Genomic DNA, 72,089 nt, shown 5'->3' on the forward strand with positions numbered 1-72,089 from the left:
CTACAACCACCCAGCAAGGTCCCCTCAAAAACTCCAGCTGCCAGAGCCAAGGTCACGCCACCATCTGCCAAGGTGAGGAAGGGGCAGAAAACACCAGGCAAGGCACTTTAGCCGATGGAGGCCGCAGGTGAAGGCCTGGTGGCTCTCTGCATAACCGCCAGCCCTGCCACTTGCACCACAGCCAGCACCGCCAGCAGCCCTGCCACAAGCACCGCCACCTGCACCGCCACTAGCACCAGGACTGTCAGCAGCAGCTGCCCCAGTGGGCTGCCGTCCGAGGCTGCAGGAGAAGGGCTGGAGCCTCCCTCCACCACTGGCAGCACCAGCACCTGCGCCACCGCCAGCACCGCCGCAGGCACCGCCGCAAGCACTGCCACCTGCCCCGCTGACAGTAGGGCCACTACCAGCAGCAGCAGCCCCAGTGGGCAGCCATCCGAGGCTGCAGGAGAAGGGCTGGAGCCTCCCACCACCACTTGCAGCATCCCCACCAGCACTACCACGAGTTTGCAGCCTTAGCAGCCGCAGGATGGAGTCTAGCCCTGCCTCCAAGGACTCTCATGCCACCTGTTCCATGCAAATCTTGTGCCTCAGACATCCAGATGAGGGAATTTGAACTGCCACACCCAAGTGTTTCTTCACTGGGGACAATGCTCCCTCCAGAACCACTGGAGAAAGGCATCCACTCACCCCCTCCTTGGCAGGAAGAAGCACACTGGGCACAAAGCCCCTCCAGAACCAGTGGAGAAAGGCATCCACTCACCCCCTCCTTGGCAGGAAAAAGCATACTGGGCACAAAGCCCCCTCCAGAACCAGAGGAGAAAGGCATCCACTCACACCCTCCTTGCCAGGAAGAAGCACACTGGGCACTAAGTCCCCTCCAGAACCAGTGGAGAAAGGCATCCACTCACCCAATCCTTGGCAGGATGAAGCAGACTGGGCACAAAGCCCCCTCCTGAACCAGTGGAAGATGTCACCCACTTGAGAGACTGACTGTGGCTTTGCACTCCCCAGGACCAAGCAGTGAGCAAACCACCCACTAGAGAGACTGTGGCTTTGAACTCCCCAGGACCAAGCAGTGAGCAACCCACCCACTTGAGAGATTGTGGCCTTGCACACCCAAGGACCAAGCAGTGGGCAGACCACCCACTTGAAAGACTGTGGCCTTGCACTCCCCAGGACCAAGCAATTGGCAAACCACCCACTTGAGAGACTGTGGCTTTGAACTCCCCAGGACCAAGCAGTGGGCAAACCACCTTTTGAGAGACTTTAGCTTTGCACTCCCCAGGACCAAGCAGTGGGCAAACCACCCACTTGAGAGACTGTGGCCTCGCACTCCACAGGACCAAGCAGTGGGCAAACCACCCACTAGACAGACTGTCACTTTGTACTCCCCAGGACCAAGCAGTGGGCAAACCATCCACTTGAGAGACTGTGGCCTCCCACTCCCCAAGACCAATCAGTGGGCAAACTACCCACTTGAGAGACTGTGGCCTTGCACTCCCCAGGACCAAGCAGTGGGCAAACCACCCACTTGAGAGACTGTGGCTTTGACCTCCCCAGGACCAAGCAGTGGGCAAACCACCCACTAGTGAGACTGTGGCTTTGAACTCCCCAGGACCAAGCAGTGGGCAAACCACCCGCTAGAGGGACTGTGGCCTTGCACTCACCAGGACCAAGCAGTGGGCAAGCCACCTAATTGAGAGATTGTGGCCTTGCGCTCCCCAGAACCAAGCAGTGGGCAAACCACCCACTTGAGAGAATTGAGAGACTGTGGCCTTGCACTCCCCAGGACATCGCTGTGGGCATGGAGCCCCTTCAAGGAGAAGTGGCGTTAATCCATCTTCCTGCTGAGGTGCCCCCCCTTCCCAATCCCACTGAGGTGCCTGTGTGTTTATGACCTGATGCCCCTGCAGTGTTCTCTCTGTATTGAGGCAGGAGTCAAGTGTGGGCTTGGCCCATGACTTGTTGGCCTAGTGGCCCACGGACATTTTTCATGGACAATGTACGGCCTTATGTACATATTGTATATTTTAGTAAATACTGTTTCTCAAATTGTTCCGTATACCTGCCTATTTCTAAAATATCAACGATTTAACTCAATTCCTTTTGTCCCTGCGTACTTCCAGGGGCTTACGGGGTGTAAATGCAATGTTGCTGCATGTGTTTGTGTGTATGGTGTTGGGGGTGGGGGTGTTGTGTGTCGTGTCTGTGTGTCACTTTCATATTCCTGGTAGATGAGAAGGTAGACCAGCATCGGCAGGACCTGTAGCTCGGGCTCCATGGTATCTTGGATCTTCGTTGAGGGCCGAGAGGTGAGTGGTTTTCCTTCCAATTCCTGTTTCCGCAGTGCTTTTGATAGCGTTGGTACCACCCCGGAAAAGCTGGCGGATAGGCGGGTTGTGATGTAGTGGGCGATACATTGTCCTCCGCCTGGATGTTGGCGGTGACCGCCACGGTGTTTGTTGCTACCGCCATGGTGGTCGGAGTGTTAAAGTGGCTCTCTGTGTTGGTGGTTTCCCCCGTGGTCGTGATCCCATTTTTTTACCGCCGGCCTGTTGGTGGTATTACCGCCACTTTAACACCGACCGCCAGGGTTGTAATGAGGGCCTTAGTGTTACAAAAATAAAAGTGCTCTATTTTGGTGACACACATACCAAAAATAGCATAGAGACTAAACTCCCTTAGGAGGTAAGTAATACACAAATTATATACACAAATATGCAGAAATAGGCATAAAAACAGTTAGAAAACAGTGCAATTAGTGAAAATCACAATAGTTAGAAATTAGCCCAGAGGGAGCACCAACTATATACTAAAAAAAAAATGGAATTCAAATGTCAGTCTCCCACCTAAGTGTAGTGTGTAGAGGGAAGCTGGGAGTACTAGGAAACCCCAAAGGTAAGTACTAGAACCCACCCCAGTGACCAGGAAAGCAGGAGTAAATCACAAGAACTTCACCAGAACACACAGAGAAATGAAAGCATAGATTATGGCAGAACCAGAAGCGATTGCAAGACACCAAAAGTGGATTCCTGGACCTAAGTGCCTGTGGACCAAGTTCAAGAAGCACAGAAGAGTCCAGGAAGAACAGGAGCCCCTGCTAACCCGAGTGAGACTGGTGTAGACTGCTTAATGCAAGGAGGGTACCAAATGTACCCTTCAAAGCATTTCCAGTGGCTTGGGGAGGCTAACCCTCCTCAGCCTATAACACCCCTCTCCCAAAGGAATCCTTTGTTTTGCCATTCTGGGCTCAATCTTTTCAAGCAACAGGAGGGCATAAACCTGCATGGGAGGTCGCAGCAGCTTGGGCAGCCTGGAAACCCTCAAAAGGCTGGAATGACATTGCTGGGGGTCCACTAAGGAGCCCCCAGAGTCCATGGAATCATACAACCAATGCTTGCAAAAGCCTTGGGGTATGATTCCAACATGTTTGATACCAGACATGCTTATGTTCAGGATTACCATTATATAGCTGGACATTGGTAGTGACCTATGTTCAGTAAAAGCATAACATGGCGTCCCTGCACTCATAATATCTGGGAAAATGGTCCTGAATGTCGTGGAGGTACGTCTGCCCTCAGGGCTGGAGGGCATGTTATGGGGGTGACTTATAAGTAACCTGGTGCAGTGTAAATGACAGTGAAATGCTGCTTGCATCCTTTCACGCAGGCTGCAATGGCAGTCCTGCAGCAGCCTATGCATGGGCTACCTATGGGTGGCAAAATATATGCTGCAGCCCATTGGGATTCTCTGGACCCTAATACCCTGGGTACGTACGTACCATATACTAGGGACTTATAAGGGGGAACCAGTATGCCAACTCTGGGTGAAATACTATGTTAACAGTAACCAACAACCAAATTTAGAAGGAGAGAGCATAACTACTGGGGTCCTGATTAGCAGGATCCCAGTAGACACAGTCAAACACACTGACAAACAGGCCAAACGTGGGGGTAACCAAGCTAGAAAGAGGCTACTTTCTTACACTCCACTTTTAAAAGATGTAAATCACACCTAGGGTAGGCACTAGGTGGCCCACAGGGCAGTGTGCTGTGCAATTAAAAGAGTGGGACATACTTTTTAGTTTTACATGTCCTACTAGTGAAAAACTCTCAAATGTGTTTTTTTACTATGATGAGGCACACCCCTCCCATAGGATAACATTGGGGATCCCTTATTATATTTAATATGTAGTAATTCCTAAACCAGAGGTAGTTTATGTGTCATGTTTGGTATCTATGAACTTTTAATTAGAAACTCTCTTTAATGGTAAAGTCAGATGTAACATTACAAGCGTGAAAATGCCACTTTTAGAAGTTTGCCATTTTCCTGAATTTAGCGCTCTGTGTCTGCAGCCTACCCTAAATCACGATTGGGTGTAACTAATACTTGAGACTTTGTGAATTCACCCAAGACAGTCATACACTAGTGTGATTAGCAGAGCCTGAATGTGCCATTAACTGACTTGATGGGGGTGGGTAGAGATAACCACAACCCCACTTGTACCTGAAAAGGCGAGGCTCTGCCACCACGCAATAGACGCAACAACCCTGTATTGTCAGGGCAGCCAGCTATGAGCCAGGGCAGGGGAGGCAGGAAACTCCTGTAACTTCAAAGTACCCTTATGGAATCTTCTCCCAACTTCTAGGAGCAGAGCACTAGAGTATATAAATAGAGTTCTTAGTCCCAATCTTCAGTTCACTACTGGACCACGGAAGGACTCTCAGCTGTGACCTGCTGGCACTATACCAGAATGCTGCTTTACCTAGAAGGACTGCTTTGCTGGCTGCCTGGAACCTGCCTTGAATGTTAAGAACCCTGGACTTCACCTGCACCGAGGACTTCAAAAGTGACTCCAAGGGCTAGGTTAGCTAGCCCACTGTTCAGAGCCATAGGGATATAAAAGGCTACCACGATCTTGAATCCATACCTGGACCCAGCCTGAGAGAGTCGTGGACCTCCAAGAGGTCTCCATCTACTCCTGGACCCTTGGTTGTTGTGCTAAAGGTGCTCAGGTGGCCATTTTCTAACTCTGAGGACTTGCTATTTTGAACTTTAAAAATTCATAATTCTGGTTAAACTAATTGGATGTAGATGGTTTGTTGTAAAATATTTTTATTCAAATGTCCTCCAATTTCTTTGGGATTTCTATTGTGTTGTGTCATCACTAAATTGCTGTCTGTGCCCTGTATAAATACTTAACACACTGCCTCTAAGTTGACCCTCATTGCCTTTTGAGCCAAGCTATCTCGAGTTAAGCACAGGTTGAATTAGTGACTTTGCAAGGGATTGTGGCTTTTACCTCACCGGGGATCACACCCCAGTCAACCAACGGCCCAATTTTTCACAATTATTTTTTTTAGGTAAGCCTGACTAACATAAGTTTTTACACACTTACTTCCATTGGTTGAAGGTGATGCAGAGGTGTCAATTTTGAGTCAACACCTCACAGGTAAATATTTAGGGGGTCATTACAACATTGGGGGTAAAAGGCACTTACCGCCGTGAAGAAGACTGCCAACACACCGCCGCGGCTGCGGAATTCCGCCACAGCTATTATGACCCACATCTCGGAACCCGCCAAAATTCAGACACCACACAAGTCCGCCACACCAAAGGTCAGTGATAAACTGGTGAAAACAAAACCTCCATCGTCACGCCAACAGAAATACGCCCACACTATCACGACACACGAATCCAAGCGGCAGTCTTTCAACTGCGGTATTCCATTGGCAGTACATACAGCTGCGCTCAAATTACACACACATTTACAAAACACAACCACATTGGACAATTCGAAATACACACACCTGAGACAAATACACACACCACTCCCACACACCCAATACAATATAAAACACACACCCACATCACCCACAAACCCCTATGACAAAAATTGAGAACGAAGCACATAGAGAGACACCACCAGCAAGTACAACAGCATCCACAGGCACATAACTCCATCACCCACACAACTTCCATGCACCTCACACAACACACCACTACATATCACCACACTTGTCACCACACACCCCACCCCACACATCACCTACACCACCCCATGGCACGGCAAAGACACCCCAGGTTCGCAGAGGAGGAGCTCATGGTCATGATGGAGGAAATCGTGCGGGTAGAGCCACAGCTATTTGGATCACAGGTGCAGCACACCTCAATTGCAAGGAAGATGGAGCTATGGCGAAGAATAGTGGACAGGGTCAACGCAGTGGGACAGCACCCAAGAAATCGGGAGGACATCAGGAAAAGGTGGAACGACCTACGGGGGAAGGTGCGTTCCGTGGTCTCAAGACACCACCTGGCGGTTCAGCGGACTGGCGGCGGACCCCCAGCTCCTCACCCACAACTAACAACATGGGAGGAGCAGGTCTTGGCGATTCTGCATCCTGAGGGCCTCACAGGAGTAGGTGGAGGAATGAACTCTGGTAAGTCAAACCTTAACTATTACATCCCCCACCCTACCTGCATGCTATCACATACCCCCACCCTCGCCCTCACCCCTATCACTCCAACTCCTCACAAATGTCCCAATATCACAAACCAGCCATCCCAACACCAAGCCCTGCATGCAACAACAAAGCATGGACACCCATCACCAAAGCATGCACACTGCACATAGCCATACACCCCCCTAAACCATCATCATACAAGGTCCCACACAGGAATGCCAGCACTGGGGTACACGGTCACCCACCCATTGCACACCATGCCACACACAGATGCAATAATCATGCCTTTCCACCCCTGCAGGACCCCTACCCAACGTCACCAGACAGGAGGGTCCAGACATGTCCACTCCATCCACAGAAGATGCCCACAGTGATGACAGCACCTCTGTCCAACTGGATCGAGATGACCAGCCCGGCCCATCGGGGGCCTTGGGACAGTCGGTTCCCCTCACACAGACACAGGCCACCACAGACCTTCCCCCCTCTGGAAACACCAGCACAGCACCCACCCAGCGGGCCCATACCTCCGTCCCCAGGACACGTCAATCAGCTGTGTGTCCACCACTACAGGGAACACAGGATAACTCTCCACCTCAACAACAGGGACCTGGGGGCAGTGGCAGTGGGCACACGGTCCAGGGGACGGAGGCCCAGGAACACAGGGGAACTCGGAGGGCTGCCGTGTGACAGGGGGCGGACAGGCCAAGGGAACCCACTTTCCACGAGGCCCTCTCCTCCATCATGGGAGCATACCACCCCTCCCAGGAGACGATGGCACCGGTACTGGCCAAGTTTCAGGAGACCCAGCGCATGCAGGAGGAACAGTATATGGGCTTCAGGGAGGAACTCATAACCATCAGCTTCACCCTGGGCACCATCGTAGGGGTGCTGAAGGAAGTACTCAACACCAGGAGGGACACTGTGGCACTCCAGGAGGCCCCTGACACTAGCATGGACGATGAACTGCCCACCACCTCAGCCGGCGCTGGTGGACAGGACGCCCCGCCACAGGACCACCACACCAGCACCCCAACCCCTGCTGACGGAGAACCACCCTGCAAACGGTCCCTGAGATCCAAGAACAAGACAGAGCACGATGCCAACACCCCCGCCAAGAAATGAGACCACCCTGATTGTCATCCCACTGTCCCACTTTGTCACCCTGTCCATAATTAAACTGCCCCAGCTCCACTTCCTATGCCCATATGGGCAATGCACCTGTGAGACTAATAGACTGGACTCTGCCATGGACACTCCTCCGCCATCACCCGTCAACATTTAACTTCCCCCTCCAATAATTTGCATTTAAATAAACACACCTAAAGCACAACATTATCTGGAGTCTGTCTGTGATTTCGAAATAGTGTATTTGCAATTACAGTGACAATATGTTCTTGAAATAGTAATGTCAACATACTTATGTCACACAGCTCTAGTCCATGAGGAATGTAAGCAGATGACACACGTTGGGACCCACATCTGTAAAACCGTAAGGGAAAGTGACAACTCAGTGACCATACACTGGGTGAAAACGACAGACAGGATAGAGGTAGTAGTGTAAAATGACATGTAGTAGGCAGGAATGTATTCTCACCTGTGTTTCACTGGAAATATTGCTGGATCACTGAGTCCTGTTCTGCATGTCTTCTTCCTCTGCTTCATCCTCATCACTGTCCACAGGCTCCACAGCTGCCACAACACCGCCATCTGGACCATCCTCCTGCAGAAAACGCACCTGTCGTCGCAAAGCCAAGTTGTGAAGCATACAGAAGGCTACGATGATCTGGCACACCTTCTTGGGTGAGTAGAATAGGGATCCACCTGTCATATGCAGGCACCTGACCCTGGCCTTCAGGAGGCCGAAGGTCCGCTCGATCACCCTCCTAGTTCGCCCATGGGCCTCAGTGTAGCGTTCCTCTGCCCTGGTCCTGGGATTCCTCACTGGGGGCAGTAGCCATGACAGGTTGGGGTGCCCAGAGTCACCTGCAAATGGTGAGGGACAACTGTTAGACACACACTAACCTGTAGGGATAACCCCAGACAACCATTCCCAATGTCTTGCTTCCAGGGGCTCACCTAATAGCCACACACGATGCCTCTGGAGTTGACCCATCACATAAGGGATGCTGCTATTCCGCAGGATGTAGGCGTCATGCACTGAGCCAGGGAACATGGCATTCACATGGGAGATGTACTGGTCTGCCAAACATACCATCCGTACATTCATTGAATGATAACTCTTCCGGTTTCTGTACACCTGTTCACTCCTGTGGGGGGGACCAAAGCCACATGGGTCCCATCAATGGCACCTATGATGTTGGGGATATGTCCCAGGGCATAGAAATAACCTTTCACTGTAGGCAAATCCTCCACCTGAGGGAAAACGATGTAGCTCTGCATTTGTTTCAGAAGGGCAGACAACACTCTGGACAATACGTTGGAAAACATAGGCTGGGACATCCCTGATGCCATGGCCACAGTTGTTTGAAAAGACCCACTTGCAAGGAAATGGAGCACTGACAGCACCTGCACTTGAGGGGGGAATCCTGTGGGATGGCGGATTGCTGACATCAGGTCTGGCTCCAACTGGGTACACAGTTCCTGGAATGTGGCACGGTCAAACCTGTAGGTGATTATCAAATTTCGCTCCTCCGTTGTCGACAGGCCCACCAACGGTCGGTACACCGGAGGATGCCGCCATCTCCTCACATGTCCCAGCGGACGGTGCCTAGGAAGGACAACAACGAGCACAGAGTCAAACAACTCAGAGTTACGTACCCACAGTTTACACAGAACACCAATCATACACAAAAGGTGGCCTGTATGTGTGTTGAGACTAGGCCTAGGTATGTGTGACGCAGTATAAAATGAGGCCATGTGGGCCCCTGAAATGGCAGCTGCCTGAACTCTAAAGTGGGACAGTGGGATGTGAGGTAACTGCGCTGGCGTTGTACACCATCCCGGTAGGCGGTCGGAGACCGCGGCACAATGCTGCATTGGTTAACATTGGACCCTATGGGTCCCAGGAGCCAATGACGATGTACGCCGGCGGTGATGGTACGCACCGCCGCGGACGTGACCGCCGCCAACGTGACCGCCATTTTCTATCTGTTCAATCACTTGATAACTGATCTACACTGACCTACACTGCAAGTGCTGCTTTGACCTCAGTCTGGAAGAGACAATGGCTCTTGCGTCTGGGAAAAGGGCCCCTGCCTTCACATCAGAGGAGTTGGAGAAGCTCGTTGATGGGGTCCTCCCCCAGTACACGCTACTCTACGGTCCTCCAGACAAACAGGTAAGTACACAGGGAGCATGTTGTATGGGCTATGCCTGTGTGGAGAGGGCTGGATGTAAGAAGGAAGGGGGCAGAGTGCTGCGTGCATGAAAGACGGTGGGTGCATGTGCCACATGGCAAGGGTAGGGATGGGGGCCACTCACTTTGAGGGTGCAGTTGGTAATGACTTCTCTTCTTCCCCTGTACATTTCATGTAGGTCAGCGCCCACCAGATGAAAGATATTTGGCGTGCCATCGCCAAGGACGTCCGGACCCTGGGGGTCTACCACAGACGGAGCACCCACTGCCGGAAAAGATGGGAGGACATTCGCCGCTGGAGCAAGAGGACGGCGGAGGCTCAGCTGGGGATGGCCTCCCAACGTGGGAGGGGTGGCCGTCGAACCATGACCCCCCTGATGTTCAGGATCCTATCGGTGGATTACCCGGAGTTGGATGGGCGCTTGAGGGCATCACAGCAGACACAAGGGGGTGAGTACACTCTCATTCAGCTGACTTTGCGTGCAGTGTAGGTGTCTGGGTGGGGGAGGAGAGCTGTGGGTTTCCCTAGGCCAGGGCGAGTTCCGTAGGCTAGGCCCCTCCGTAAGGCATGGCCCTGTGGCCCCCACGCCACCTCTGTAGAGTGCCAAGTACAGCTATTCATGCCCCTGTGTCATCTATGTGTGCAGATGTCATCCATCACCTTGTAGGCCATTTCCCAGGAATTGCACTGTAGAGCCCAAGAGCGCGGCGTAGTGCAGGGGGCTTCTGTGTCTGTCTTGTCCGCCAACGGTAGCGGCAATCCATGCACTCAACATGTCTTTATTCTGTCTCCCTCCCCCCCTTTTGTGGTCTACCTGTTCTTGTGTGTGTGAGAAAGTAGCCTCTTTCTGGCCTTGTTACCCCCACTTTTGGACTGTTTGTATTTCAGGGTGTTTTCGCTGTCTCACTGGGATCCTGATAGCCAGGGCCCAGTGTTCATAGTGAAAACCCTATGTTTCAGTATGTTTGTTATGTGTCACTGGGATCCTGCTAGCCAGGACCCCAGTGCTCATAAGTGTGTGACCTATATGTATGTGTTCCCAGTGTGATGCCTAAATGTCTCACTGAGGCTCAGCTAACCAGAACCTCAGTGGTTATGCTCTCTCTTTACAAATTGTCACTAACAGGCTAGTGACCAATTTCACCAATTCACATTGGCATACTGGAACACCCTTATAATTCCCTAGTATATGGTACTGAGGTACCCAGGGTATTGGGGTTCCAGGAGATCCCTATGGGCTGCAGCATTTCTTTTGCCACCCATAGGGAGCTCTGGCAATTCTTACACAGGCCTGCCACTGCAGCCGGAGTTAAATAACGTCCACGTTATTTCACAGCCATTTACCACTGCACTTAAGTAACTTATAAGTCACCTATATGTCTAACCTTTACCTGGTAAAGGTTGGGTGCTAAGTTACTTAGTGTGTGGGCACCCTGGCACTAGCCAAGGTGCCCCCACATTGTTCAGGGCAAATTCCCCGGACTTTGTGAGTGCGGGGACACCATTACACGCGTGCACTGTACATAGGTCACTACCTATGTACAGCGTCACAATGGTAACTCTGAACATGGCCATGTAACATGTCTACGATCATGGAATTGTCACCCCAATGCCATACTGGCATTGGGGAGACAATTCCATGATCCCCCGAGTCTCTAGCACAGACCCGGGTACTGCCAAACTACCTTTCCCGGGGTTTCACTGCAGCTGCTGCTGCTGCCAAACCCTCAGACAGGTTTCTGCCCTCCTAGGGTCCAGCCAGGCCTGGCCCAGGAAGGCAGAACAAAGGACTTCCTCAGAGAGGGAGTGTTACACCCTCTCCCTTTGGAAAAAGGTGTCAGGGCTGGGGAGGAGTAGCCTCCCCCAGCCTCTGAAAATGCTTTGATGGGCACAGATGGTGCCCATCAAAGCATAAGCCAGTCTGCACCGGTTCAGGGATCCCCCAGCCCTGCTCTGGTGTGAAACTGGACAGAGGAAAGGGGAGTGACCACTCCCCTGACCTGCACCTCCCAGGGGAGGTGCCCAGAGCTCCTCCAGTGTGCTCCAGACCTCGGCCATCTTGGAAACAGAGGTGCTGCTGGCACACTGGACTGCTCTGAGAGGCCAGAGCCAGCAGGTGACATCAGAGACTCCTCCTGATAGGCTCTTACCTGTGTTGCTAGCCTATCCTCCTTCCTAGGTAGCCAAACCTCCTTTTCTGGCTATTTAGGGTCTCTGCTTTGGGGAATTCTTTAAAAACGAATGCAAGAGCTCATCAGAGTTCCTCTGCATCTCTCTCTTCACCTTCTGCCAAGGAATCAACCGCTGACTGCTCTGGACACCTGCAAAACCGCAACAAAGTAGCAAAGACGACTACTGCAACCTTGTATCGCTGATCCGGCCGCCTTCTCAACTGTTTTCCTGGTGGTGCATGCTGTGGGGGTAGTCTGCCTCCTCTCTGCACTAGAAGCTCTGAAGAAATCTCCTGTGGGTCGACGGAACCTTCACCCTGCAACCGCAGGCAACAAAAGACTGCATCACCGGTCCTCTGGGTCCCCTGTCAGCACAACAAGCGTGGTCCCTGGAACTCAGCAACTCTGTCCAAGTGACTCCCACAGTCCAGTGACTATTCAGTCCAAGTTTGGTGGAGGTAAGTCCTTGCCTCACCACGCTAGACTGCATTGCTGGGTACCCCGTGATTTGCAGCTGCTCCGGCTCCTGTGCACTCTTCCAGGATTTCCTTTGTGCACAGCCAAGCCTGCGTCTCCGACACTCTAACCTGCAGTGCACAACCTCCTAAGTTGTCCTCCAGCGTCGTGGGATCTTCTTTTGTGACTTTGGGTGAGCTCCGGTTCACTCTTCTTTGTAGTGCCTGTTCTGGCACTTCTGCGGGTGCTGCCTGCTTCTGTGAGGGCTGGCTATCTTGCTGGGTGCCCCCTGTGTCTCCTCACACAATTGGCGACATCCTGGTCCCTCCTGGGCCACAGCAGCATCCAAAAACCCTAACCGCAACCCTTGCAGCTAGCAAGTTTTGTTTGCGGTCTTTCTGCATGGGAACACCTCTGCAAGCTTCTTCATGACGTGCGACATCCATCCTCCAAAGGGGAAGTTCCTAGTCTTCTTCGTTCTTGCAGAATCCACAGCTTCTACCATCAGGTGGCAGCTTCTTTGCATCCTCAGCTGGCATTTCCTGGGCATCTGCCCAATCTCGACTTTGTCGCGACACTTGGGCTTGGTCCCCTTGTTCCACAGCTACTCTCGTCCGGAAATCCACCTTTGTTGAATTGCTGGTGTTGGTCTTCCTTGCAGAATTCCCCTATCACGACTTCTGTGCTCTCTGGTGAACTTAGGTGCATTATACACCTACTTTTCAGGTCTTGGGGTGGGCTATTATTCTAACCCTCCCTGTTTTCTTACAGTCCCGGCGACCCTCTACAAGCTCACATAGGTTTGGGGTCCATTGGTGGTTCGCATTCCACTTTTGGAGTATATGGTTTGTGTTGCCCCTATACCTATGTGCTCTCATTGCAATCTATTGTGACTGTACATTGCTTGCATTACTTCTTTTTGCTATTACTGCATATTTTTGGTATTGTGTACATATACCTTGTGTATATTTGCTATCCTCATACTGAGGGTACTCACTGAGATACTTTTGGCATATTGTCATAACAATAAAGTACCTTTATTTTTAGTATATCTGTGTATTGTGTTTTCTTATGATATTGTGCATATGACACCAGTGGTATAGTAGGAGCTTTGCATGTCTCCTAGTTCAGCCTAAGCTGCTCTGCTAAGCTACCTTTTCTATCAGCCTAAGCTGCTAGAACACCTCTTCTACACTAGTAAGGGATACCTGGACCTGGTGCAGAGTGTAAGTACCCCTTGGTACCCACTACAAACCAGGCCAGCCTCCTACAGTGTGCATTAGCATCATCAGGCGGAGGAGCAGTGGCACCGGAGCACGAGGGAGCTGCATCCCACACGGCCATGGAGGGCCACACTATGGACTCTGAATTCACTAGTGGGATGGAGGGTGAGGGGAGCTCCACGGCGGGGACAGGAGCTGAGACCAGCGACATGGACTCGTCCTCTGATGTGAGCTCCCTTGTGGTGTCGGTAACATCTGTGCCCCCGCATCCACAGGTATAGCCGCCACCCCCCTACCAGCACTGCCCTCCAAGCAGCCCCTCAGCCTTCTCCCCAAGCCTGCTCACCCAGGAGGCTGGGCATCACCTTCGCCCCAGGCACCTCAGGCCCTGCCCCAGTCACCCCTGCTGCCCTCAGTGAGGAGACCATTGACCTCCTCAGGTCACTCACTGTTGGGCAGTCTACCATTTTGAATGCCATCCATGGTGTAGAAAGGCAGTTGCAACAAACGAATGCATTCCTGGAGGGCATTCATTCTGATCAGGCAGCCCTTCACCGAGCTTTTCAAACTCTGGCCTCAGCACTGATGGCAGCCATTGTCCCTGTGTCTATTCTCCCCCTCCAACTTCCTCCTCCCAGACCCAATCCCCTGGACCTCTGCCTATCCCAAGCACACCATCAGACCAGCCTGCACACACCTCACCACACAAGGGAAGCTCAGGCAAACATAAGCACCACACATCCCACAGGCACTCACGCAAGCATCACTCACATGCAGATAGACCAACTGTGTCCCCCTCCTCGTCGTCTCCCTCCTCCCTCCCAGTCTCCTCTACACACACACCTGCATGCACTACCTCTACAGCCACTACGTCCCTCACCAGCACACCCACCAGCACACCCCGCTCACTTGCTGTCACCACCCCCACCACCATTCACACGTCCCCTATGTCCTCTTCCAGTGAGTCTGTGACGCCCCCTCCGAAGATACACAAACGCAGGCACACACCCACCCAACAGCCATCCACCTCACGACAGCCTCCAGCGCATGCACCTGCACCCAAAGTCACCAAACGTACACCTCCTACTACCACCACCTCTTCCTCCACTCACAAACCCCCTCCAGCTACCCGTCCCAGTGTGTCCAAAATAATTTTCCTGTCCAGCCTTGACCTTTTTCCCACCCCTCCCCCACCCCGTCCATCTCATAGGTCCTGAAGTAGCACCTCAGCCACAACATCTCCAGGACCAGTGGTGCCTGTAGTCACAGGTATGTGGAGTGCACCGGCCACCAGGACAGCCAGTGTGGCACCGAGCCACAGCACAGCCAGTCCCCCCCCTGTGAAGCATCAGAAGTTGGCCAGTGCCCAGCGGGAGAGGGGGAAGACTCCAGCCGCCAAAGCCGCTCCCAGGGGTCCCGTAGGGAGTGTGGAGTCAGCTGTTACACCTCCCAAGGTAGGGAAGGGTCACAAGAAACCCGGCAAGTCTGGGAAGAGCAGCACGGTGGAGAAGACTGCCATCATCCCCGCTGCCCAGGAGGCCACCTCCAGCCCCGTCCCAGCTGCCCAGGAGGCCACCGTCAGCCCCATCCCAGCTGCCCAGGAGGCCACCACCAGCCCCATCCCAGCTGCCCAGGAGGGCCCCGCCAGCCCCAGCCCAGCTGCCCAGGAGGGCCCCGCCAGCCTCAGCCCAGCTGCCCAGGATGGCCCCCCCAGCTCCAGCCCAGCTGCCCAGGAGGGCCCCGCCAGCACAAGCCGAGCTGCCCAGGAGGCCACCGCCAGCACAAGCCCCACTGGGCCATGAAGGACCGCCAGCACAAGCCCCGCTGAACAGGGCACCACCAACTCAAGCCCCGCTGGGCCATGAAGGACCACCAGCACAAGCACCGCTGAACAGGGCACCGCCAACTCAAGCCCCGCTGAACAGGGCACCACCAAATCAAGCACCGCTGAACAGGGCACCGCCAACTAAAGCACCGCTGAACAGGGCACCGCCAACTCAAGCACAGCTGAACAGGGCACCGCCAACTCAAGCACCGCTAGCCCATGAGCGGCAGGGACACTAACACAACTGGGTCTGTCATGGGGTGAGTGATGCACTCTGGGCACCAGTCCCCCTCCAGAACCAGTGGAGAGATCCATCCACTACCTCTGTCCTTCACAGGATGAAGCACTCTGGGCACCAGTCCTCCTCCAGAACCAGTGGAGAGATCCATCCACTACCTCTGTCCTTCACAGGATGAAGCACTCTGGGCACCAGTCCCCCTCCAGAACCAGTGGACACTGTTATCCACTTGAGAGACTGTGGCTTTGCACTCCCCAGGATTGAACAGTGGGCAACCCACGTACTGTAGAGACTTGAGAGACTGTGGCTTTGCACTCCCCAGGATTGAACAGTGGGCAACCCACCCACTGTAGAGACTTGAGAGACTGTGGCTTTGCACTCCCCAGGATTGAACAGTGGGCAACCCACCCACTGTAGATACTTGAGAGACTGTGGTTTTGCACTCCCCAGGATTGAACAGTGGGCATTGAGCCCCCTCGCGGATCTGGCGTCGTGCACTCATCCGGCTGAGGTGCCCCCCCTTCCCTTCCCCCTGAGGTGCCTGTTGTATTTCTATCTGATGCCCCCTCAGTGTTCTCTCTGTTTTGATCTGGTATCGAGTGTGGGCTTCGCCCATGCATTTTGGGCCCAGTAGTCCAGGGACTATAAATGGTGCAATACCTGGACTTGTATTATTGGTGTATATATTTGTTTATAGTGTATATATATTCTGGAGTACTTTATTTTAATAGATTACAATGGTTACAATAATTTCCTTTTGTCTTTGCATTCTTCCGGGGGGCTTGAGAGGTGTAACTGTTATGTATGAACATGTATTAGTGTGTGTGTTGTAGTGGGTGAGGGTGGGGGTGTTGCGTGTGTGTGTCCCTGTTTTTTCCCTCCCCCTCCCGTGTCGTAGGTGCAGTACTTACCGTGGTCTTCGCCGCCGGGATTCGTGCTCCTGGTACAGGAGCAGGAAGACTATCACAGGTAGAATTTGGAGTTCCGGGTCCATGGTGTCCTCGTTCCTCGTGGAGTGTGATGAGGTGAGCGTTTTCCCTTTGAAATTCCTGTTTCCGCTGTGTTTTATCCGTGGTGAATCTGCCCCGGAAAAGGTGGCGGATTGGCCTGTCATAATAGTGTGGGCGGTACATTGTCTCCCGCCTGTCTGCTGGCGGTGACCGCCGCGCTGTTTGTTTGTACCGCCGTGGCGGTCTGAGTGTTAAAGTGGCTGTCTTTGTTGGCGGTTTCCGCCACGGTCGTAATAGCAAATTTTTTCCCGCCGGCCTGTTGGCGGTCTTACTGCCGCTTTAACACCGTCCGCCAGGGTTGTAATGAGGGCCTTAGTCTCTTAATTCCTTGAGTTGGTGGTTATCTTCATTTGGGTTGCAGCGTTTTCTTTGGTTCATGATTGAAGGTCACACCACTTATTTTTAATTTGCTTTTTGTATGATTAACTACCCAACAGCATTTATTTGTAGAGCAATATTTTTTTTCTATGACTAAAGGCACTCTGAGAAATTGGGTTGTTGGTTGAAGGGGGTTGTCACGTAGGCTCTCATTAGTCTAATGAGACTACTGGATTTGAGCGGCAGAATCGCCTGTATGTTGGAGACTGAGTCTAACCCACTACAGGTGACACCTGTCGGCCTAATCCAGGTTTTGATCTGGCTAACTAGCAGTGCCTCATCTCTACCCAAGAGCAGGGATGATTGGGCAGCCGAGCGCATGACACAATTTACTCCTCAGGGAAATCGTGGTCAGTCAGATCTCATCCGTTTCTCTCAGTCACATTAGTCTCACATATACAAGGACAATCAGAGTCAGTATATGTCTCAATAGGGTTTTAATGAAGCAAATGCATCTTAGACAATAAAGCATGTACTGCAATAACCAAGACAATAAAGCTTAACAGGATTAAAATTGTGGCAAGGAGAGTAAAGAATAGAAATAACGCTACCATATTGTCATTAGAGTCAATAGACTAATTCCTTCCAAGCCTATATTAGAGCACAGCATGTTACGCTCTAGTTCTGCCCTTTAGGTTCCCCTTTGAAGACATCATCCCCCATACCTGAGCAAAGCCTGAAGTCTCAATAAGCAGCGATAGTGAAGCGCTCAGCAATCATACAGTCATGGTCATCTGCCTGGAATCTTCCTCTAACGTGTATGGGACAGGGAAGTGTTTTTATAATAAAACAGCTGATGTTCTGAGAATACCAGAAACAAAATGTTACCACATTGAACGGCAAACTATCTTACTGCAGCCTTGAGAGAAGCACAGACTGAAAGAAATGTCTTGTTTAAGAACACAGTGCTGGCCTAGGCAAAGAACAGCTAGATAGAGAGAAATAAAACACGACCCCAAATGTGTCTATTGTTAAAATAATAAAAAGCTGGATAAAATATATCAAGGTTAAAGTGCACAGCAGCAGGCCCAGTATGCAAAAATAACATGCATGGACTATAACTAAAATGGCTATACAACAGGGGAACCCTGTTCAAACAACAGCCACAAGCCACATGAGGGAGAACCCAAACATTCACTAAATTAACCTGTGCTTAATCCTCTGGATCTTGGCACAAAAGCAGTCAAGCTTAACCTATAGCCAATGTGTAAAGTATTTATGCAACACACAAACAATAATAAAATGAAAACAGAACACAAGAAAAATCCCACAACAATTTAGAAAAATAAAGTACAATCTATAAGTTATTTGAAAACAAAATTCAACAAAAATTCAATCAGTAGAATTCTAAATTTTCAAAGTTTATATTAAAATCTAGTGCCTAAAAGATCAAAGCACCAACCGTGGACAATTAGAGGGTCATTCTGACCCTGGCGGCCGGTGGCCGCCAGGGCCACCGACCACGGGAGCACCGCCGACAGGCTGGCGGTGCTCCAATGAGCATTCTGACCGCGGCGGTTCAGCCGCGGTCAGAAGCGGAAAGTCAGCGGTCTCCCGCTGACTTTCCGCTGCTCATTGGAATCCTCCATGGCTGCGGAGCGCGCTCCGCAGCCATGAGGATTCTGACCCCCCCTACCGCCATCCAGTTCATGGCGGGAAAGCCGCCATGAACAGGATGGCGGTAGGGGGGGTCGCGGGGCCCCTGGGGGCCCCTGCCGTGCCCATGCCAATGGCATGGGCACGGCAGGGGCCCCCGTAAGAGGGCCCCAAAATGTATTTCACTGTCTGCCTTGCAGACAGTGAAATACGCGACGGGTGCAGTAGCACCCGTCGCACCTTCCCACTCCGCCGGCTCGATTACGAGCCGGCATCCTCGTGGGAAGGTCGTTTTCCCCTGGGCTGGCGGGCGGTTTAACTGGAACCGCCCGCCAGCCCAGGGGAAAACTCGTAATACCCGCCGCGGTCTTTTGACCGCGTCGCGGTAATTTGGAGGGCGGGATCCTGGCGGGCGGCCTCCGCCGCCCGCCAGGGTCATAATGAGGCCCTTAGTCACATGAGGGCGCATCAAAGGTGAAAAAGGTAGCAGACAACAATTTATCGTGGGTTGGATACAAAGAGTGGATTAGGCCCGGTCAGTGCTTACCTCCGAATTAGAAGACATTCTGAATATTTTCTGAGAACATAAAGTTTACCAGGGCAAGGCTGCAGGTGGTGTTTGAGGAGAGTCCATCATCATTGGGGAAGCACTGGATGAAGTTGTAATGCAGAGTTTTATGCTTGGACTCAAGGGCATATTTATGAGAGGGTTGCATCATATTTGCACCATGCAACTGGGTAGATGCATAACACAATGCTCTAATTCAGATCTTTGAAGCCACACAAAGCCACTTTGTATGGCTTTCTGTGGCTTCAAAAATCTGGAGTGAGGTAACGAAGAGCAAATCGCTGCTTTGCCTTACTGTGCCCTGGGTAGTTATTCCATGAGCACTGCAGTGGGGGTTCCCATGCTACTCCCATGGATTTTGATGCATTCCCAAATTTACAATGACTTGTAAACCTGACAATGTACCAAAATCTGATAACCTCCCAGGAGAGGCATAACGATGAGAAATATCCATATTTTTCCTCATCATGTGCTCTTTCTATGTGTGCTGCATTCTGCAGTACACAAAGATAGAGGAATATGACTCCTGAGACTGTTTTTGTGCAGGAAGGTCACCTTTCATGCACAAAAACAATCCTGCATGCAACAAAGGCACCGGAGAACCATGGTGCAAAGCTGCCTGGTTTGGCGCTTGGCAGCCCACTGTGCAGCACCACAAGGGGACAAGTCAGGAATGCGCCATATACCTTGGATGTTGCACATTCCTGTGCTTTCCCAGTGACACAGTGCAGGAAAGTTGAAATTGAAACTTGAGGCATTAAAAACCTTCAGTGGGATGAAGCTGGAGGCTGAAGCCACTGAGAGTTCCAGGAGTCTGGAAATTCTTTTGCCAGTGGACCACTAAACCGGATGTAATGCTGCAGAGAAGAATGTAGTGGGAGCTGCCTCAAAGTCAAGCCAACCAGCGGTGCGCCTTGGTTGGACAGATCAGCAGGTTGGTCCTGGTCTTCCCTTAGTTCTTAGAACAGTTCTTAGTCAGAAATTTTCGACTTTAGGATTTTGGCTCTCTGGGCATCTTTAAAACCACAACCAGGGGTTCAGGACTGCTGGGGCACTACTTGGGGGCTTCAGGACTTAGACTGGGCCCAGATACAGGTTCAATTGATAGGACTCTGTTCTGTTCCTGAGGCTCTGATCAGGAGCCCAGCAAACCTGCCCTTGGAGTCACTCTGGTAGCCCTGGGTCCAAGTGATGAAGTAGGGCTCATGTAGAAAGGCAGGCCTCTGAGGCCTCAAGGCAGACTCTAGACAGCAAAGCAGGGCTTCCAGGTGCAACAAAGCAGTATTGTGGAGTACACAGGGGGACACAGCTGCAAGCAGTCCTCTGAGTGTCCTTGCGCAGGTTCAGAAATTAAACTGAAGAGTTGGTCTAAGAGTCTTATTTTTATACATGGGGAGCTCTTTGAAGTAGGAGACTTTTCTAGAGGATTCCCTTTAAAGTCCTTGAAGTTTCCTCTTTCCCTGGCCGCATCAACAATGCTTAAGTGACAACTCCTTTTTGTGAAGGCAGAGCACAGCCTGTTCAGTTGAAAATGGGTCTATGCCCAGATCCATCCCCCATCCCGGCAGATGCTGGCACATCCAGGTATATCTAATCCCTCTATCTTAAGGCTCTCTGGGAGGAATAAACAAAGTCCAACTGACAATTACACCCAATCATGTGATCCATTGTAGGCTGCAGGTACCAAATAGTTTGGGGCAGGAACTTGCCAACTTTCTAACAGTGTAATTTTCAAAATTGTAACCTAAAACATTAAAGAGGATTTTAATGACAATTTCTCAGATAACAAACATGAAATGTTTACCTGTGCCCAAGCAAATGTTGTCACTTATTAAATGCAATAAGGCATCCCAATGTTATCCTTTGGGACAGGTAAGCCTCACAATAGTGATAAAACACATTTAAGAGTTTTTACATAGCAGGACATGCAAAACTTAAAAATGCATGTCCAAAAATGTAATCACAATGCACCTTACCCTATGGACTACCCATAGGCTATCTTAAGGGGGTGGCAGCATAGCAAAGCTTGAGGAGGCATACCTGCAAAATACATGGAGGAGCGTACCTCTGGACTCCTTCAGGAGCTCTCGGCAAAGGTAATGTGCTGGGACTGCGGGGGCCTTTGTTATGCCACTATAATGGGGACATATATGCAATTTCAAGGGAGTGTAAGGCTTGGCAAGAGCGTTATATTGCCAGATCGAATTGGCAGTTTAATACTGCATTCAGGTTGCATTGGAAGGTCAGAGACTTGTTTCAAGGGGCTTCTTAAGTGGAAAACTCAATACGTGCTATGGACCCACTAGTGGCATTTAATTTACATACCCTGAGTATATGGTATGCTTCTTAAGTGGAACTTATAAGAAAAATAAATACAGCAATCAGGTGTAAGCCAATTTTACCATGTTTAGAGAAGAGAGATCAGAAGCACTGGTTAGCAGTGGTAAAGTGCAAAGAGTCCTAAGGCCAACAAAATGAAATAGGAATGGTGAAGGCGAAATGTTTGGGGGTGACCCTGCAGAGAGAGCCATGCCCAGTGGCACAGTCACTCAATACATTCCTAACAGAAGGTCATTGTACACATTCTTTTCATTACATTTCAATTAGCCCCTCACTGTACTGCATTCTAGTCTTCTGGATCCTAGATTGCCAAATTGCAAATATTTTGGGGTGGGTGGCATCAGATTCACTTGTATTTTTGAGGATTGAAAAGTGACTGTCTTCCTCTCTGCTATATAAACTGCTTGCTGCTGATCATTTCATCACCAACTGCCACATTACAATTTTATTAATATTTCCTATTTCATAATAATGATTCAGCATTTTCCGAATCTGTAAAATACTGAATAACCATTTAAAATTAACAAATTCACAAATTTCAAGTTCATATTTACAAACGTTTTCAACATATTTGAAGATCAGTCCCCTATAAACTTCCACACAATGACTGACTTAATGTAAAGGTTTTATCTTAGAGACATCTCAAGTCGCTACAGGAGTTGGTCTGTACCTTTGTCTACATTACAGTGTAGATTAGTATTTTGACTACCTAAATAAAGTAAGTTTATATTTCCCTTAAAAGTCATAGTACACGTAAAAACATAAGTAGTACTGAAACTGTAGATTTAATTTGTAAACGCTGTTGGAAGTATTCCCAAAGTATTGAGTCTTGCAAGACTTCGGTGAAAAAAACAGTTACTACAAAGACCAGTGCATGGTGCCCACTTACAAAGCTGAGAAGGTGAATCTTTTTTCCCTGCAAGGCACAGCCTATTGATTACTTCTCACTGTACTTTTATTGGTGACTTAACAATCTGTTTTACCTTACAGGCAACAACTATGCATGATGTAATTCCCCTAAAGCAATCTTTTTTTATTCAATTCACAGTTTTTTGGTGAGGTCTAGTCATTTTTCAACTCCTTCCCTGAAGTTCAGTAGGACTCCACCATCCCTGTTCATGTATGGACTGCGAGGCACTCCTTTGACCACTGGGCTTGAGAGTATGCATAATCTTGCAGTGTTGACAAGTATAGAGGGTTGCCTAATGTGTACATTACATGAAAGGGAACCTGTGGAATGAGATGGCATCAACATCTAGTTTTGGTGGAAAGACTTTTAATATGTGAGCAGCCAGAAATAATAAGTGTGCATTACACAGGTACGGGTGTTGTTTAATAATTCCAAATGGAAGTTAATACATCTCTTCCTCCACGCAGCCTATGTCTATTCCCACACCTGTCAAAGGCAGAAGTGGAAATGGTCTGACCAGTTTTGTCACAAATAGACAAATCCCAGAAACATCAACAAAGTGATTTTTGCATATCTATGGGACCATGGCATTGAATCCATCTACGAATATAACATCCGGTTCAACATGCTCAGAATCTTCTGAAGAGATGGAGTAAATTTCATAGCAAAAGAGACTAGTATCTTCTTTAATAAAGTAAAGAAAATATATATAATTAAACGTATCGCTATGTAAAAAATATATCATAAACCCAAATGCTCTTCTCTGACCTAGTTGCAAGTAGGATCAATTTTTACAAATAAAACACTTTTGCATTTTATTTAGCTGCAGCTCTTCCTCTGTTCTAAGGTCAAATCAAATTTCGCCATAAGTTTTTGCCACAGCAGATCCAGTGGAGCATTCCTTGAGCCAATAAAATACAAAAAAATATAATGTGTGTGTCATTAATCATAAGCTGTAACACTTAGGCATAGGGCCTGTTCTGCATCCAAGTTCTAGGTCTCAGCCCTAGCAGGCTTGCAACCACTCCTCTAGTTATGGTTTTTGGCCATGTGTAGCACAGTAGGCCACACAAGAAGGTCCACGCGCTACGTCCAGCACAACAACCTCCACTTGTGTTTCTTTGCTGTTTGTGACCTTCACAAATCCACTACGTGGTTGGGGCTTCATCTCTCCATGTATACCACCTGTGGCCATTTGTAGGAGAGAAGGGTTGCAGGCTTGACCACACATACCATAGATGCCCAACCGCTGCCACACATGCCTCTTTCCATGGCACTTACCTTAATTTCTATTGCTGTTTATTCCCTGTTGCTCATAGCCACCTTTTCTCTGCAAGTATGTAGCTCCCATCACTTTTTACCATGACTCAGAGCATAAGCACAGATGCCAAAGGGTCTATCTTTTGGCAAGCTTCAAGGATGCATACAGGATATGCATTTCGGGAACCTTGAAACCCAGTAGGCTGATATAGATCTTTGAAGATTGCCCTGGGTTCGCAACACCAGGCTTGGAAAACAGGCAAAATAATCTTGCCAGGACTGTGGCTACAATGAGTACCTCATGAAAGCATTGTCTTTTACAGATTTGCACCTTAAACATCACATGTAGTTGGAGGTCAAGGCATACTCATCCTGCCCCCATATGTGCCCCAAACATTTTAGTTTCAGTGCGTGGAAACCAAGAAACCACATCTTGTAAGGGAGTCAGCAACATGTCCTCTTGATATTGTGACTAACCACTAAGATCAGTTTAGTACTGTGTCTCCGCTTTGCAATTCATGGTACAAAAATGAGTGATAGATGGGAGAAAAATCTTGCGTAGCCAATCAGATCCAGGTATTTTTTCTAATTGTGGGGTTTACAGAGGTCTGCAGAAATGGATCTGTGGTCCCTACGTGAATTAGCGGTCCAAAACCTAAAACTAATCTACTTCAGAGTAGAAGGTCAATCAAACTTGCCTCCTATACCAATAATATAAACCTTGCAAATTCCTTCATCAATTGTGTTTATGACACTGCCACTATCATTTTCAAGATTATAAATACCTGCTTGGATGAAGCCACATTCTACTTCCTATAAAAAGCTTAAAAATAACAGAAACTTTGAAGAACATTACTTCAGTGTTCTAATTTACCTCTCTAGACCAAATGAATGAAAGATATCAGCAGCTGGACTTCTGATCCATATCACAATAATTAACCACTTAACTGCTTATGTACCAAATTTCAAACTTGGGTCTATCATGGAGATAGTTACCCCTTAGAGTTGAATTAAATTCTGCACTAGCCTGTTCTCAATGACTCTGCATGGGTTCTAGTGCTCCCAAACTAGTAAATTAAGGTAAGGCCTGCATTTCCTACATGGCCAACTGATGTGTGAGAACTGCTTTCAACTCAAAATTGACAGAACAGAGATTCTGTCTATGAAAATAAGACCTCCCCCTGCAAATCTTCCTGGTGGCCCCCTCACCTGGGTCCAAAACACACCACCCAGGACACTCCAGAAACCTCAGCATCATCTTGGATTACAAGCACATGATAAACAAACAGGTCAACAGAGTCTCTGCATCCTGTTGCCACCTTCTTAGAATGTTCCACAAGATCTTCAAATAGCTACCAATACACACAAGGCACACAGTCATCCAAGCTCTCATCACAGCAGACTCGACTATGGCAATACACTCTAAATCTGTGTTTCCAACCAAAGAACCTAGACCATTCAAAACACTGCCACTTTCCAACCAAAGACTCTAGACCATCCAAAGTACTGCCACCAGACTCCAGACTTCATTGGCTACCCATCCAGAAATGCTGCAAGTTCAAACTCTTCATCCATGCCTATAAGGCCCTCCACAACACAGGACCAGCTTACCTCAACGACTGACTCCAACTCTACCGTCCCATCAGACAACTCTGCTCCACCTCTCACTCCCTCGCATGAATCCAGCACTTTCGCAGAAGCAGGAAAGGAGGGTGCCCTTTCTCCTTCGTCGCCACCAAAAACTGGAAATAACTTCTTTGCCCCATCTGAATTGCTGCTACACTTATTTTAGAAGCTGAAGACCTGGCTGGGCACCGCTAGGGGCTGTGTTCCTGCTCCAGCACCTTGATACCCTCACAGGTGATAAGTTATACCATAAACATCCACCTACTATAACATAACAAAACATTAAATAACAGATAACATAACACAACCTAACATAACACAACATACATTTCGATTTTCTTCAAAATATGCTCCTCTACTGGTTCCTCTGGTGCATAAAACATAGCTGCTTCAGATAAGCCCGTCTTACCACAATTGTTGGGTGATTCAGAGTTTAAGGATAGGATATGTACTCTTTGTTATTTATAATACTTTGATAAGTTATGTACCTGCTTTCTTGAAGCACTATGTTCATCACCTAGTTGGCCTCCAGGCATCTAGAGAGAATAAATGAACAAATATTACTGTGAAGGTGGATAATATTTACTGTTTGGCTGGGAAAATGATTTTTTAAATTGAACTTTGAGTATGAAGGCGATTGTCGAGCAATCTAAATTGATCTACAGAGCAATTCCAGAGATGTGTGGTCAGGAGAGAGAAGGATTTCCTCAGTTTAGGAGCCTGATTTCTCTATTTCCTGTTGATTATAACGTTGTTATCATCTGGTAAAGTTACAATTTTCAGGTTAAATTTAATAGGTCTAGTGAATTCGCTTTAAGAGTAATAAAGGCAATCTCAGCTGACAGACATGGAATGCGCTCAGTCTCAGGGGCAGATATGTGTACTCATCTTCCATTATGTTAATAAAAGTTTGTTGAAGACAGGGATCTCAAGGTAGAGATTTACACCTTTAGGACAATACAGACAATTCCCAATTTTACCTCAGAGTTGATATACCTGATTAAAATTGACAATTTAATCAGGAAACTAAACTTACACAGAACACAAAGCAAGCCTTGTAGTGCCCATTTCTCTCAATTATGCCTTTCTCATCTGAATTCCACGACTGTAACGCTATGTAGAAACCTCTCTTTCATTGCCAATCTCACCCACCTTATCCCTGCATAGGAAGGCACTAATTCTTAGTTTGCTGTAAAACTTTGACATGTGCCTATCAAAGGTTTATACACAATCAAATCTGCAACACTCGCTTCTATATACGCATTTTCATTAGAAAAATGTAATTTCGTAAAAGTCAGCAGAATGTATTAGGGAAATGCTCAGTAAAGAGATGAAACATGCAGCACTTATTGTGGCTCTTCCCAAGGTGCAGGATAGAGAAAAGAAGGAAATTGCAACAGCCTCTAAAATATTACTCAAGTTACAAATACCCCTGGATGAGTATTAGAGGCACTATGGCCCATATTTATATTTTTTTTTAGCGCCGCATTTGCATGGTGCTTTGATGCAAAATCGGCGCAAACTTACAAAACACAATTATATTTTGTCAGTTTGCACCGATTTTGCATAAAAAAACTCTATAAATGCGTCTCTAAACAAGTATAAATATTGGCCTATGTTTCCTCATTGGCTAAACGTGTTATTGAATTCCACATTTCACAATCTATAATAGAGTATTATATCATCTACATCTATTTCAGAAACTAAAGGCAGCCATATCACTGTAAGTTGTTCATGCAATGCAAAAGCTCTGACCCTTGACTTCTCAACAGAGGCAACAGATAGCTGAATTTCCTAAATCTGTCTAAGTGCTTCTGTCAGCGCAAAAATCAGGCCAGAGAGCATTACCATCAATTCAGTTACTTCCCTTATAACCAGTGTGCATTTTTTTAAAATCTCTTCAGATAGATGTTTGAACAGCATTGAAGGTAGGTTTAGTTCTTTAAAAACACACATAACTTAGTTAACAACCCAATCCCCAAACACAAAAGCATCCTTGCCTGAAAAGAACATCATGGCTTTCCAAATAACATAGGACTTTTGGCTGGGAGCTAGATACTTGCTGCTAGAAGAGGCACAGGCCACTTCAACTATAAAGCTTCACTATACAGATTCTAAAGCAGCTTTTACAACCATTTTCTGAAGACAACGAGAGGTATATTTACTGTCTTAGCTCCGTGGTTCTGTCACAAAAGTTACGCAAATCGATGTTAAATATTTTTAACTAATTTATTTTATAACAATAAACTTTATTAGCGCTGGAAAATCACTCAAAAGTAGCACAAAGCAGTGCATAGTGCATAGCTGCTTTAATTCCTTAGCGCCGCCAAGGACACCTACCATTGTTGTTACATTGACGTTCCCATGAAACCTCCCAAAATTTCTGAAACTAAACCCTATTTAATGCATTCATTTCTCATTTCTTTTCAGACTTTACATGTGTGATACAGTGTACAGCACACGTGCAAGATAGGAAAAGTTATGGTTATTCTAAGCATAGTATTTTGTACTGGAAGGGTAACTCACACAAACCCTTCCATTATGGCAAAGGTGTATGCGTGGCACCCGGCAGCAGATGTCTGCGCTGCTGCTAGGGGGAGAGGAGGAGAGTGCCATATTCCTGTAAATATGGCACTTTCCTGCTCTCTCCTCCTCACGCAGCACAGCACAGATTTCTCAGCTGATCACTGCCTGGGAATCTAGTAAAGCTGGGCCTGAGTATGTACAGGTCTTCAGCCTCAGTATGTCCACTGAATATTTTTCCTAATAGTTGTTAAATATATTTGAAAAGCCAATAGATTGACAGTTTGACTTGTCTTCACTCCAATTATATCAATCCTCTTCTTCGATATCTGATGAATTATTCATTGTGGATTGTGGACAGCTGTCATCGCTGTCCCTCACAGCTCTAGGTCATCTTACCACTGTTTGTTCATCGTTGAACAGAACAATGTTCACCCTTTCCTTTTTCTGTCATCATGATGCCACGCTGAACTTCACTTTGTGTGGAGAGCACACTGGGGGTAATGATTTCCCGGCTGTCCATTGTTAAATTAATATTATTTTTCTTAAAACCTGCTCGATATTTTTTAAACGGGGGCATGATTAGTCTATTACTACGAGTCATTCTTTCTATCAATAGATGGGCACAGGCTCTCCAACATTGTTGACTTGTCAATTGACACAGTATGTGACGTAACGCTATTACTCTCTGGTTCAGCACGATGGCCACAAATAGGAAATTTCAATAAATGAGAATTTGCCTACCTCCCCTCACCTCACTCGCTTAAATGTCCAAATAGTTGGACTTCTACGCTCACCCATTTCTATCAAACTTCTGCTGTGCTCTGCACTTCTTTCTGTCAAAACTCCGCAGGTATTTGTGAGGGATGTGTGATGGATGAAAGGCCAGCTCAGATGAAGAATGCAGTAAATATAAAGCTAAAATCTCCACTTATTGTACCTCACTAAACTCTCTACAGATGACGAGTGTGAAATTGGTACATCACTGCTACTTACTCTCCGTCATCCTGATGTCTTCCTTTTTACGCATATGATGCTGAACCCTAGCCTATAGAAGTAGACCTTTCATGGTCTGTTTCTTAAAGCAGTGATAAGTCTCTGCGCAGCTGAACATGATCTCTGCCTTCAAAAAATGATCTAATCTTTCTTGGTACTGTGCTACGTACCGCGCTTATCACCTGAAATCATCTTCTGAGGTATGCGCTTATGTGTTCTGTCTATATACTACATCACACCAGATAGGAGGCCGATCTACAGAAACAAAAATAGAAACAATCATAGAGACATTTTCGAAAGGGCTTCAATTCTTGCAGAAGCATTTTTTTAACGTTGATGTTCTTATCCACACATTAATCACACACCTTTAATTGCAATGTTCAGAGTACACAATCCACTTACTGTACATTGTTGGCATGGAATAAACAGAGAAGAATTTCAGAGGAACAATTTTTCTGTTGCATGTTTACAAACTTGGTCCTCTCAGGACAAAAAATATTTTACTCCTTATTCTGTTGATATAGAATCCTTTATCTGCAGGGTAATGAGGGTTAGAGAAATAGAGCATTAGTAGCGGTGTTCCATTTTGAACTGTAAAAGCGTTGATACCTGTAAATATATATTGGCTTTAAAGGAACCCCTAGGTCACAGTAAAATTCAGTACAACTATTGGCAGCCTCTCATGAGATATGCTCTCACACCCTCAAAATATCTTCCTGTAATTAAAACATGGCAATTTTGTCTCGACTACTCATCTTAATTAGTGATTTGAAAATGACTTTACAAGAACATTACTCCCAAGAAAATTAAAGGACTCTTTGTAATCGCTTGCAGTAGTAAAGCAAATGATGAACACCCACTATAACAGGTCTAGATTAATAATTTATTTGTGGCTGAGAATGTGGTTCCACTTCACTGGCTATCTGCCCTTGGACATCTTTCAGAAATGTACAACACATATATTATCATAGATACCACCAACATTGTATGCAAAAGTTAAGAGAAAAAGAATACATTGAACTGGCCATTGCGTATTACAGAACCTGGCCTGCAGCGCTTCCTTGGCCAATCAAGTAGGGTCTAAATAAGAGTGTGCAGATGAACAAGACACTTTCTCCTGTGACATTGATACAATGATGCAATCCAGAGCAAAAATATGGAGAAGGATGTAACAGTGTCAGCAAGCATTGCTAAGGACTGCTGGAAGAGGGGTGAAGAAGAGGAAAATGTCTGAGCACTAATAATGAGTAGGTCAGAATAATGTGAATGTGCATCAAATACATTGGCAAAGGTGATAGGTATGGAGTGTTAAAGGAAGATTTGCCATGGGTCAATTCTGTTTTCCTTTTGATCTAATTTGAATATCCAATATACATATTGTTGGAAATGGGGTCTTTGGTTTGCACTCAGGTTTCACCCTGTCTGTAGGAAAGTACAATCTTGCCTGGCATGTTACCCCTATTTTTACTTGTGTGTATGGTTGTTTTTGCCTCTGTCACTGGGATCCTGCTAGCCAGGACCCCAGTGCTCATAACTTATGCCCTGCATGTGTTCCCTGTATGGTGCCTAACTGTATCACTGAGGCTCTTCTAACCACAAACTCAGTGTTTATGCTCTCTCTGCTTCTAAAATAGTCACTGCAGGCTAGTGATTATTTTGACCAATTCTGATTGGCACACTGAAACACCCTTATAATTCCCTTGTATATGGTACCTAGGTACCCAGGTTATTGGGGTACCAGGAGATCCCTAGGGGCTGCAGCATTTCTTTTGCCACCCATAGGGAGGTCAGACAATTCTTACACAGGACTGCCACTGCAGCCTGAGTGAAATAACGTTCACGTTATTCCACAGCCAATTTACACTGCACTTAAGTAACTTAGAAGCAACCTATATGTCTAACCCTCACTTAGTGAAGGAAAGGTGCAAAGTTACTAAGTGTGAGGGCACCTTGGCACTAGCCAAGTTGCCCCTGCATTGTTCAGGGCAATTTCCCCGGACTTTTTGAGAGTGCGGGGACACCATTACACATGTGAACTACATATAGGTCAATACCTATGTGTAGCATCAAAATGGTAACTCCGAACATGGCCATGTAACATGTCTAGGATCATGCAATTGTCACCCCAATACCATTCTGGTATTGGGTAGACAATCCCATGCATCCCCGGGGCTCCAGCATGGACCCCGGGTACTGCCAAACTAGCCCTCTTGGGTTTTCTCTGCAGCTACCACTGCTGCCAACCCTCAGAAAGGTTTCAGCCCCCCTGGGGCCTGGGCAGCCCAGCCCCAGGAAGGCAGAACAAAGGATTTCATCTGAGAGAGGGTGTTACACCCTCTCCCTTTGGAAATACATGTTAAGGGTCTGAGAGGGGTAGCCTCTCCTGGCCTCTGGAAATGCTTTGAAGGGCACAGATGGTGCCCTCCTTGCATAAACCAGTCTACACCGGTTCAGGGATCCCTCAGCCCCGCTCTGGCATGAAACTGGACAAAGGAAAGGAGAGTGACTCCAGAGGTGGTGCCCAGAGCTCCTCCAGTGTGTCCCAGACCTCTGCCATCTTGAACGCAGAGGTGTGAGGGCACAATGGAGACCTCTGAGTGGCCAGTGCGAGCAGGTGACATCAGAGAACCCTCCTGATAGGCTCTTACCTGGTTAGGTGGCCAATCCTCCTCTGAGGACTATTTAGGGTCTCTCCTGTGGGTTTCTCTTCAGATAACGAATGCAAGAGCTCATCAGAGTTCCTCTGCACTTCTCTCTTCGACTTCTGCCAAGGATCAACTGCTGAGTGCTCCAGGACGCCTGCAAAACCGCAACAAAGTAGCAAGAAGACTACCAGCAACATTGTAGTGCCTCATCCTGCTGGCTTTCTCAACTGTTTCCTGGTGGTGCATGCTCTGAGGGCTCTCTGCCTTCACCCTGCACTGGAAGCCAAGAAGAAATCTCCCGTGGTTCGACAGAATCTTCCCCCTGCAATGCAGGCACCACATTTCTGCATCACCGGTCCTCTGGGTCCCCTCTCATCTTCACGAGCGTGGTCCCTGGAACACAGGAGCTGGATCCAAGTGACCCCGACAGTCCAGTGGTCCTTCTGTCCAAATTTGATGGGGGTAAGTCCTTGCCTCCCCACGTTAGACAGTAATCCTGTGTACTGGGTGATCTGCAGCTGCTACGACTTCTGTGCACTTTTGCAAGACGTCCTTTCTAGACAGCACAGCCCAGGTCCCCAGCACTCTGCCCTGCATTGCCCAACTCGCTGAGTTGGCCTCCGACTTTGTGGGACCCTCTTTTGTTGGTCTGAGATGACCGCCGTGCTCAGATTTCTTGAATGCCTGTTCAGGTGATTCTGCGGGTGCTGCCTGCTTCTCCCCCTCTGTCTCCTGCTCCAAGGGGCAACCTCCTGGTCCTTGCTCAGCTCTGGCAGCACCAAAAATATTTAACTGTGACTCTTGCGGCTAGCATGGCTTGCTTGCAGTTGTTCTGCAAGGAAACAACTCTGCATCCTCCAGCTCACCGTGAGACATCTTCTGACCAAAGGAGAAGTTCCTGGCACCTTCTGCTGTTGCAGAATCTTCAGCTTCTTCCACCCAGAGGCAGCCCTTTTGCACCTTCACCCGGATTTTAGGGGGCTCCTGCCCCCCCCCCCCGGACACTTGCATGACTCTTGGACTTGGTCCCCTTCCTTTGCAGGTCCTCAGTTCCAGGAATCCGCCTTCAGTGCTTTGCAGTCAGTTGTTGTCTTTGCAGAATCCCCTATCTCTACTTTATTGTCTTTCTGGGGTAATAGGGTCACTTTACTCCTACTTTTCAGGGTCTTGGGGTGGGGTATCGTAGACGCCCTTGGTGTTTTCACCCAGTGACTCTCTACACACCACACTAGGCCTGGGGTCCATTTGTGGTTCGCATTCCACTTTTGTACTATATGATTTGTGTTGCCCCTAGGCCTATTGTCTCCTATTGCGTACTATTGTTTCCTACATTGTTTGTACTACTTTTCTAAGTGTTTTACTTACCTGATTTTGGTTTGTGTGTATATTTTGTGTATATTACTTACCTCCTAAGAGAGGATATCCTCTGATATACTTTTGGCATATTGTCACTAAAATAAAGTACCTTTATTTTTAGTAACTCTGAGTATTGTGTTTTCTTATGATATAGTGCTATATGATATAAGTGGTATAGTAGGACCTTTTCATGTCTCCTAGTTCAGCCTAAGCTGCTCTGCTATAGCTACCTTTATCAGCCTACGCTGCTAGAACACTACTAATCTACTAATAAGGGATAACTGGACCTGGCATAAGATGTAAGTACCATCAGGTTCCCACTATAAGCCAGGCCCGCCTCCTACACTGTCCAAGCAAGGACCCTCACTCTAGTCAAGGTAAGTCACACACAATCCAAATTATCCTGTGCCCACCCTCTGGCAGCTTGGCACTGAGCAGTCAGGCTTAACTTAGAAGGCAATGTATTTGTGCAATAAATCATAAAATAACACCATATAGCACCACAAAGTACACCACACAGTATTTAGAAACATATGTAATATTTATCTGATAAGATGCAGGTCAAAATAATTAAAATTCAATAATTAGATGTTGAGATATCACTGTAAAGGTGATATAAAGTGTCTTAAGTCTTTGCAAAACAAATAAATGTCTCTTAAAAACAATAAAGGTCTCTTGCAAGCACAATGTACCTGGTTTGGGTTAAAAATCTCCGCAAGGCACCGCAGAGGAGATGCAAGGAAAACATGGAGGTGTGCGTCATTATTTTCCACACAGGGGAAGACTTTGCGTTGATTTCTGCTGCGTGGACTTGGTTCCTCTTTGGGTTGTGGGGTTTTCTGGTGCCCTAGGTACTGTGCATGGAATCCTGGGCTTGCGGAGCGAAGTCACAAGTGCTGCGTCGATCCAGTGGGCGTTGCATGGAAATTTCTCCTGCATGGAAGGCACTGCGTTGATTGCTCTCTGGAAGTCGGGCTGTTTCGTCCTGGGTCGGCTGTGCGTCGATCCGGTGGGTCATGCATCGAAGTTCTAGTCGCAACGCAGGCGCTGCATCAATCTTCGCCTTGTGAAGTTGCACTGCGTCATTTCGGTTCAGCGTGCATGAATTTCTCACTGCGCTGCAGGCTTTGCGTCGTTTTTAGCAGGCTGTGCATCGTTTTTAGCAGGCTGTGTGTCTAAGTTTCACTGCACAAGGAGTCCAATTATAGGAGTGAAGTCTTTTTGGTCCTGAGACTTCAGGGAACAGGAGGCAAGCACTATCCATGCCTTCGGAGAGCACTTCTCAGCACAACCAGGGAGCAGTACAGCAAAAGGGCAACAGCAAGGCAGCAGTCCTAGTCAAAAAAGCAGTCCCAGTGAGTCTTTTGGGCAGCCAGGCAGTTTCTCTTGGCAGGTCTGGTTCAGGGATTCTTCACCAGACGGTTCCTTGTCCAGAAGTGTCTGTGAGGTAGAGCGTCTACCTCAAGAAGTGTCTAAAGTCTTTGGGTTTGGGTGCTCTTCTTATACCCATTTTGGCTTACTTCAAAGGAAAGTCTCACTTGTTTGTGAAATCCTGCCTTGCTCAGGCAAGGCCTCAGACACACATCAGGGGATTGGAGACTGCATTGTGTGAGGGCAGGCACAGCCCTTTCAGGTGCGAGTGACCACTCCTCCCCTCCCTCCTAGCACAGATGGCTCATCAGCACATGAGGGCTCCACCCCAGCCCCCTTTGTGTCACTGTCTGGAGAGAGGTGCAAACAGCCCAACTGTCAAACTAACCCAGACAGGGAATCCACAAACAGGCAGTCACAAAAAATGGTTCAAGCAAGACAATGCCCACTTTCTAAAAGTGGCATTTTCAAACACACAGGGGGTCATTCTGACCCTGGCGGTCGTTGACCGCCAGGGTCAACGACCACGGGAGCACCGCCAACAGGCTGGCGGTGCTCCCAAGGGCATTTTGACCGCGGCGGTTCAGCCGCAGCCAGAAAGGGAAAACCGGCGGTCTCCCGCCGGTTTTCCGCTGCCCTACAGAATCCTCCATGGCGGCGGAGCGCGCTCCGCCGCCATGGGGATTCTGACACCCCCTACCGCCATCCTGTTCCTGGCGGGTCTCCCGCCAGGAACAGGAGGGCGGTAGGGGGTGCCGTGGGGCCCCTGGGGGCCCCACGTAGTATTTCAGTGTCTGCAAAGCAGACACTGAAATACGCGATGGGTGCAACTGCACCCGTCGCACCTTCCCACTACGCCGGCTCAATTCTGAGCCGGCGTCCTCGTGGGAAGGTTGATTTGCCCTGGGCTGGCGGGCGGCCTTTTGGCGGCCGCCCGCCAGCCCAGGGCAAATCCCAAAATACCCTCAGCGGTCTTGCGACTGCGGAGCGGTATTTTGTTTGGGGAAGTCTGGCGGGCGGCCTCCGCCGCCCGCCAGACTCGGAATCACCCCCACAGTCTCAAAACCAACTTTACTAAAATATGCATTTTTTAATTGTGTGTTCAGAGGTCTCAAACTCTACATGTTTTTCTGCTCCCAAAGCGAAGCGACACTTTAATCATGTTTAAAGGCAGCCCCATGTTAACCTATGAGAGAGATAGGCCTTGCAACAGTGAAAACTGACTTTGCCAGTATTTCACTGTCAGGACATATAAAACACATTAGTATATGTTTTACCTTAACCATACACTGCACCCTGCCCAGAAGGCTACTTAGGGCCTACCTTACTTGTGTTTTATGTGTAGGAAAAGGGAAGGGTTAGGCCTGGCAAGTGGGGACACTTGCCAAGTCGAATTTACAGTTTAAAACTGCACACCACAGACCCTGCAGTGGCAGGTCTGAGACATGATTACAGGACTACTTAGGTGGGTAGCTCAATAAGTGCTGCAGGCCCACTAGCAGCATTTAATTTACAGGCCCTGGGCACCTCTAGTGCACTTTACTAGGGACTTACTAGTAAATCAAATATGGCAATCATGGATAAACCAATCACCAGTACAATTTACATAGAGAGCATGTGCACTTTAGCACTGGTTAGCAGTGGTAAACTGCTCAGAGTTCTAAAGCCAACAACAACAGGTCAGGAAAAATAGGAGGAAGGGGGCAAAATGTTTGGGGATGACCCTGCAAAAAGGGCCAGGTCCAACACATATCAAACAGACCAGTCATTACGTTGTGCCTCTATCAACTCTCATTGCTGAACACTTAATCCTTGTGTTGCCTACATTACATTAACATTAGTACAAGGCATTGTAAAGCATGTAAGTGTGACTGTCAAGGTACCATTATTAGCCAGGAATGCTCTAGATGAAACCTAACTATTCAGTTTAGTATCATGTTTTCCTCAGTCGGAAGGTCAGCAAGCCCCCATTGCTGTGAGGCTGTAGTATCAGAATATTGTTGTTAGTACATCATATGACATAAATATTTTGCCTTAAGTACATTCTCCAAAAGATTGTTGAATCAAAGCTAATAACAGAAAATTTAAATCCAATGAAACAATATGTTTGCAATTGACATTTAGAACAAAAACATTTATGTCAGACAATGTTCTCACATATAACCTTTGAAATCAAAAATATTGTCCAAACATTTTACTTCTTTCTTTCCTGAGACAAAGTCCAGACATTGCTAATACCACAATAGGTTAAGTTATTATCATGAGGCAAGATAAAATAATGACCAGAGGAGGCAACAAGGCAGTTGAAAGAAAATGTTGAAATTATCTGAGGACTACTGCATGAACGCATACTCCTCACTCAAGCCTGTTAGGAAGATATCAATCAATCAGTCCAAAAAATTCTTAAGCGCACTACTCACCCGTTAGGGTCTCAAGGCGCTGTCGGGGGGGGGTTGCCGTTTACTGCTCAAACAGCCATGTCTTGAGGTGCGTTCTGAAAGTTAGGAGGTCCTGGGTTTTGCGTAGGTTGGTGGGGAGGGAGTTCCAGGTCTTGGCGGCGAGGTGGGAGAAGGATCTGCCACCGGAGGTGGTGTGTTGGATGCGGGGGACTGTGGCAAGGGCGAGGTCAGCAGAGCGTAGATGTCGAGTTGGTATGTGGAAGATATAATATCAACCCACCAATCATGGGTTCAATTTACAAAGCTGTTTGCATTTTAGATTTAAATCACTCATACAAACATTTTTTGTGAGCATAAAGCTATTTTGACATTCATAAAACATGGTGAAACATGGTGGTAAAATAAAACTAGGTTTACTCACTGAAAGATTCAAATGTGATTAAAGCTGAGTGACTATTTCAATGCCAGTATTGAACTGAAATGAGTTTTATAAAGTGTACAATACCCAAAGGTGTCAAGGTGGTAAGAAAGCCCAAGAACAGGAAGATGAGAAAGCCCTACACAGGATCTAAGGAAAAGAACCACCTCTTAAAACACCATATAAAAAATAATAATCTTTGGTTCCTTCAGTGGGACAGCATATTCCATGGTCTAGCTGTGACATAGGAAAAAAAGATCTGCCACCCCATCTAGCTTTACTTTGCAAAGTTTAGGCACAACAAAGGACCTGTTGTTGACAGATTCCAGCACCCTACTGGGTACACACCAATGGAAGTCAATGAAGGCCCCTCAGCTCCACCTGCTACCGGCTATAATTATGGAATATCCAAAATCAGTTCTGCTGCTGTATCTTAGGTCACCAGTAATCTTTTGACAGAGACCTGACTGATGTTGATTTACAGCGAGTTGCGATAGTCCAGATGTGAGGACACCAGAGAAAGAAAAAACACTTTACACAAATCAACTGGAATGAAAGAAACACATTTTTGGAGGCCATAAAGTAAAAGCAAGAACTGGTGGTCTGGCTGACTTGTTTACAAAAACAAGCTGATCCTTAAGGATCACTGTAAGATTTGTGGCTGAACATAGTGGAGATGGAGAATGCCTGAGATCTTACGCTCACCATGTAGAAGTCCAGACTGAGTGATGGATACCAAAACCAGAACATTGGATATATGAACATTCCATTTCAGGCAGTTATCTTTTATTCATTTGCTAAATTTTAGTAAGCAAGCTCTGAAACTGGCAGAAACTACAAAGACATTATCCGCAAAAGTAACAATAATCTATGTTTCATCAGCATACAATAACACCCAGAAACCAAAAGATTGAATCAGGTCAGCTAGCGATGTAACAAACGTATTAAAGAGAGTGCATCTTAGAAAGGAACCCTAACGAACCTGCAATAACTTTCTGATGTCTATCAACCAGAAAAGACTTTTTATCGTAACCATAGCAGTACAAGATCGCTGCCAGTCAGGATGGATATTTTTGGAGGTTAATCCTGCCCTCACTGAACAGTGACTATTATCATTTAGGATGTACTCATGCTTGGTGTTGGGCCTAGCCCACTCTGCAATGTCACCCTCTAACCTTTTGCTTATACCCTCCACTTTTTGGCTCACTTAGTTTTGTTGGCCTTATTACTCCCAGAGAACCCTGGATGGTCCAGGTCCAGACTCATGACACTGACAGCTGTCAGTGATCTTTATTGATTGCTATTTTAATGGGCAGAGTGTGCCTGACTCAGTGGGTGCAGGACAGGCCCAGAAGATCATCAGTATCAGATGCACTGACAGAGCTTTATTGGCTTCTGGTCATACAAAGAATAGTCTTTGAAGCCTAATACATTGCTTTTAAAGCACCTCAGGGTCTTGGCCCAATTTCCTTTCAAAATGTTTTTTGAAAATATGCCCCGGGGAGACGCTTTTGCTCCTTGTCTGCCAATATTGTCTTTATTGCCAATTTCGATAAGACAAGATGGGGGGATGCGCCTTTCACAGTGAGAGCTGTCCAGCTATGAAATTAGCTTTCTGCCTTTCTTAGGTAGTTAACCAATGTTCTTCAATTCAGGAAGGTGCTGCAATCCTGGCTTTTTCCCCACCAATCTCTATTGTTGTCTTTTCTAGTGCAGTTGTATTTTCCCAATTATCCTAACACCAGGATAACTTTTAGATGACCGTGCACTCTATCAGTGCATAAATAATTACATAAATAAATAAATATTGCATATACGTCACTGCTAAGATAGGCCCTAGGAAATAGAGGCGGGATAATGCAGTCCTGTGGGAACCATTGATCAGGTAAGGAATGTTTGCCCAGAAAGAAAACAACTTCCCCCAAAGTCAAGGGGCAGGACAACTTCACCCAGAGTCCCATCTCAGCTGAGGGCAGCTGGTGGTCTTCATGAAGTTATAGAAATACAAGTTAATCATCGCCCTGGAGGATTACAATTGTCTAGCTCCCACAAAAAAGGGGTACCACACGCCCATGAGCCCATACATTTGTCCCCACAGTACGCTGTGGGGCTGACTTCCCCTGCCACTCTCCATATGGAATCTTTCCATTTTGTATGGCTGGTGACTAAATCTGACCTTAATATAATCGCTCTCAACAATTATGCAGATCATTTTTACCTTCTGCCTTCTCCATTCGTTGAGGAGGAAAATTCCAGAAGAGAGCCATAATAAGTACACTCCTGGGGAGGGACAATGCCGGGCAATTTTCTTCCACCCAGAATATCGATTGGAAATGAGGACATTCTTAATCGATGAAATATGCTAAAACTTTTAGGGCAGATTCCAGCCCTAACAAAGATCACCTCAGAAATTTACGAATCAGTGGATTCCATAGACCACGAGCCAGGGAAGGTCAATGAAATGACCAAAGTCACCTGGTGGCCTGAGGCAGTCCTTAAGGAAAGTAAACATCTTAAGAAATGGGGAATTGTTCTGTAAGGGGCACCAAATCCTGGATATCAACACCCCCTAGAGCCATGCAAAGTTGCACTGGATGATAATGCAACGCACCTTACGTCCCCTTATACGGTTCGATGAGGAGCAAAGGGTCCCTCTGGGGGCAAAGGCTCCAATGCTAAGGGGAGTATCTGGCCTACACATCACACACTCAAACAGAGGGAAAGTAGTGAGAGAGACAACTGGCGGTGGGTAGCTCAAACTCCCAACCAGGAGCAAGCAACTAATTGAATCTCTGGCTCAGGTGATGAAGGGGGCCCGAGATCATCCCAATCATAGGCTTTGTTTTCAGAATGTTCACAGCCTAGAGGATAAGATGGAAGATTATGAAACACTAAACTATCTCCAAAGCTTTTCGGTTATTGCCCTACAAGAGACCTGGCCTTGGAACCAATCTCAATCTTGGGTTACTCCCATGCGATCCTACCCGCTATCAAAGAAGGCAAATTCAGCTGCGGGAAGGGGGGCCTCGGGGTGTACCTGTCAAGCGCCCTTAATGCCAGCTATAAGGTCCTCTCATCAGATGCCAACAAATTTCTTACAGTGCTCATGACTTTTTTGTACAGTAGGAAAGAGCAGGAGTTAATCCTAGTTAATATCTACATGCATTCAAGATGGAAGAGCCAGGAGGCGATGTCCAAACTACTTGTGGACCATATCACTCAAATGGCCTGTCATACCTGCTCCTTCCTCTAATAGTAATGGGAAATTTCAATATGAACCTACTTGGCCGGTCTGAAAATAACAAGGTCATTGAAGCCCAGGAACATCAGTTGCTTATCCCCAAACAATCGCTGATAAAAGCAGCAAGAAGAAGCTCAATAGGAACATCTTTACTGGGATCTCTAGAGCACCCAGGCCTCAGAGCTTTAAATGGCCAGTTCAGAGCAGATGCTTCACCCTTCTTGTCATTTCATACTACCAATGGCAACTCACTAATAGACTTTAATTGGGTCTCTTTAAGACTCATGCAAATGGTACTTTCCTTGAAATCGAGTCTAAGGACTGAAAGCGATCAGCTACCACATGAAGTGGTCTTTACCTTTACTCGAGCTCCAAAACCTGTGCCAGCTAAAAAGAGTTAAATGGACACCCACCTCTCTAGGTACTCTGACCCAGGAAGCTCCTTACAAATAGAAGGGTCAGCCAAAGACAAATGGGAAGTATTCATTTACTCATACACCCAGCAATTAGCCAGGAATGTCAAACCTACTAGAAGCAGTGTACTTTCAACCCTACTTTGCAAAAAGAAGCTACACACCTCGGGTAGTTTGAAGCAGCTAAAGAGGAACATCAACCAAGCACTCTGACTAGTCTGTCGGTTTCCAGAAAAAGAAGGCTATCGCACTAACCTGAGATAAACAAAACAAAACTTGAAGCAGCCTGTATGGGGAATTAGGAGGCAACACACTAAGGAATTCTGGCCCAAACTCATCTGGAACACTAAACACAAAAACACTAGTAAGTTCTGGAACACAGTAAGTGCCCTAAATAATCCAAATGGCCTTAAACTAGAATCAAACATCTCGGAGGCTGATAGGACGTCTTTCTTGAAAGATCACTTTCATCAAAACAAAAGCGAAGAGAGACCACGTTCCCCCCAGAGTCTAAGGTTAGGTCAGCCAGTCCAACGAGTCAGACCCTCATAAAGTAAGGGGTGTGATTATTGAATATGATGTTACCCCAGCAGAAATCCAACGACTAATAGATGTAGGGAGAAAGACGGGGACCCTGTTCCAAATGGGGTCCTCAGGCCATCTACAATCAGACCTGTCTAAGTGTCCAGAAGCCATGGCTCCCCTTTTCGCTCATGCCTTGGCTGGTGAATCTATCCGGTATCTTGGAAATGATTCAACATCTCATACCAAGGTGGGGACGAATTGGACCCTAGAAACTACAGGCTAATAGCACCTATTGACAATGAAGCAGAAAATGTTGCCAGGGTCCTCCTTGATCAGCTTATTGACTAAGCTGGTCGAAAATCAATAATTTCCCTAAACCAAACCATGTTCACTAGTAATACAGGTACAGAAACCAATATCACGGCCTTATACTTGACTCTTCAGTGGCTGCAAACCTTCCTCTATACCTCTGTTTTATAGACTTTGAAGCAGTGGTTTGACAGTATCAATTGAAGTAGTCTCTGGGAGAAACTCAACAACTGGCAAATTCCACTGCAACTCCTGAAAGCCATTGAGAACCTGTATACTAGAACGTGGGTCAAGATCAAACTGGGCAATGGATCAAACCTCTCTAGGATAATTCCAACAACTAGAGGCCTAAAACAGGGCTGTGTTTTGGCTCCAATCTTATGCAATCTTTCTTTGGCCAATTACTCAACTGCACTTTCTTCCATCAATTCCCATGCACTGCAGTTGAGGACGATGCAATTGTCAAACCTCCTATATCCTAATGACATTGTATTACTCAGTAGAACTAGAGTACACATGAGAGGTCTTTTGAATTCAACAGAACATTACTCCCTAGTGAACAGGCTGCATATGAACCACAAAAAGACTAAAATAATGATCTCTGGTTAAGAGATCCCTAAAAGAGGTTGCAACCTGGGGATTAAGCAGGAATAAGTTTGAAGATACTGATAGTTATAAATACCTGGGTCTTCTGTTCGAATGCCAAGGCTACTTTTCTAAAAGAAATAAGACAGAAAGGAGATGCCCTTCCCCTAGGGATTTAGACGCTTTCGGTCACATTGAACAAGTATATACTTAGTATACTGCTGGAAGTAGCCAGAGCCAAGGTGGTCCCAATGCTAGCCTTTGGAAATGTTGCCCTCTTTGGAAAAAACTGTAGGGTTTTGGATGGTACCATAACAAGCATTTACAGGCAAATGTTTAAACTTCAATGTTACACTTCACCAGCACAGATAAGGATGGAGTTCGGTCTTCCCAAACAGACTCTTGTGAGGTGCTCAGCCTATATTAACTTTTTTCATAAAATGAGAAGCGAGGCCAGGAACACTATAAACCATAACATATGGGAGGAAAAAGCAATGAAGCCCCACTCTTCATCCCGAAAATATCTTGACACCTCAATCAAGCAGCTAGACATAGAAAGTTTATGGTCATCAGCACTCAACCAAAAGCTATTCAAATCATTAACAAAAAGTAATAAAACACCTGTCGCAAATTGAAGATAAGACAACTCTCAAGAAAAGGCATCAGGCCTGGCTAATTTTAAACAGCTATAAGACCCTAGTCCCTTAGCCGTATCTAGGAGAATTCCTAACGTAGAGCATCAAGAGGATTTTCCTGCTTTATCGCATGGAGGTCCTCCCAGTAGGTAAAGTGAGAGCCCACAGCGCCAGCCCACAAAAGATGGGACCGTTCAGCTCTGCGGCCTATCTCCCAAACTGTGTCTTACATGTTCTGCATATGCAACAGCACTTTGAGGGATCACCACAGGCTACTACACCCATTATGGGTACAATTGGGAGTTCACACATGCAGATATGTGGTCCTAAGCCATCTCAATTCAGATAATCAAAAACTGATTGCCCAAATGGTGAGATATTTGGAAATGGAGCATCCTCTGACTGGCACAACCATCCAAGAGCGCAAGACACAGGCTCCTACTCCCTGCCATGGGGTAAAAATAACAACGGAGGTGCTCTGTGACTTTACAATTTAGAACTAAATGGCAGTTAAAATCCTTTGGCACGTGCAGACTTTAGGACTTGAGTGTCCGCCTGACAGTGCTTTTTACTTTAAATTAGACTTATACGGTAGTAATGGTCTCTTAGCACTGGGACAGGCAGTGCACCATGCACTTTAGGAACTGAAGGTCTGCCGGGTAGCAATATTTTTCAATGTGAAATGAGTGTTACATTGAATCTTTTGTGTAATGGTTTTATTTACCTGAGCACTTAAATATAGTATTTACATTTACACTGCTAAGATAGGCACTAGGTAGGCCATTTGAGAAGGTGCATGTTCTAGAAGTGAAAAACTTCTACATTTGTTTTTCACTACTGTGTGGGTTGCCTCATTAAAGTTACTAAGTGTTAACATTTGATTGGGAACAGATATGCATTTCAGGAAGAGAGACATTGTGAATTTCTCCCAGACAGTCACACAATAGAAGGATTAGCTGTGATTAGATGAGTCCTCTGCTGGCAGGATGAGGCCAGAGCTGGGCACAGCCCTACTTGCAACTGAATAGGCAGTGGTCTGCCTTCACGCAAAGGACTTTGTCACCATTGCATTGTCCCTGAAGCTAGCCTGGAACCTGGGCACGGGACTCAGGAAATTCCAAGATCTTCAAAGAGGAACCTTGAGAAACGTCCCTTACTTCAAAGAAGGCATCAGGTATAAACAAGCATTTTCATTGCAACTGGTCTTGCATTTGCTTGAGTTAGAGCTATTAGCTTTGTAAACTCCTAACTGGACTTTTCTTGCCACACAAATGAAAAGAAAAAATAAACGCAGCGCGATCACGTGTGGCAACGAAAGTCAGGTTAGGAGTTTACAAAGCTAATAGCTCTAACTCGAGCAAATGCAAGACCAGTTGCATTGAAAATGCTTGTTTATCTATTACTGTGGACCCTACATTTTCTGCACGAACCAACCGCCACTTCTTGCGTCTGTTCAGCGAGCTTCAAGCCACCATTTGGGTTACTTTGAAATTAACACATTTAAAAAATAAATAAAACAATCATCCTGAACTTTGATTGATTGCTCTCGTTTCTAGCTAGTATTTTACATTCTAAATGTGATGCACATAAAAGTTTAAGTACATCACATGTTATTCACGTAGGAAATAAGATGTGAATGTGAATGCAGCTTTAGTGATATGGTACAAACGCTATGAGCTAACAATAAAACCTAATGCATATTATGCTATAAAATAATATTAAAGCAGGTTCGAGAGTTTTAATTATTTTATTTATGTCCATTGGTAGCACGTAAAACGAATATAATCAACACACCAATAGTTTACATTTTAGATATTCAATAGCAAAACAAAGGAATGGGTATGCATTTCTGTCTAATCTCGTGCAAGTAATAAAGCCCGTGGCATGATACTGTAGGCAGATATGTACAGGAAAAATGTGCTTAGAAAAAAAGGAGTAGGCGTACGTTTCTCTTAAGACAAGAAACCCTTATTGCTGCCTCCATTTACACACTGGGAGATAATCATAAATGTAAATACACTTGTTCAGAAATTCTCTGCATTTGAAGACAACGAATTTCCAGTTTTCTACCAACTCAAGGATGTAGTCAGATTATATGTCATGATACACGGTGAAATGCAAATGCATTATTTGGATCTTTCATTATATTTTCCTTCTTGACAATTGTATTCCCTTTATCTGGAATGCCTGCTTTCAGAAGAGAATACATTAAAAAAGGATCAGCTTTTTTTCAGCCATCCTTTTATGTAAATCAGTGATGCTGTGACCCAATGTATTGAAATTGAATTGTACTCATATAGCGCTTACTACCCCCTGGCGAGGCGTTAAAGATTACGCGTTGATAAATATAAAATCATTTTGTGCCACTGTGATCCCTGCGTTGTACCAGAAAAGACTAGAACATTCTCTCGCTACCGCCAAACACTCGAATTGGGCTGGCAAACTGCAATGGCGCTGAGAGGAGCGGCTGTGTTGTTTATTCTTCATGCAGGAATCTAAATTGCCTGTCGTGATTAACGCAGTACTGCAAAGCATTACGTCAGTGTTGGCATCATGCTAATACCAAAATTACAATATGTGTTCTTTGCGTATTGTGTTCTTTTATTCATACAAATTCACAGATGAAATTAGTTCACAGTCAGCCCTCTTCTGGCATAATATACATGAGTGCGGCCTTTAGTTCAAGTTATTCAGATGCACCAGCGTGTGAATCGAAGCTGCGCTATTTTCCGGAGTGGGAACATAATGTTCGTTTCTCATGTAGGAGTTATGAAGAGAGGAAGAAGTCTCTGTTCTACAGTTCTGAGCCTGAACTTCGCAACAGCCAAACTTTCTCATTAAGATGAAAAAGTCTCTGCGGAATGTCTTGGCAAAAATAGCGTACAAAAAGGGGTTGGCACACAAATTGATCGGGTAGAATAAAACCAGCAGGATCTTTGATTTGGAAATTGTGAGGAGCGGGATGTTCAGCGATGCCAAGATTCCTAAGAAGGAAATTGGTGCCATGCAGAAGAAGTTGGTAAAGATTAATATTGCCATCTGCTTTGCAACTTTTGTGTCACTGTTTGACGAGACGACGTTTGGGTTTCTAACCGTTAGGTAGATGCCAATGTAGGAAGCACATATAGTAAAGAACGCACAGACGTTTAGCACCAGAATAAAAACAATGTAAGATTGCAAGAGTTTGCTTTCTATGTCCATTGGGAGGCAGATGCTGACTTTCATATGGCTGCTAACACCAAATATTGGAAGGATCGCCACCGTAAAGGCAAAAACCCACCCAGTCACCATAATAACGGTGGCATGGCGGAATCGTACATTGCGGTCGAGCTGCATGGCATATGTTATTGTGTGCCATCTTTCGAGAGTGATGACTGTTAGCGTGTAGACCGAGAGCTCGCTTGCAAACACTGTGAAACAAGCATTTGGAATGCAATAGTCTTGTGTTTGCTCGAGTTAGAGCTCATAGCGTTGTAAATTACTGACTGGACTTTTATTGCCACACAGACTGAAAATAACAAAAGGAAGAGAGCAAGGGTGAGCTGGCCCTGGAAAAGCCCCCCTCTGCTGTTGATTTATATTTACAGAGGGAGCTGGTGGGGAGGAGTATCTGAACAAGCACCCACACTGTTGAGGCGAAACAGGCAAATGCCAAAAAAAAGTCCCTTACAGAAGAGATAAACAGGACATAGCGTAATTACACTGTACTTTCGGCTGCTCCCAAAGCGAAAAAATGCAGGACAAAGAGGCAGAACTGACCACTAGCAAGCAAGGATTTTTGAAGGACACTGCAACTAACAAATCAGAATGCTGGAACTCACTCTATGGCATACTTTAGTATACAGCAGGCCGAACGCTAACGCTCGACCTAAAAACAGGCCTTCAGACCAACTTTTCAGTTTACTTTCTGGACCTGCGGAAGGACTCTCAGATGATTGTCTGCTGCTTTAGCCTGCTGTTTACTCTACAAGGCTGATTTGCTGCATATTGAACAGGTGCTTTCCTGCCTACAACCTGCCTTGAACCCACAGAGGCTTGTCCTACCGTTTGAGACCTGCTTTTTCACCTGAAACCAGTACTGCCATTGTGACTTTATTGGCTAGTTTGATGGCCTTTTGTTCATAGCCAGAAGAACAGAAAAGGATCCCAGCATCTTGAAACCACACCTGAACCCAGAGTGAGTCTTAACCCCTTCCCAAGGGATACCCCTCCCATCCTGGACCATTGTGGTGATGGCACCCAGAAGTCAAAATCCAAAACTTGAGACATCTATATTGTTTGGCTAAAAACTTCTCCGAGAACCAAGAGGAGTCCGGGACCATCCTGCTTGTCTAGCCACCCAAGGAGAATCATCAGAAGGCCTGACTTCACAGCGCCTACCCCTACATTCTTTTCCATAGCAGCAAATCTTTTTCAGCACCTCACTCAACAGTGGGATATCTGGCCTACTGGAACTCTGATTGGCTACAGCCTCATGGCTCATCCTACGAGAGATTTTTAATCTCCAAAAAAGTAACTAAGTCAAACCATAGATACCTTCATAGCAAGTTCATCCAGTGGCTCCTCGATAATGATGCTTTCTCATTGGTCACTGTCTGCTGCCTTGGCCCGATTGTTGGAAAGTGGATTATTGGTAAGGGCCGGTAAGTACTAACACTTAGCAGTAGGCCACTAACCTCCACTAGGGCCAGTTAGATCTCAATAAATTAACCCCAGCTCAACCCTTGGTAGTTTGCATTGAGCAACAAGGGTTAACCTAGGAGATAAAGGCCTACATTATGACTTTTGCGTCAAAAGACCGTCGCCGCGGCTAACATCCATCCACCATATAATGGCCACAGCCGGATTTCAACCACAATAAGGGCGGAAATCCGGCTGTGGCCATGCTGGCGGATGGCGTTAAGGTGGCTCTGCTACCACAAGTAGCGCCACGCCAGTCGACCGCCGCCAGCCGTATTCCGTATCGTGTTCTACATGCAGGCTCTGCTGGTGGTAGCAGCGCCCGTCCCGTCCCCTGTCGGAAGACCCCCTGGGTAAGTTGGGTTTCCGCCAGGGGGAGGGGCGTGGGGGGTGTTGTGTGTGTGTGGGTGTGTGCATGATGTGTGAGTGTGTGCATCAATGCAAATGTATATGTAGTGTTATTTTTTGTGCGTGTATGCATGTGTGAGAATACGTGTAAGTATGGATAGGTGAATGCATGTCTGCATGTCAGTGTGAATGTGGTGCAGATGTGTGCATGAATGAATAGATGCATTTGTGTATGAATGTGTGTATGCCTGTGTGAGTGGGTGTGTATATGTGTGGTGCATGTCTGCATGTGTGTGTAGGGGGTAGGGGATTGGAAGGGGGAAGCATGGATGGAGGAGGGGTGGGGGGCATCTGGGAGTTGTTGGGGGGAAGGGGCCTCCTATCAGTGACAGGGAAGGAATTCCCTGTCACTGATAGGGCCTACCGCCATGGTTTTCATGGCGTTACCAATGCCACCAAAACCATGGCAGGGTCAAAATGCCTGAGGCGGAACAATAGAGGCCGCTGGGATGGAGATTCTTATCTCCAGCCCGGTGGCTGCTACTGCTATGATGGTCAGAATGGTATATTGGCAGGTTAGCTTCAGCCAACTCGACAATTTCATAATGTGGTGGTATGTACCGACAGCCTGTTGGCGGTACCACCGCCACATTACCACCGACCGCCGGGGTCAAAATGACCCCCAAAGTGTATAAAGCATTCAAGTATCACAAAAACAGTAATAAAATAAAACACAGAAAGCTATTTAAAAATCCAAAACCAATTTATAAAGATAGGAATTGAATTTATCTTTCATTTGACATAACAATAAATAAAATCGGATGCGGGGAACCGGAGATGTGATTTTTTAAAGAATACATGTTTCTTAGTACCTAGACACTGAAAGCGCCACTTTAGCTATCTGGTGACACCTTGACCGAGGCAAAGTCCAAATTTGAAATTGACTGCTATGAGGCCCTGTTCAGCTACAGCCTGGGTCAAATGTTTACCTCCAAACGTACTCTTTTTTTTCAGGACGCGTTTCTCATCGGTACAAAGTCAGGGATTGCATCGAACTTCACTGGAGCCCTCTTTGGATACGCATCGCAGGAGACCTTGGCGAAGAATTCTACCTTTGAATTTAGTAAATTTTTCAGGTTGGAAATCTTTGTCCAGGCCAAACTTCAAATTAGATCCGATGTCCATGGAGCACTCCTTGGATACGAAGCCTCGGTCAACTTTTTACATTCGGACTTCGTCACTTTTTGGGAGCTTATTTTCTCTGACATCGGTCAACCCTCTGCAGCAAGCTGATTTCAAGTCAATTTCATTGGATTGCTTTTGTAGGATACCAGGGTGAAATCCTGGAAGTATGCGTCTCCGGATCTTTTCAGCAGGACGAATCTGCAAGTCAGGTCAGGTCGTGGTCGAGGTAAGCCAGCTTGACTCATGAATTCAGGTCGGTCCCTTTATGGACAAACTTTCTCTAATCTTCTCTAAACTTCTGTGTTTTCTTCCAGAATGTCTTTGAAAATCCTTTAGGAGTCCACAGCTCACCCTGAAGTTCCAGAAGCTCTGAGGGTTAGGATTCCTACTCCCAGAATGCACCTTGCTCAAATGACAGTGGTCAGCTGGTCAGTTTCTTCAAGTTTTGATTCTGGGGACTCTGAATCCAGGCAAAGTCCTTTTTGTGGTGAAGCCCAAGTGTGTAGCTGGTGCAGTCCTTCAGATTGCAGTGTCCAGGTGAAGATCAAGGGTCCATCAAGGTAGTCCTTCTTCTTCTTGTCTTGTTCCTGGTAGGGATCTGAGGTGTGGGTGCAGCTCTGCCATATTTTTCTTTGATTCTTGTGTAGAAAGCTGGGGGGCCAGCTGTCAAATCACAGGCAGGCCAATGATCCTCTTGGATGACCACTTCCTGGGATGTGTGGAAAAAATCAAGCCCAGGGAGCAACATTCCTTAAAAATCCAAAATGGCAGAAATTCAAGTTTGGAGGTTAGTTCTGGCTGAGTCCACCCACTGGTGTGGCAAGAATTCCTTAAAACACCCTTTCTTGCCCTCTCCTAATCCGATTAAGGTGGCACCTGGTTGTCTGGGTTTGCAGGAAACGAGGGAGGTCCTGAACTGGTCAAATGTCCTTCTTTCTTTTGAACCCTGTCCCCGCACCCTGTTTCACTACCTTTTGAAGCAGATCCCCTCCCCAGACAATTAATTTTAATTTAAAAGCATTCAGCAAGGCAGGCCTGCCTTTAAAATGACACTGGGCACCTCAGCAGTGCAAATATGGGTGCACTACCTAAACCTACATTCCTTAACACATACTAGGGACTTATAGGTAGCTTGATACTGTCAATTATAATTACCCTTCTTTGCATAATCATTTTACATAGAGCACTGGCCCTAGGACTGTTTAGCAGTACCTAGGACACAGCCAAGAGTCAGTGGCCACCAGTATCTGTCTGTGACAGGCCGACACTGCCGGATCTGCCATACCCCTGGGGCACCGGCATTGAGGAGGTTCCCGACCCGGAAGTCCTCTGGTCAGGAACCAATTGTGTTGGACTTCCGGGTGATGGCGGGCAGAAACAGGCCCCTCACGCTGTCACCAGAGAAGGAGGACCAGAAGGCAGGGAAAGAAGGAGCGAGGACAGCGAGAGAGAAGACAGTGGCATCGGAGAGGGAGAAGGCAGTGAAAGACCTGAGAACGGAGAGGAAAGGAAGGCATGGGAAGCCTCAGCGGCGGTTGTTGCAGTGGAGAGTGGGTAGGACATCGGAAACCCCAGCAGCACCTCAAGACGCAGTGGAGGACCAGGAGTCAGTTCACCAGAATCCCGGCCACGCTCTGGGAAGAGCATGGCCTCAGCAGGTGTGTGGGGCAGGACACAATAAGATAAAGGGGAAGGAGGGAGAAAAAGGGGAGGGAGAGTAAAAATTACCAGTGGAGGCATTGGGAGAGCTTGGTTGTTTGTTTATGTCGTTTATGTTTTGTTTTCTCGTACACAATTAAGATTCATTACCGGGCACCAGTAGTGGCATTTATGATTTTTTTTAATGAGATGCTACAAGATTAAGAGAGAGATAACTCCTGTTAGTCAAGCATAGCATAGAACTAGAGCGACACCCCCCTAAAACAAAAGGAAGGGAGCTAAAACCTTCACCTAAAACCAGTCTGGTCCTACAACAAGGGAAAGGAAGAAAAAGGAAAGGAAGGCTCAGGCAAAGAAAAACAGACGGAGAGTAACAGGAAGAAAGAAAACAAGGAAAAACAGAGAGAAAGTAACAGGAAGAAAGAAAAAAAAGAGACAGAAAAAAATACCTAGCAAGAGAGAGAATAGCAAAGAAAAAAGAGAAGAAAAGAGGAGAGAGAGAGGAACAAAAAGAATAGAAAAGAAAGAAAAGGGAAAAGAAATAATAACCCACTCACCAGGCCACTTACCGTTGTTTGTCTCCATTTATCTTCCCACATGTGCCTTCTGGGAGTCCACCTAGAAAGAAAAAGACAAGAAATAAACACCAGAGGAAGAGTGGCTGAACAACATAGCATATAAGCAAAGAGTTACCTGTAATCCGAAATAAAGACTGTGTGCATACTATCTGACCACGGGCTTAGTGTCATCATTGGGCAACCCCTATTACAGTGGTGTCACAAGTGGGAGCAGTCTTCTTCGGAAGACTTCACAAAAGCAGGGGCCCGCAGTGGAATAAAAACTCACCCTCACCTACATGATAGCCCAGTTGGCAGAAGGGCAATGCCATCTTCAGTTAGCCTGGGAAGAGCAGCTAAAAGAAGCGAAGGAAGAACGAGAAGCACTGCAGACTGCCCTGAAGAGCCAGGCCACAATCATTGCAAACAATCAACTGGTCCATAAAAATTAGCTGGGAAAGTTGACAGAAACCATAGCCTAGACCAAGGTGCATCCCAACGTCCCAAGCAGTGTTCTTCAAAAGTACCAGGACAATGAGGATCCTGATTCTTTTTTCACTAATTTTGAGAGGGTGACAAGTTCCGCCAATTGGCCAACGGACAAATGGGGACAATATATAGCCCCTCTACTTACGGGTCATCTACAGGCAGCATATCAGGCCATGAGCCCTGGAGGTGTAACCCCGTACAGCGAAATTAAAAAGGCAATCCTTGAGAGGATTGGACTAGATCAGGAAAGATATCAAGTACGGTTCCGACAAACCAAGTGGATGCCACATGAAAATCCCTGCACCTTGTATTATCAGGTATATCATGCAGGAGGCAAGTGGCTCCACCCCTCGGAGACCACTAAAGATGAGATGTTTAAAGCTGTTATTTTAGAAGAATACGTTGATGCCCTCCCCTCCACCACTCGCAACTAGGTCAGACAGCACCCTGTTCTCACTAACCGTACGGCAATTGATCTGGCTTGTGCCTTCCATCGAGCTCCCGAATTCCGAGGGGATCATCCAAAATCCACTACCACCATGCCACAAGCTCTTGGTTCCAAACCCATCTATACCAGACCAACAGCAAGCCCAAGTACTGATAGAGCTGCTATATCTCACACATCCGCTTCCAGAGGGGTCATGGCAGGCCCACAATGTTTGCATTGCTCCGCATGGGGCCATATAGCCCGGCATTGTCCATTAAAGATCCCGAAGAACCAATGAAGATTGGTATGATGAAGGGTTGGGTTTTGTGGTCGGGATCTAACCAGGTGAAATATACTACCACAATGAGGCTCAAAAAAGAAGAAAGGAACGTGCCTATTGACTCCGGGTGTAGCCAGAGTGTAGTAAAACAAGACTATGTACAGTCTGACCAGTGTATCCCAAATGCTCAAGTCCTAATAACATGAGTCCATGGAGACCAAAAAACCTAGCCCGTCGCTGCGGTCTTGATTAATTGGAGAGGACAAGAAGAGTGCCTCTCTGTAGGGGTGATATAAATCTCGGTGAGGACATGATCATGTAAACTGATTATGACGCTTTTGTTCAGTTACTGAATTATGCCAATCAGGACCACGTGGCTAATTTCTGGTGGAAGGAAGTTTCTTTAGTTTCCACCAACATTGAGGAAAGTAGTATCCGAAGGAAGCTCAGTAAAAAAAAGAAACGCGAACAGAAACAGGGTTATCAGATAAATAGTGAAGGCCATAAAGTCACTGAATCTGCCGACCCAAAGGCCATAATGTCTGTAGCGGGAAGCTTTCAACAGGCCCAAAGAGAGGATCCTACGTTGAAAAATGCATGGCAAAATGCATTAACCTCGGATGTGGCTTCGGTAGGTCCTGCGTTTAACGTTATGAATAACCTTTTTTACAGGGAATGTCCCAACAACCCAGGGAGGAAACCCCAGTTGGTAGAGTCCCAGACCTATAAAGAACAAGTTCTCTACTTGGCGCATGGGAGTCTATGGGGATATTAGAAAACATTGTCAGGTATGCCTAAAATGGCAACTAATAAACCCGTCGCACAACCGTACTGTCCCTCTACAACCATTACCCATAATAGAAGTCCCCTTTTCCCGGGTAGGCATGGAATTGGTCGGGCCCCTAACTCTGTCTGTAAAGGACCACCAGTACTTGTTGGTTTTAATTGGCTATGCTACCAGTCATCCGGAGGCCATCCGATAGCCAGTATGAACACTAAAACCATAGCTCAGGCCATGATCAAATTGTTTTCACGCATAGGTTTCCCCAAAGAAATTCTCACCGATCAGGGTACTCCATTTATGTCAAGACTCATGTCGGAAACATTACATACCCTTGGGGTAAAACAAATTCGGACCTCAGTGTACCACACACAGATGGATGGTCTAGTGGAACGCTATAATAAGACAAATAAGACCTTACTACGAAAAGTCATAAGCAACTCAGGAAGAGATTTGGAGAAAAAAAATTAAATCACGACCATGGCGGAAACCACCAACATACACAGCCACTTTAACACTCCGACCGCCAGAGCGTTAGAAACAAACACTGCGGCGATAACCGCTAACAGCCAGGCGGAAGACAATGTACCGCCCACTGTATTATGACAGGGCAATCTGCCACCTTTTCCAGGGAGGTACCAACGCCATCAAAAGCACAGGGGAAACAGTCTTTGGAACGGAAACCACTCATCTCTCGACATTCAACGAGGAACCAGGACGCCATGGAGCCCGAGTTACAGGTCCTTCCCATGTTGCTTTATCTCCTCATCTACCAGGAACATCAAAGACGGCAGCGACGGCGATGGTGAGTACTGCACCTAGAACACAGGGGGGGGGAGGAAATAGAGAGTGACACTCACACGCAACACCCCATACCTACAACAACAGACACACACACACATCCAATAACATCACAGATACACCCCTTCACCCTATGGAAGAACGCAAGGATCAAATGAAATGAGTTTAACAAGTGTAATAATCGAACAGTCAGGTAGCCCAAGATAACTTCAAATCATCAGTATATACAAATATTTACAGCAAGTACACAAGTCAGTACACTGTCCCATTAAATGTTCGTGGACCAGTGGTTCCAAAAAGCATGGGTGAAGCCCACACATGACACCTGCCTCAAAACGGAGAGAACACTGCAGGGGCAACAGGTCGAAAAAAAACAGGCACCTCAGGAGGAAGGGGAGGGGGGCACCTCAGCCAGATGATGGGACGACACCACTGCTCCTCGAGGGGGCTCCATGCCCACTGCTTGGTCCTGGGGAGTGCAAAGCCACAGTCTCTCAAGTGGGTGGTTTGCCCACTGCTTGATCCTGGGGAGTGCAAAGCCACAGTCTCTCAAGTGGGTGGTTTGCCCACTGCTTGATCCTGGGGAGTGCAAAGCCACAGTCTCTCAAGTGGGTGGTTTGCCCACTGCTTTATCCTGGGGAGTGCAAAGCCACAGTCTCTTCAGCGGATGCTGTTCTCCACTGGTCTGGAGGGGGCCTGGTGCCCGGAGTGCTTCATCCTGCCAAGGACTGTGTTAGTGGATGCTGTTCTCCACTGATTCTGGAGGGGACCTTGTGCCCAGAGTGCTTCATCCTGCCAAGGACTGTGTTAGTGGAAGCTGTTCTCCATTGGTTCTGGAGGGGGCCTGGTGCCCAGAGTGCTTCATCCTGCCAAGGACTAGGTGAGTAGATGCTGTTCTCCGCTGGTTCTGGAGGGGGCCTGGTGCCCAAAGTGCTTCATCCTGCCTAGGACTGGGGTAGTGGATGCTGTTCTCCACTGGTTCTGGAGGGGGCATGGTTCCCAGTAGTGCTGCACCAGCAGTGTGGCAGTTCCCATTCCCTCACATGGGAGTCTGAGTCACAAGATTTACCGGTAACAGGTAACATGATACTCCATGGAGGCAGAGCCACACTCCTCCTTGCGACGACTTAGGCTGCAAACTGCTGGTAGTGCCAGTGCTGGTGGTTGTGGCTTATGTAGTATGTGCAGGGTACAGGACGTCTCCTGCAGCCTCGGACGCCTGCCTACTGGGGATGCTGCTGGTGTCCGCTGTAGTGGCACTGGCTGGGCACGTCGCGGGGCAGAGGCTTGGCTGCAGCGGTGTCTGTGGCGGAGATGCTGTCGGTGGTGCAGGTGTCTGCACTTGTGGAGGGAGACACTAGGCCGTCTACTGCAGCCTCAGAAGACGTGCAGGTGGCTGTGCAGCTGGCGGGCATTTTGGCGGTGCCCACCGCTGTACAGGTTGCTGGCTTGTTTTACAAAAGGGGTGACACCAGTCCCTCACCCGGAGGCTCCGTGCCCTGAGCTGACTTCCCTTTGCTTCTGTGTCCCTTCCCCACCTTGGAAGTCGCTGCTAGGACCTTGGCACTGTCCTCTTTGGTTCTGGAAGAGGCCTTTCTGGGTGATTGGTGCGGCTTTTTTCTTCGGCATGCTGGCCCCTTCTTTACCTTGGAAGGTGGTGGAATAGGTTAGTCCTTGGCCGCACTAGGTGGCACACTGCCAGCCCTGAAGGGTGCCCCCTTCGATTTTCCCAGACTTGCAGGGACCACACTAGACGAGGATTTGGTGGCTGAGGTGCTGGACTGGGATCTAGAGATCCTGGCCCTAGGGGAAGGACGGGGGGGAGAAGGTGAAGGGAAGAGGTCAAAGTTAGCTAGGAAAAGTTTTTTAGACACACTGGGACGGGAAGATGGAGGTGGTTTGGGAGTGGAGGAAGAGGTCGTGGTTGTAGGAGGTGTACATCTGCTGAGTTTGGGTGAAGGTGCATGGACTGGAGGCTGTTGTGAGGTGGATGTCTGTTGAGTGGGTGTGTGCCGGCATTTGTGAACTTTGGGAGGAGGGCACACAGACACACTGGGGGAGGACACAGGGGATGTGTGCATGGTAGTGGGGTTGGTGATTGCACGTGAGTGGTGTGTGGTGATGGATGTGCTGGTGATGGAGGTAGTGGCTGAGGATGTAGTGCATGCACGTGTGAGTGGAGACGAGACTGGGAGGGAGGTGGACGATGTGGAGGAGGTGGACACAGTGGGGCCAGTGGATATTATTGTGTCTACATTGGTATGGTGCTTGTGTGAGTGCCTGTGGGATGTGTGGTGCTTATGTTTGCCTGAGCCACTTTTGTGTGTTGGTGTGTGTGCATGCTGGTCTGATGGTGTGCTTGGGAGAGGCTGAGGTAGAGGGAATTGCTTCTGGGTAGTGGAGGTTAGAGGGGGGAGGCTGGATACAGGGACAATAGCTGCCATCAGTGCTGAGGCCAGAGCCTGAAATGCTCACTGTTGGGCTGCCACACCAGAATGAATGCCCTCAGGTATGCATTTGTTTGTTGCAAATGCCTCTCAAAACCCTGGATGGCATTCAAAATGGTTGACTGCCCAACAGTGAGGGATCTCAGGAGGTCAATAGCCTCCTCACTGAGGGCAGCAGGGCTCACTGCAGCAGGGCCTGAGGTGCCTGGGGCGAAGGAGATGCACACCCTCCTGGGTGAGCGGGCACGTGAAACATGCTGAGGGGCTGCTGGGAGGGCTTTGCAGGTAGGGGGGTGGCAGCTGTACCTGTTGTTTCTGGGGGCATAGATGTGCCCGCCACCACAAGGGAGCTCCCATCAGAGGAGGAGTCGCTGTCGCTGGTGTCCCCTGTTGTCCCCGTCGTGGAGCTCCTCTCGCCCTCCGTCCCACTGGTGCCTTCAGACTCTGTACATTCACCCTCCTGGGCCATGTAGGTTGCAGCTCCCTCCTGCTCCGGTGCCACTGCTCCTCCACCAGGTGATGCTAATGCACAGAAGGACAGGGTGACAAAACAAAAAAGGGGGAGACAGAGGACACACATGGTCAATGCCAGCAACACCACTACCGTTGGCGGACACAACACACAGGGAACAGCCATATTCACTAGGCCATGCACTAACAGTTGTTAGGAAAATCACCTGCCCATGGGGGACTATGCCTAACCCCATGTACTGCCCACCTGGAACCCACAGGAGCCTGACTAGTTGTCGATGGTCACTACCACTAATGGGGTTGGAGTGCCACAGAGCCTGCCTAACAAGGGACCTACCCTAGCAAGTTCGCCCTGGCCTAGGGGAACCCACAGCCCACATCCCCCACCCAGACACCTCGTAAATCGTGCAGTCAGCTGAATGAGACTGTACTCACCCCCTTGTGGCAGCTGTGATGCCCTCAAGCGCCCATCCAACTCCGGAAATGCCACCGCCAGGATCCTGAACATCAGGGGGGTAATGGTGCGACGGGCACCCTTCTACGTTGGGAGGCCATCCCCAGCTGGGCCTCTGCCGTCTTCTTGCTCCAGTGGTGCAGGTCCTCCCATCTCTTGCGGCAGTGGATGCTCCGTCTATGATAGACCCCAGGGTCCGCACATCCTTGGCGATTGAATGCAAAATACTCTTCTTCTGGTGGGCGCTGACCTACAGGAAAGGTAAAGTAAGAATGTAACTTACTCCTCCTCCGGTTCTTCTTAATCATTGGCCACAACTTCCCACCCATGCCCTGAAACACATACACCGACCATCCTCACATGCAGGCCACAGCCCCCCATGTGTCTTCCATCCAGACTGTGATGGACTGGAGCCTGTGGACAGTGAAGAAGAGGAGGCAGAAGAAGAAGATATTGACAACCGAAACAACATCATCATGCAATACTTCCAGTGAGACACAGGTAAGAGACTGGCCCTGCTCCTCTCATATCAGACTACTGTAGGACATTGTATAAGTCTGCCTTTTTACCTCTGTGTATGGACCCTGACAGTTCACTTTGCCTTTCCTTTTCACAGATCTGGGTACCAAATTCTGCCTTCTGCTATGTTCACTGCTGCCCAACAACTGTCATACTTTGGTATGTGCAAATTAACATTAACATTGATAGTTGTCAGAGAGGTTGTAATAACACATTTGGGAAAGTACAGACTGACTCCAGATTGTTTTGTGATTCAAGGGTGTTTATTTCAGTGCTAATAAGTGGCGGGGATGTGCAATGGCTGGGGTAATGGTGGGTGAATGCCCATCGTAGAGTCCAGTCTCTTGGTATCACAGGTGCATTGTCCAAGGGGGCATAGGAAGTGGAGCAATGGCAGTTCAAGGTGGTCAGGGTGACAGAGTGGGACAGAAGGGTGACAATCAGGAGAGTCTTATTTCCTGGCGGTGGTCTTGGCAATGTTCTCTATCTTCTGCCTAAATCGCGGGGACCGTTTGTGGGGTGGTTCTCCTTCTGCAGGGGGTGGGGTGCTGGTGGCCTGTTGGTCCTCTGGCGGGACCTCCTGTCCTCTAGCACCGGCAGATGTCGAGGGCTGTTCATCGTTTAGGCTAGTGTCAGGGGCCCATTGGTGTGCCACTGTCTCCCTCATGGTGTTGGCCATGTCTGCCAGCACCCCTGCAATGGTGACCAAGGTGGTGTTAATGGCCTTCAAGTCCTCCCTGATCCGCAGGTACTGTTCCTCTTGCAGCCGCTGGGTCTCCTGAAACTTGTCCAGTACCGTGCTCATGGTCTCCTGGGGATGGTGGTATGCTCCCATGATGTTGGAGAGTGCCTCGTGGAGAGTGGGTTCTCTGGGCCTATCCTCCCCCTGTCGCACAGCAGTCCTGCCAGCTTCCCTGTTGTCCTCTACCTCTGTCCCCTGAACCGTGTGCCCACTGCCACTGGCCCCAGGTCCCTGATTGTCCTGTGTTTGTGGGGTTGCCTGGGGTCCCTATAGTGGTAGACACACTGCTGATTGACATGTCCTGGGGACAGTGGCATGGCCCACAGGGTGGGTGCCGTGGTTGTGTTTTCTGAGGGGGAGGTTCATTGGTGGTTTTTGACTGTGGCAGGGGAACCGACTGTCCAGAGGTCCCTGATGGGCCAGGCTGGTCATCTTGATCCAGGCGTGCAGAGCTGCCGTCGTCACTGTGGGTCTCTTCTGTGGGGTGACTGGATATGGCTGGCACCTCCTGTCCGGCGACGTTGAGTAGGGGTCCTGTTCGGTGTAAATGCATAGCTATTGTATCTGTGTGTGCCATCTTGTGCAATGGGTGAGTTTCCCCCTAATCCTGTGCTTGCATTATTGCCTCGGCCCTTGTGTGAGTGGTGATTGTGTGCCCTGGCTGTGTCTCTCTACTGGACATGCTTTGGTGATGGGTGTCCATGCAGGTCTGTAATGGGTGTCCATGCATTGTTGTCACATGCAGGGCTTGGTTTTGGGATGTGTGGGTTGTGATAGTGGGGTATCTGTGAGGTGTTGGGGTGATGGGGGTGAGGGGAGGGTTGGTGTTTGTGATGGCATGCAGGTTGGTTGGGGGATAAAGTAGTAAAGATTTGACTTACCAGAGTCCAGTCCTCCTGCTACTCCTGCGAGGCCTTCAGGATGCATGATCGCCAAGACTTGCTCCTCCCATGTTGTTAGTTGTGGGGGAGGAGGTGGGTGTCCACCGCCAGTCCTCTGTACGGCTACCTGGTGTCTGGATACCACGGAACGTACCTTCCCCCGTAAGTCGTTCCACCTCTTCCTGATGTCATCTTGTGTTCTTGGGTGCTGTCCCACTGCGTTGACCCTGTCGACAATTCTCCGCCATAGCCCCATCTTCCAAGCAATGGAGGTCTGCTGCACCTGTGATCAGAATAGGTGTGGCTCTACCTGGATGATTTCCTCCACCATGACTCTGAGCTCCTCCTCTGAAAACCTGGCATGTCTTTGCGGTGCCATGATGTTGTGTGAGTGATGTGTGAGGTGATGGTTGATATGATGTGTGGGGTGATGTGTTGGGGTGTGTTCTTTGAGGTGCATGGATATTGTATGAGTGTCTCTGGATGCTGGTGTTGTCTTTGCTATTCTCTCTCTCTCTGCTTTTTCCAAAATGTTTGTTGTAAGGGGTTGTGGGTAATGTGGGTGTGTGTTTTAAAGTGGTGTGAGTGTATGGGTGTGGTGTGTGTATGCGTATCAGGTGTGTGTATTTTGAATAGTCCAATGTGGTTGTGTTTTGTAAATGTGTTTGTATTTTGAGTGCAGCGGTGTGTACCGCCAATGGATTACTGCGGTTGAAACACCGCTGCGTTGATTCGTGGGTAGTGATAGTGTGGGTGTATTCCTGTTGGCGTGACGGTGTGGGTCTTGCTATTGCCAGTTGATCGCTGACCCTTGGTGTGGCAGACTTGTGTGGGTTTCTGTATAGTGGCGGATTTCTAGATGTATGTCATAATACCTGTAGTGGATTTCCGCCGCGGCCACGGTATGTTGGCGGCCGTCAGCACGGCGGTAAGCGGGATTTACTGCCAGGGTTGTAATGAGGGCCTTAGTCCTAACTAGCCTAGACATGTTCTCCAAAACCCCAGGTCTGGCCATCAAGTGAGCTGTTGAATCTCTCCGTTATTATTTAGCCGGGCGCCCTTTTACTTTGATTACTGACCACGCACATTTGACATGGTTGGCTCGTCACAAGGATAAGAACGCACATATCCTTTGGTGGTTCCTTTCACTGCAATCTTTCTCCTTTCAGGTTCTCAATTCCCCTGGGGTCCGTCAGATTAACACAGACCACCTTTCCCGGTGCCCGTCAGACGCGTGGCTCTATCAAACACTTTCTAGGGAGGGTGAATGTGATGGGCCAACACTGCCGGATCTTCCATACCCCTTGGGCACCGGCATTGAGGAGGTTCCCGACCCGGAAGTTTTCTGGTCGTGAACCAAATGGGTTGGACTTCCGGGTGGCAGCAGCCAGAAACAGGCCCTTCGCGCCGTAACCAGAGGAGGAGGACGAGAAGGCGCAGAAAGAAGGAGCAAGGACAGCAAGAGAGAAGGCGGCAGCATCGGAGAGGGAGAAGGTGGTCAAAGTCTCGAGGACGGAGAGGAAAGGAAGGCAGGGGAAGCCTCAGTGGTGGTTGTTGCAGTGGAGAGCGGGGAGGACACCGGAACCCCAGCAGCACGGCGAGATGCAGCGGAGGACCAGGAGGCAGTTCACCAGAATCCTGGCCATGCTCTGGAAAGGGCGTGGCCTCAGCAGGTGTGTGGGGCAGGACTCAATAAGATAAAGGGGAAGGAGGGAGGATAAAGGGAGGGAGAGTAAAAATTACCAGTGGAGGCATTTGGAGGTCTTGGTTGTTTGTTTATGTTGTTTATGTTTTGTTTTCTCGTACACAATTAAGGTTCATTACCGGGCACCAGTAGTGGCATGTATGATTTTTTTTTATGAGATGCTACAAGACTAAGAGAGAAATAACTCCTGTTAGTCAAGCATAGCATAGAAAGAGCGTGACACCCCCCTGAAACAAAAGGAAGGGAGCTAAAACCTTCACCTAAAACCAGTCTGGTCCTACGACAAGGTAAAGGAAGAAAAAGAAAAGGAAAGGAAAGCTTAGGCGAAGTAAAACAGACAGAGAGTAACAGGAAGAAAGAAAAAAAGAAAAACAGTGAGAAAGTATCAGGAAGAAAGAAAAAAAGAGAGAGAAAAAAACCCAGAGAGAGAGAATAACAGAGAAAAAGAGAGAAGAAAAGAGGAGAGAGAGACAGGAACAAAAAGAATAGAAAAGAAAGAAAAGGGAAAAGAAATAAAAACCCACTCACCAGGCCACTTACCGTTGTTTGTCTCCATTTTCTTGCCACATGTGCCTCCTGGGAGTCCGCCTGGAAAGAAGAAGATAAGAAATAAACACCAGAGGAAGAGTGGCCGAACAACATAATATTTAAGCAAAGAGTTACCTGTAATCTGAAATAAAGACTGTGTGCATACTAACTGACCACTGTCATCATTGGGCAACCCCTATTACACTGTCCAAAAAGTTTGGGGGTGATCAGGGCAGAAAGAAAGCCTTTACAACAGCACTGAACGTTACCTTTCAAGAGTTGTTTAGTCAGAATTTCTTCTAAATCCAAAGGTAAGTGCCAAACAAGCTCATTCCATTTCTGTTATCCAACCCTTGTTCCATCGCAATCAGCAATATGTTTCTAATTTGACCTCATCTTATGCAAGTAGACGTCCATGGTTGGCACTTTGAACTTCTAGTGAGAATTTTTATGAAAACCTTTATCATAGCTCAGTTTCCCCTAATTAGACTTCTGTTGTTTTGGTGACAGATATTTTTTAGAATTTACTCTTTGTTTCTAAATTGGTGTGAGAGTTTTCTTATAATGTGTTTTCACTTCATTACTGTTTGCCTGCTGCATAAATACATTACAAAGGGCCTCTACATTAAGCCTGACAGTGTTTGTGCCAAGTTACCAGTGGGTTAAGCACAGGTAAATGTAGGATTTTTTGTAGTTGTGGCTGTTATTTGGATATGGGTAACCTCCCTCTCAACCAACAACCTATTTTCTCACACCTGTCAACTCTGGAACAAAACCGCTTGCGACTTTTCATCATTGCAGCCTCTTCCACTCTGCATCATCAGGACAGAGACAGCAAACGTTGCAGGCAACTGACCACATGAAAACATATCAAGCCTTGTCACTTTACTCAATAATATGGAAACCAATCACCACCTGTCGGAGTCTGAAAAGATAATGATGTAAGTACTATGCCAGTGAAGCAAGTGAAATTATCAACTGCCTGCACTACAAACAAGGATAAAACAAACATATCCTGTTTACACAATAGTATTTATATTAGGCCTAAGTTAAATTTTAATTACACCAACATAATTTGCATAATGTCAGGCATTTCATGTTATGTTGCTCAAGTAAAATTCCTGAAATCTAGCTACAGTATGGAAATACTCACCATTCGTAGCAACATTTTTAAGTGAGTGCACAGAAACAATGCGATGGGCAGAGCACGGTTGTTGTTTGTGGCACTTGTGTTTTTCTCTCTATCTTTTTAAACATGAAATGTGATTGCACTTGAAAAATTGTTAAAAGGACATAAAGCACATGAACATATTGTTCTAAATATTATTGTTCCCAATTTTGTGTGTGTAAGAAATGGGGTTATTAGTGAAAGGGGATGCGAGCACTTCTCAAGTAACACTTCCCCAACTTTCTCCCTACTAGGAATCAAATATCACAATGTAGCAATTGACTCACTTGGGGCAACGAAGCAGAGCAGGCCAAGGCCTACTCAACGAAGGTGATACGCAATTACAACAACACCCATGTGTAGTCAGTGTATTTCTCTTATAAAAAGGAAAAGTATTTTTGTTACTCATACATTACTAAATAGTGTGCATCACTTACAAATATATCAATCCAGGTATGTACTTAGGGGTGTAACATGCCAAGAGAATACCATCCTTGGGGACATCATTATAACACATTATAACCATAGTTGGTCTTGAACACTATAACCACAATACTCCTGTATTTATAGATGCAATATTGTAGGAAAGTACCATCTTGCCTGGCATGTTACCCCCATTTTTCACTGTATATATGTTGTTTTAGTTGTATGTGTCCCTGGGACCCTGGTAACCCAGGGCCCCAGTGCTCATAAGTGTGCCTGAATGTGTTACCTGTGTAGTGACTAACTGTCTCACTGAGGCTCTGCTAATCAGAACCTCAGTGGTTATGCTCTCTCATTTCTTTCCAAATTGTCACTAACAGGCTAGTGACCATTTTACCAATTTACATTGGCTTACTGGAACACCCTTATAATTCCCTAGTATATGGTACTGAGGTACCCAGGGTATTGGGGTTCCAGGAGATCCCTATGGGCTGCAGCATTTCTTTTGCCACCCATAGGGAGCTCTGACAATTCTTACACAGGCCTGCCACTGCAGCCTGAGTGAAATAACGTCCACGTTATTTCACAGCCATTTTACACTGCACTTAAGTAACTTATAAGTCACCTATATGTCTAACCTTTACCTGGTAAAGGTTAGGTGCAAAGTTACTTAGTGTGAGGGCACCCTGGCACTAGCCAAGGTGCCCCCACATTGTTCAGAGCCAATTCCCTGAACTTTGTGAGTGCGGGGACACCATTACACGCGTGCACTACATATAGGTCGCTACCTATATGTAGCTTTACAATGGTAACTCCGAATATGGCCATGTAACATGTCTATGATCATGGAATTGCCCCCTCTATGCCATCCTGGCATAGTTGGCACAATCCCATGATCCCAGTGGTCTGTAGCACAGACCCTGGTACTGCCAAACTGCCCTTCCTGGGGTTTCACTGCAGCTGCTGCTGCTGCCAACCCCTCAGACAGGCATCTGCCCTCCTGGGGTCCAGCCAGGCCTGGCCCAGGATGGCAGAACAAAGAACTTCCTCTGAGAGAGGGTGTGACACCCTCTCCCTTTGGAAAATGGTGTGAAGGCAGGGGAGGAGTAGCCTCCCCCAGCCTCTGGAAATGCTTTGTTGGGCACAGATGTGCCCAATTCTGCATAAGCCAGTCTACACCGGTTCAGGGGACACCTTAGCCCTGCTCTGGCGCGAAACTGGACAAAGGAAAGGGGATTGACCACTCCCCTGACCTGCACCTCCCCTGGGAGGTGTCCAGAGCTCCTCCAGTGTGCTCCAGACCTCTGCCATCTTGGAAACAGAGGTGCTGCTGGCACACTGGACTGCTCTGAGTGGCCAGTGCCACCAGGTGACGTCAGAGACTCCTTGTGATAGGCTCCTTCAGGTGTTGCTAGCCTATCCTCTCTCCTAAGTAGCCAAACCCTCTTTTCTGGCTATTTAGGGTCTCTGTCTCTGGGGAAACTTTAGATAACGAATGCAAGAGCTCATCCGAGTTCCTCTGCATCTCTCTCTTCACCTTCTGCCAAGGAATCGACTGCTGACCGCGCTGGAAGCCTGCAACACTGCAACAAAGTAGCAAAGACGACTACTGCAACTCTGTAACGCTGATCCTGCCGCCTTCTCGACTGTTTTCCTGGTGGTGCATGCTGTGGGGGTAGTCTGCCTCCTCTCTGCACTAGAAGCTCCGAAGAAATCTCCAGTGGGTCGACGGAATCTTCCCCCTGCAACCGCAGGCACCAAAAAGCTGCATTACCGGTCCCTTGGGTCTCCTCTCAGCACGACGAGCGAGGTCCCTCGAATTCAGCAACTCTGTCCAAGTGGCCCCCACAGTCCAGTGACTCTTCAGTCTAAGTTTGGTGGAGGTAAGTCCTTGCCTCACCTCGCTAGACTGCATTGCTGGGAACCGCGACTTTTGCAGCTACTCCGGCCTCCGTGCACTTCCGGTGGAAATCCTTTGTGCACAGTCCAGCCTGGGTCCACGGCACTCTAACCTGCATTGCACGACCTCCTAAGTTGTTCTCCGGCGACGTGGGACTTCTTTGTGCGACTTCGGGTGAGCACCGTTTCATGCATCCTTGTAGTGCCTGTTTCTGGAACTTCTCCGGGTGCTACCTGCTGCTAAGAGGGCTCCTTGTCTTGCTCGACGTCCCCTCTACCTCCTGGTCCAATTTGCGACCTCCTGGTCCCTCCTGGGCCACAGCAGCATCCAAAAACGCTAACCAAACAATTTGCAGCTAGCAAGGCTTGTTGGCGTTCTTTCGGCGGGAAAACACTTCTGCACGACTCTACAAGGCGAGAGGGATCCGTCCTCCAAAGGGGAAGTCTCTAGCCCTTTTCGTTCTTGCAGAAACCTCAGCTTCTTCTGTCCAGTAGAAGCTTCTTTGCATCCACAGCTGGCATTTCCTGGGCATATGCCCATCTCCGACTTGCTTGTGACTTTTGGACTTGGTCCCCTTGTTCCACAGGTACCCTAGATTGGAAATCCACAGTTGTTGCATTGTTGGTTAGTGTCTTTCCTGCATTATTCCTCTAACACAACTTCTTTGTCCTTAGGGGAACTTTAGTGCACTTTGCACTCACTTTTCAGGGTCTTGGGGAGGGTTATTTTTCTAACTCTCACTATTTTCTAATAGTCCCAGCGACCCTCTACAAGGTCACATAGGTTTGGGGTCCATTCGTGGTTCGCATTCCACTTTTGGAGTATATGGTTTGTGTTGCCCCTATCCCTATGTTTCCCCATTACATCCTATTGTAACTATACATTGTTTGCACTGTTTTCTAAGACTATACTGCATATTTTTGCTATTGTGTATATATATCTTGTGTATATTTCCTATCCTCTCACTGAGGGTACACTCTAAGATACTTTGGCATATTGTCATAAAAATAAAGTACCTTTATTTTTAGTATAACTGTGTATTGTGTTTTCTTATGATATTGTGCATATGACACTAAGTGGTACTGTAGTAGCTTCACACGTCTCCTAGTTCAGCCTAAGCTGCTCTGCTAAGCTACCATTATCTATCAGCCTAAGCTGCTAGACACCATATACACTAATAAGGGATAACTGGGCCTGGTGCAAGGTGCAAGTACCCCTTGGTACTCACTACAAGCCAGTCCAGCCTCCTACATTGGTTGTGCAGCGGTGGGATAAGTGCTTTGAGACTACTTACCACTCTTGTCATTGTACTTTTCATAAGAGAAAAATATACAAAACAAGGTCAGTGTATATACACATAGCCAAAAAGTTTTGCATTTCCTCTTTTCACTCTTTTCTAAGTGCTGAAAAGTACTTCTAACTTTCTAAAAAGTTCTAAAAAGTTTAAAAAGTTTTTTTCTCTGTCTTTCTAAAAGCTCTGACAAACTTTTTTCTCTTTTTCTATCACTTTAACTCTCTCTAAAAATGTCTGGCACAGGCCAAAATGTTGATCTGTCCAAACTTGCATATGATCACCTTAGCTGGAAAGGAGCAAGGAGTCTCTGCATAGAGAGAGGTTTGAGTGTAGGGAAGAATCCTTCCTTGGAATTGTTACTTAACATGCTTAGAGAACAAGATAAGGCAAGAAGTGCCCCATCTGTTGAAAAAGTAGCTAGTGGTTCCCAATCTGATCCAGGGACTCCCCCAGGAAAAGATTCAGGAAAGAAACTTCCTAGCCTGCCCATTACTAGACAGTCTAGCATAGTTGGTAATGATGTTGGGTCACACCATACAAATAGTGTTGTCTCACATCATAGCAAAAGCATTTATTCACACCACAGTGGTACTGATGTTTCTGTTAACCAAGCTGTTAGGGTGCCCTCTGTAAGGGACAGGTCTCCTTCTGTCCATTCTCACCATACTTCTGTTTCAAGGCATGTCCCTCCCACCCACCCTGATGACAGATTGTTAGAAAGGGAGCTCAATAGATTGAGAGTGGAACAAACCAGACTGAAGCTCAAGAAGCAACAGCTGGATTTGGATAGACAGACTTTAGAAGTAGAGAAGGAGAGACAGAAACTGGGTTTAGAAACCCATGGTGGCAGCAGCAGTATTCCCCATAGTCATCCTGCAAAAGAGCATGATTCCAGGAATCTGCATAAGATAGTTCCCCCTTATAAGGAGGGGGATGACATTAACAAGTGGTTTGCTGCACTTGAGAGGGCCTGTGCTGTACAGGATGTCCCTCAAAGGCAGTGGGCTGCTATCCTATGGCTATCATTTAATGGAAAAGGTCGGGATAGGCTCCTTACTGTAAAAGAAAATGAAGCTAATGATTACAAAGTTCTTAAGAATGCACTCCTGGATGGTTATGGCTTAACCACTGAACAATACAGGATAAAGTTCAGAGAGACCAAAAAGGAGTCTTCACAAGACTGGGTTGATTTCATTGACCATTCAGTGAAGGCCTTGGAGGGGTGGTTACATGGCAGTAAAGTTACTGATTATGACAGCCTGTATAACTTGATCCTGAGAGAGCATATTCTTAATAATTGTGTGTCTGATTTGTTGCACCAGTACTTGGTGGACTCTGATCTGACCTCTCCCCAAGAATTGGGAAAGAAGGCAGACAAATGGGTCAGAACAAGGGTGAACAGAAAAGTTCATACAGGGGGTGACAAAGATGGCAACAAAAAGAAGGATGGTAAGTCTTCTGACAAGGGTTGGGACAAATCTAAAAATGAGTCTTCATCAGGCCCACAAAAACACTCTGGTGGGGGTGGTGGGCCCAAATCCTCCTTTAATCAAAACAAGGAAAAGAAACCATGGTGCTATTTATGTAAAATAAAAGGCCATTGGACAACAGATCCCAGTTGTCCAAAGAAAAGCACCAAGCCTCCTACCACTACAACCCCTACTGCTACCCCTAGTGTCCCTACTAATAGCTGTGGTGGTGGGAGCAAACCTACTAATAGCCAATCCAAGGGAGTAGCTGGGCTCACTATTGGTAACTTAGTTGGGGTTGGCCTTGTTAGGGAGACCACAGAGGCTGTGTTAGTCTCTGAGGGGTCTATTGATTTAGCCACCTTAGTTGCTTATCCCCTTAATATGGATAAAGCAGCTACCCCTAATAAATGGTGTTGAGGTTCAGGCCTACAGGGACACTGGTGCCAGTGTGACTATGGTCATTGAGAAACTGGTCCACCCTGAACAACACCTACTTGGTCACCAGTACCAAGTAACCGATGCTCACAACAACACACTTAGCCACCCCATGGCTGTTGTTAATCTCAACTGGGGGGGGGGTTACTGGTCCAAAGAAAGTTGTGGTAGCCACAGATTTACCTGTAGACTGTCTACTAGGAAATGATTTGGAGACATCAGCTTGGTCAGATGTGGAGTTGGAGGCCCATGCAGCAATGCTGGGCATCCCAGGGCATATTTTTGCTTTGACAAGGGCTCAGGCCAAAAAGCAAAAAGGACAGGGAAGCTTGGATCCTGGAACAATGGACCAAGTGCTCCCTAAAGCTAGGGCTAGTAGAAGCAAACCACTTCCTACTATCCCTCCCTCTACAGTGGATTCAACTTCTGAGGAAGAAGAATTCCCTCCCTGTGCAGAACCTACACCAGAGGAGCTGGAAGCAGACACTGCTGAGCTTTTGGGTGAAGGGGGGCCTGCCAGGGAGGAGCTGAGTGTGGCACAGCAAACCTGTCCCACATTAGAGGGTCTCAGACAGCAAGCTGTCAAACAGGCTAATGGGGATGTCAGTGACTCTCACAGAGTTTACTGGGAGGACAACCTCTTGTACACTGAGCACAGGGATCCTAAACCTGGAGCTGCCAGGAGACTAGTGATTCCTCAGGAGTACAGAAAGTTCCTCCTAACTCTTGCCCATGACATTCCCCTAGCTGGGCACCTGGGTCAAATGAAAACTTGGGACAGACTGGTTCCATTGTTTCATTGGCCTAGGATGTCTGAGGACACAAAAGATTTTTGTAAGTCCCGTGAAACCTGTCAAGCCAGTGGCAAAACAGGTGGCACCCCAAATGCACCCCTTATTCCACTGCCTGTGGTTGGGGTTCCCTTTGAAAGGGTAGGGGTTGACATAGTTGGCCCCCTTGACCCTCCTACTGCTTCAGGCAATAGGTTTATCTTGGTGGTAGTGGACCATGCCACAAGATACCCTGAAGCAATTCCTTTAAGGACCACTACAGCACCTGCAGTGGCAAAAGCCCTCCTGGGAATATTTTCTAGGGTGGGCTTCCCAAAGGAAGTAGTATCAGACAGGGGAAGCAATTTCATGTCTGCATACTTAAAGGCCATGTGGAAGGAGTGTGGTGTAACTTACAAGTTCACAACACCCTATCATCCACAAACAAATGGACTGGTGGAGAGTTTTAATAAAACTCTCAAAGGCATGATTATGGGTCTCCCTGAAAAACTCCGCAGGAGATGGGATATCTTTCTACCATGCCTCCTTTTTGCCTACAGGGAGGTACCCCAGAAAGGAGTGGGCTTCAGCCCCTTTGAACTTCTTTTTGGACACCCTGTTAGGGGTCCACTCACACTTGTAAAGGAGGGTTGGGAACAACCTTTAAAAGCTCCTAAGCAGGATATTGTGGATTATGTACTTGGCCTCAGATCAAGGATGGCTGAGTACATGAAAAAGGCCAGCAAAAACCTTCAGGCCAGCCAAGAGCTCCAGAAGCAATGGCATGATCAGAAGGCTGTTTTGGTTCAGTACCAACCAGGGCAGAAAGTGTGGGTCTTGGAGCCTGTGGCCCCAAGAGCACTCCAAGATAAATGGAGTGGACCCCACACAATTGTTGAAAAGAAGGGAGAAGTCACCTATTTAGTTGACTTAGGCACTGCCAGGAGTCCCCTTAGGGTGCTCCATGTCAACCGCCTGAAACCCTACTATGACAGGGCTGATCTCACCCTGCTCATGGCATCTGATGAGGGACAGGAAGAAGACAGTGATCCTCTACCTGATCTCTTCTCTTCCACAGAACAAGATGCTCTTGTGGAAGGGGTAGTTTTGGCTGATTGTCTTACTGCTGAGCAGAAAGACCATTGCATAAATCTCCTAGATCAATTCTCTGAACTCTTCTCTACTGTGCCAGGTACCACTTCTTGGTGTGAGCACACTATAGATACTGGAGACAGTTTACCTGTCAAAAGTAAGATCTATAGGCAGCCTGACCATGTCAGGGACTGCATAAAGCAAGAGGTCCAGAAAATGTTAGAACTAGGAGTGGTTGAGCACTCTGAAAGTCCATGGGCTTCTCCTGTGGTACTTGTACCAAAACCCCATTCCAAAGATGGAAAGAAGGAAATGCGGTTTTGTGTAGACTATAGAGGTCTCAACTTGGTAACCAAAACTGATGCTCACACTATACCCAGGGCAGATGAGCTCATAGATACACTGGCATCTGCCAAGTATCTAAGCACTTTTGATTTGACTGCAGGGTATTGGCAGATCAAATTGTCAGAAGATGCTAAACCTAAAACTGCATTTTCAACCATTGGAGGACATTACCAGTTTACTGTAATGCCTTTTGGTTTGAAAAATGCACCTGCCACTTTTCAAAGGTTGGTGAACACAGTCCTGCAAGGGCTGGAAGGCTTTCAGTGCAGCATATTTGGACGATATAGCTGTCGTTAGCTCCAGCTGGGATGATCACCTGGTCCACCTATGGAAAGTTTTGGAGGCCCTGCAGAAGGCAGGCCTCACTATCAAGGCTTCAAAATGCCTGATAGGGCAGGGGAAGGTGGTTTATCTGGGACACCTTGTTGGTGGGGAACAGATTGCACCACTTCAGGGGAAAATCCAAACAATTATTGATTGGGTTCCCCCTACAACTCAGACTCAGGTGAGAGCCTTCCTAGGCCTCACTGGGTATTACAGGAGGTTCATTAAGAACTATGGCTCCATTGCAGCCCCTCTTAATGACCTCACATCCAAGAAAATGCCTAAAAAGGTATTATGGACAGCAAACTGTCAGAAAGCTTTTGAGGAGCTGAAGCAGGCCATGTGCTCTGCACCTGTCCTGAAAAGCCCTTGTTACTCTAAACAATTCTATGTCCAAACTGATGCATCTGAATTAGGAGTAGGGGCAGTCCTATCACAACTTAATTCTGAGGGCCAGGATCAACCTGTTGCTTTTATTAGTAGGAGGTTGACCCCTAGAGAAAAGCGTTGGTCTGCCATTGAGAGGGAGGCCTTTGCTGTGGTCTGGGCTCTGAAGAAGTTGAGGCCATACCTGTTTGGCACTCACTTCATTGTTCAGACAGACCACAAACCTCTACTTTGGCTAAAACAAATGAAAGGTGAAAATCCTAAATTGTTGAGGTGGTCCATATCCCTACAGGGAATGGACTATACAGTGAAACATAGACCTGGGAGTAGCCACTCCAATGCAGATGGACTCTCCAGATATTTCCACTTAGACAATGAAGACTCATCAGGTCATGGCTAGTCTTATTGTCCTTCGTTTGGGGGGGGGGTTGTGTAGGAAAGTACCATCTTACCTGGCATGTTACCCCCATTTTTCACTGTATATATGTTGTTTTAGTTGTATGTGTCACTGGGACCCTGGTAACCCAGGGCCCCAGTGCTCATAAGTGTGCCTGAATGTGTTACCTGTGTAGTGACTAACTGTCTCACTGAGGCTCTGCTAATCAGAACCTCAGTGGTTATGCTCTCTCATTTCTTTCCAAATTGTCACTAACAGGCTAGTGACCATTTTACCAATTTACATTGGCTTACTGGAACACCCTTATAATTCCCTAGTATATGGTACTGA

The 72,089-nt window shown here is 47.4% G+C and overlaps 1 protein-coding gene across 1 annotated transcript; it reads right to left on the bottom strand.

Annotated features, from left to right (window-relative positions):
* Positions 1-45,474: 45,474 nt before the first annotated feature.
* On the bottom strand, positions 45,475-47,340 carry LOC138301573 (follicle-stimulating hormone receptor-like). The gene is made up of 2 exons (XM_069242091.1): positions 47,335-47,340; positions 45,475-46,248 (listed from the first exon to the last, which is right to left on the bottom strand). Exons 1-2 carry the CDS (start codon positions 47,338-47,340, stop codon positions 45,475-45,477), a joined length of 780 nt encoding a protein of 259 aa, XP_069098192.1.
* Positions 47,341-72,089: the final 24,749 nt, after the last annotated feature.

Source organism: Pleurodeles waltl, chromosome 6 (assembly GCF_031143425.1).
Source record: "Pleurodeles waltl isolate 20211129_DDA chromosome 6, aPleWal1.hap1.20221129, whole genome shotgun sequence".
Lineage (NCBI taxonomy): Eukaryota > Metazoa > Chordata > Amphibia > Caudata > Salamandridae > Pleurodeles > Pleurodeles waltl.